We start from the raw sequence: 55779 nt of genomic DNA, 5'->3' as shown, positions 1-55779 counted from the left end.
GATTCCAGAGATACTGTATGGGTGCAGAGCTCATTCATGCACTCTCTTAACAGCATGGTGTTTGAGCCTTAGCGATGGAAACCAGAGATAGTAGACGATATCCACTCCCAACAAGAGAGATTCACAACTGTTTGGGCCTGGCAGGGTCTAACTTCCCATGGTCTATCTGATTTTACAGGTAAACAAAGTGGTCAAATAGCTTCGAGGTATTGTTGGAGGCATTAAGGTACTCACAAAGAACACATGCGGTGGGATCAGGAGGATTTTGAAGGAGCCATTTAGAATGAACATACCAGCCTGCTTTACCAGGCTCTTAAAATAAGCAACCAGGGAAGAGGTGGAAGAGTTATGCATATGAGAAATAGGGAAATGAAGAAAAACAACTCTGCCTTTGATGTTTTTTCAAATGATCTGAGAACCCCATATGATACTGTTCACTTTTATTTTGAGCAGGGTTATGGAGGGCCCTCATACCTGCCCACCCTGTCCAATAGACGTCACCTGAGCTAAGCTTACAGTAATCCTACAATGTCTCGGGCATTCTGACATGGGATGTTTTGAATAAAAACAGCAAACTCACTACAACCCTTTAAGACGCAGAGACGCTGAGGAAATATCACTGATCTTCATCCAGCGTCCTGACATGCCTTCTAGTGACAGCCTCTCTCCCTGCCCTTATGAAGAAGTAGCTTTGATTGGATTCTTGATGGTTTGACAAGACAGCGAGTTTATGGTAAACCACAGAAGTGAGGCAAGACACCTCGTTCACCAGGCAACCAATAAGTGACTCCACACAAGCGCTCACCTCAGCGAGTGATGATGCTGCTTTCAAAGGGGAAAAACCATCAACACTGACATTAAAATGAAAACAAAACAAGAAGGGAACGTTGCCACAACATTACCTAACCTTACAAAGAAAAACCTTAAAGATTTTTTTTTAATCAAAAGAATTTTTTGATGATATTCATCACATCAAATAATGTTCCTTTAAAGTTAAATGTTTACGAAAGCCAACTTTTAGCAACATTCTTAGGATGTTTTTTGGGGAAAACCTTGTAAATTCTTATAAGGAGTGTTGTAGTTACAAGTTCTGTCATACTTGATATTTAAAACATAAAATAAAAAAGATTATTTGAATTGATAAGCATAATTAAAGCATTATTTAAACTTCATTTTGACTAAAATTGTCTCGATCCCAAGAAATGTCTTGCATAACAAAAATAAAAATTAAACAATGCAATTAAAGGGGTATTTTTTTATTTTGCAAGATGACTCACATATGAAGAAATAATGCTTTTATAGAGGGAGAAAAACACCTTTTCTTTAAGACATTATCAGAAATATTAGCTAACATGGGGAACGCATGGAGGAGGAACTTCCAGACTATGCATGGGTCACAGCCTCATTTGTAGGCGCTAGAAGTCTTGAGACAAAGAAATATGGCATAATCGTCAAGTGTTGCCACTTAAATTTTATATTATATTTTGTAATAGTGTTTTCCTTCTCTAAAATATGAACATACCAAGAATGAAACTTGCTGCTCAAAACATTTCTAAATGCTCTGAGCAACAAGTTATTCAGTCCAAAATGTGCCTAATTTCAATTTAAAATCTGATTTGTTCTTACCTGTAATGTAATGTAATGTACCAAGCTACTTAAACCAATAATATGACATCAATCAATCAACCCATCAATCAGTCTTCAACTTTGACTGAATATTGCTACTTTCATTAGGGTTGTACTTATTGTGTTTAGGAGTCCATATGAGCATCTCCCTCTTTTGGCATCAAAAAATTTGCTAAAAGTTCTGAGCTCTTCACTCATGTAATATCCATAGTACATGACGTTTGTGAAAGCTCCAGATTAGGCATTTTAAAGACTGCTTCATCAACTACATAGAACACAAGGTAGGTTATGTCTCTCTCTTCTTTGCAGATATTTGTTATACTGTCATTATTCCATCAGGGCCTAACCTAACAGTACACCTTTTCATGCTGTTGTAATCAAGACCACCTTAACTAAGACCAAGGCATGACCGAGACCATAGTGTATGGAGACCCAGACAAGCCAAGACCTCAAGAGGTAAAGCTCAAGTCAAGACCAAGAATGGGTGAGACAGAGAAAAGCTTTATATCCAATCAAATAATCAATAGGCAGTATGGCCACAGTCTCAAATCAACTAGGTCCAAGACAAGAACAAGCAAAGATGGCGTAGAGTCTGAGACAAGACTGAGTCCTTTAAAAAGACTGGTCTCAAGTACACCAACAGCAGATTTTCAGCATCAAATACCTTGCAGCAATATCTCCCTCCTTCAGCTGGGTTTATAATTCATGACTAAAATTAGCTCATTGTTCTAAAATCAATCATTATGCTAGTTTTAATGACATACTGGGAACAAAGCAACACGAAAACAAAAAACAAAAATCCAGCTAAAAACATTACCAGAGCACTTCATTGTGACATGCTCAGTACATTTTGTAGACAAAACAATTCTAGCTTGCAATCAATTACTCAATTTGAAATTTTATATGACTAAAAGAATGAGAAGGTGCACAAACAAGCTGCTGGGAAGTAAACATTCTGAGTGTACTTTACTGATGGTGTCATAGCTTCCAAACTCTCTTGGCTGAACATTTCAGAGCGAGTTGCAGTGAATTCTCTCCTCTAGCATCTTGCAACCTGTCCAGACACGTTCCTAAATGTATCATTGCAGAAACCCATGAAACAATTTGAGCTGATGCTGCCAGTTTAAATAACTAAACCGTGTGGTCAGAGCTATTATATCATTAATCTTCTCCCTCTCTCCACTTATGCCTTGCCAAGATATGGAAACACCCTCACCTTCAACCCAAAGAGGGAAAGAGATACCTGAAAGTACTTCTTTTGATATCTATCCCACAATGCAGGTGACAAAAGTGTTTTGAAGTCAGCGCCACAGACCTTTTCAATCACGTTATCTTCATTCCCTGCCACTGGTATTGAAATGCATATTCCAGAGAAGAGTTTGAAAAGGAAAAGACTTTGCTGTAACAACATGCAGAAAATGTGTTCTGCACAATTGCGGTTTGCATACATGGGTCAAAAACCTGCCGTAGTATGTGGTTAATTTTTGATGTCATGAGGTGTAATATTCACTTGTGTTGGGTTTTACATCTGTGGCTTCCTGTAAATAATAGCCAGTGTTGGCTGTAAACACAGTAGAAGCCTAAAGATGTCTGACAGGTGGTATCTTAGGTCATTCTGTTCACAAAACCTTACAAGCATACTTCACTCTTGAGACTCTTCACTTATCTTCCAAAGAGATCATCAAGTTCTAATACTGCTAATTCTTTAAGATTGCGACGGGTATGTAACGTGCACCAGCTAACCCCCGAGTTGTGGAGGTCATTCTGTGACAGTGGTAGATGAAACTGTGACAGTGTTAGATGATCCTACAGTTCAACACCAGGGCAAAGGTTTGTCTGTAGGGCAGAGGAACACAGCTGGATGCTTGGCTCAGAGGTCAGCTTCAGTGATGGTAATGAGATAAAGAATAGGACAAAAGGGAAATGGGATAATGAAAGCAACCAAGTGGACAGAATCACACTTTCACTCGCCTTTAATGATTGTACTGAGGCTTTATACCTACAGTATGTTGATTTATGGTTGTAGTAATGGTATAGAAATGGTATTGTGTTCATTATTTGCATGCCGCCTCTCATTTGAGTTAAATCCAGTTTGAACATCAGATACATATGAGTGGCAAACAGCTTAAAGCTATTATAGTATCTTACTATGTTGCTATTGAAGTACTTTTGTGCATTCATGTTAGTGCCTAACTGAAAGTATTGATGTTGGTCTTCAGCTCCAATCAAAATGTTCATAGAATCCTGAGCATATGGCGGAATAAAGAAGATGTGGATTGTACATTGCTAGACAGTTTTGATGTTGTTAGCCATTAGTCAACATTGGTGTCAAGCTGAACATACCTGGCTGGCTTTCTCTGCATTCTGAAGTCAGGAAGAACTAGATCTTAGTGAACTCAAGATGCCCTTGGTATTTGTGGGTTCTTGAAATGTACTTGAAAGGCAAACTACACCTTTTAATCACTGTAAAGTAAAGTAAAGAGCAGGGCAGAGACAAAGACAGATAATGGAGGACAACAGATATACAGAAGGAAAGAGAAGGACAGAGAGTCTTATTTTTGAAATAAACTCAACTCAGCTCAACTCAACTCAACTTGAATTAAAGAATATCTAACAAAATAAACATGATTTGGACTATAGCTCCTCCTGAGAAGGAAACAAAAGAAGGAAAATTGATAACTTCCTTCATGGATCACATCACGTCAAAAAGATCTATGTCAGGTACACTGAAAAAAGCACTGTCTACTGAGACAGAAACTCCCATGAAGTGGAAGCAGTTCTACATAATGCCTGAGCTGATGTTTTCTGAGAGAAACTCGGAGAGTGATGAGTCGTTCTAAGAAGGGCCAATCTTGACAAACAAGCTTCCAACATCTTAAGGGATTCATATTATCAGTTGTTCATCATGGGTCATATTCATAATAATAAGATAACACTGGCAACCAGCAATAAATTTAATTGATCAGCAAATCCAAAAGTTATTCAGAATGTTGATATAAAATTTGAGGATTTTTGATGTAAGCTTTTTGAGAGGAAGAATGATTAATGAGAATATTGGATTTCAAAACAAAAACACAAAGAAAATATTGGGGGTCGTTTTTGGTCATTATTGTTGAGTGGATGACTTACATGAACAAAAATGGTTTATGGGACATTTAATTAAAAAATGAACTCAACTGAAAACTGTCTGATAAACAAAATAGACTGGTGATGAACATGCTGATGCACATGCTGATGCACCCAAATTGGCCAGAGAGCTCCAGATTGAAGTTTGACAGGTGATAACGGGAGAACATCACACCAGTCCAGCCTATGACAGGTGGAAGCTCCCTGCAGGTGGCAGGCCCTCAAAGGAAAGAGTGGGAAACATGTAAAGAAACCAAACACCTGTGCTGCTGCATAATAGAAAAGCTGCATACTGACAGTTTATAGTCATGAGTGCCCTCATGGTCAGTAGTCAGAGAAGTGAAGAGGATATTATTCACAAAGGTCTGAAAGAGAGAACACAAAGTAACAGTCGCCCCCTAGAGTTAGAGGCTCATCTCAGTCTCCACTGCAGCTTTAAGATTGATTCTTAATTCTCATGAAGTTAGTTTTTATTTCTCTGATGGGCTGCCAGACTGATTTAGAAATAAAAAGGAAAACAGTGAGAATGTGACGGGGTTGTCAGAACTCTTAATGACAGGTTTATCTTGAAGAGGGAGACAGAGACAAACATTACCTCAGAGCTGCCGAACACCCCAAAGACAGTGTCAGTTCACCAAGTCTGTACTGATCTGTCCTGGGGGAAATTCCTTTCCACTAATGTCCCTCTCTGAGCAGACTGTAGTTGTCAGTGTTGGGCCATATGATGATATATATTTGTGTGTTCTGATAATGGAAAAATTCCACTATCATTAACACATGTATAAGCAGAAACACACACAATTAAGACAGGGAATTGACAAGGTGTGATTTAAAGCCAACACAAAGCTCAGGTGAGCTCTGGAAACCCCTAACATACAAAAAATATCAACAATTCAGCTCCATCTTTTGCCAATTTTTTATCAATTTTAGAGCCTTTAAGAAAGCTCTACCTGGAAATGACAGCTCATTGACACATTTGCACAATTCAAATAGCCAGTCTACTGTGACACACCTTAAAGTTAAGATAAAATTGAACCCAATACTAAAATTAAAACAATTAAAAGAATCTTTTGCTAAACTGTTAGTTGTACTGTACAGTGTAGGAAAGACTGGGTCCCTCCTTTCACAAGTTATCTCAAAGCGAGTCAGGCAGGTTTTCTGCAATTACATGAAAAATGGCTTTGGTCCCTCTGGGGGTTTGGCCACATCTGACAGACAGGCAAAATGTGTGTGTGTGTGTGTGTGTGTGTGTGTGTGTGTGTGTGTGTGTGTGTGTGTGTGTGTGTCTCTAACCGAGAAGTGCTGGCATACCGGAGGAACGGTTGGAGGTTATGTTTGTTTGATTCCAATATTGAAAAGCCCTTAAAACATCTAATCTGACATTGCAATCAAATTGGCAGCTATCAGTGTTCCTTGGATAGAAACTAGGCAACAATCTATAAATTCCAAAAACCAACATCAGTCAAATCTTGATAAATGGATCCATCAACATACACATTAATCGTTAAACTGTCTAAAATTTCCAAGCTACTGGCATTGAGCTTCTTTATTTTTTTCATGATTCTCATTAATTTGTGTGATTATCCCTTGAAGTGATCAATTAGTACCTTTAAAAAAAACAGGCCTAAGGCAACATTCTTAGGAAAAACCCTGAATTTTTAAAAGATGACCTAGGCAGGTAAGAAACCTCCTTTCCTCTGTGAAATTTTCATTAATCTAGGTTTTGTCAGCGACAGCAAAATTTTGTTCTGCACATGCATTTAAGCTCATTGAAATTTATTGTACAAGCTAACGAGGCTGATAGAAGACCCGAACAGATGTTGTCGGTGGTTTGATAGATTTGGGTGAGAGCAGATTCTGTCTGGAGCCCAGCAGCCTGCCAGATGCTTCTGTATCAACACCTCTTTTATCACCTAAAGAGAGTCATCAGGCCAGGCTATGACAGTAATTCCAACTGAGAGGGCCACACTGACAGAGATGTCATCCCGGCACAGATGAGTAGGATTGACTGAGTGCACATATTTACACTCGGGTAGCAGGCACTGTCTGTTGATGTTTGGACTTCCTGATTTTATGCGTTCAATTAAAAGATGAGCGGAACATTCCTTCAGAGTTCTGTGCCAATCTGCATAACTGTATTTGCAAATTTGCACATGGAAATTTAATGTGGAGGAGAACAGAAATAAATGGGCTGCCATGATGACGGCAGGTTAATCCTCCCTATGTTATCAACCAAGAACACAATAATTCCATATCAAACCTCCAGATGGTTGCTCTTGTTAAAAGCAAAGGACTTGCTCTCTGGCTTAGTTGACCAAATGGTTACAAAAGCTGTTGTTATTTAACACGTCTTATTATATGTCACATCACAAAGAGTCACAAAGTGACTTCAATGTTACCATCAACTAATGAAGCAGCAGCAACCAGCAGGCGTTTTGCTCTGGGAGCGTCCCAGCGTGCTGTAAATGGCCCCAGGTGTTTTGTTGACATGCACCCTGTGGGATACTGAGGTGCAGCTGCAGGAATCAGCAGCTGTTTATCATTGTCATACCTGCTAATTAAGAAGTGGTAAACACTTTTTGTATATATTGTTTACTCTCCTCTCACTCATGAAAACAGCAGAATCGGCAGGTTTGTTTAATGCATTCCTGTTGTCAAATGAATGCCTTAACTTCTTTGTATGTGTTTCCTGTCTGTTCTTGTGTGCTGAATCATCTTCATTTCCAAAGAGTCAATGATTGACCCCGATGAAGGCCACAAGCCGAAACGCGTTGGTCTAATAATGTTTTTCAATACTACAAGTGTTGCTGGAGATTTTTGACTTCTTCAAGATTTCTTTCATTCGCCATAAACCTTGGAAGTTTAAGTTCTGCAAGAAACCTCACTCTGTTTCTACATTATTGCGATTTTTTTTTTAAAATGTCAAGAATTTGAGATTAAAAATTTAAGAAATTCCAAATATCCATGATAATTATGAAATTTAAAGAAAATCTGAAAGCCCAAGATTAAAAAGTAATAATTGAAAGTCATCTTATAATTAAATATTGTAATCTCATTAGTTTGACTTAAAGTCTCAAAATGATCAACTTTATTCAATCGTTATTATTTAAAATGGGTAAATTGATTGAACTGGGCAGTTTAGAGGACTTGACTTACAAAAGTAGTAAATGTTTGTGAGAAACGACTGGATGGGAATCTCCATGGATGGACTCAAAATGGACCTTTTTCAGATTTGTATGGTGATTGAGGATGATTATATGACTTAATTCATTACTTTTCGGGGGGGGTTTGCAATTTGAGAGATTGCCACTGAAACTGTTAATTTTATTTTTGCACAAAATCAGTAAATATCAAAATCTAAAATATATTTGACAGTGTGAAGCAAATCTCTCAGTGTTCAAACGTCATAATCAGGTTCTCTTCACTGCCTGCCAGCATTGAGAAAATCCCAAAAACTAATCCCTTTTCACATTTTCAATTGAGAGCAACATGCCAGAGCAGAGTCCACAACAATAACAAACGTGAAGTCATCTCACTTCTTGGGTGACACTGTTTCTTCTAAAGCAAGCCTCAACTCTTCTGTATTATACAACTCTGCTTGTTGCTCACCTAATTTAGACTAAATGGTATACATTCCATACCAGTTTGTGCTTTCCAACAGCAAAGGAAACGTCAGTTACGACACTACACCTCCTGTACTTTTGACTATAGATTCTAATGAAGTGACTGCAGGAAACACAAGCAACAGGTCAGTAGCTGGGGAGGACAAATAGTGGACGGTGGACTATAAACTGGTGTGAACACCCAATCATGTCAGTGTACCAGAGCAAGAATTGATCTCACGCACTATGAAGACGCTAAGGGACACACGCAGGTGCATTCTTTACGGCATTCACAGTCTTATTTTAACATGTTTGGAGGAAAACAGGCTCCTACAGGCCGATCAATGACATGCATCAACTCAACCGTTCTCTCCTTCCAGAGAGAAAGAACTGCTACTTCCCCAAACCATCTCCTGTCACAAGAGGAAAAATAAACACAATCTAAAGCACATCAGGTTTATAAAGCAATTGTGAGAATTTAAACTGTATTGATTATTGGATTGGGGTTTGGAAGATTGCAAATAATTAGAGGTGTTTTTTTTCAATGTGACTACACATACAGGCAATGCTCTTTAATGCAGTATCTCATCCTTGAGGGAATCTCTTTAGCCACCAGGGTCCTCTGAGATGAACAGAAAGGATTTTAGTAGCTAAAGGTCATTATCATCTCACATGACCATGATATTTCATGAACTCTATATAGTCAAATATCCTCTGTGACAAAAGGAAAAAATGAAACAATACTGCTGGTATTGGTGACTGTGACAGGGACAGATCATGGGTTTTTTTTTGTTAAGTTTTCATTGGTGTTCAAATCACTTATCTTCTGAGTTTTGTGTCTAATTGCACCCACCTGACGAGCAAGACCGGGGAGAGATGAGAGACACAGTTCTCACAATGTCTGTGCACTTCTATTTTTCAAGTTTGCAACATAGCTGCTTTTGAAGTTTGATTAGGGTCTGTATGAATCCAATTGTTGCTGCTTTCTCCTCATGCATCTTTGAAATCATTTTGAGTCATCAGCTCCTGTGGGAACAAGTCTGAAGATAACCCATTCAGGAAGCCCATATTAGAGTCAATGAGGCAGATTAGAACAAAAACACAGAAAACACAGCCCTGCAGGTAAAAATACTCATCTACAGAGGAAGCCTGGTTGAATAGACTGCCGTGCAAAAAGAGAAAATGCCATGTCATTATACAGAAAGTGAAGAAATTGTAAATGCATAATTTCATGTGTCATAGCACATGGAACATTACTCACAAGGAGCTTGATAAAATGAGATTTCATCATTCCAACCAAATGGAATTTCCCATATCAGAGGTAACATATCTTTCCAAGCTGTTGGGGGATGAAAGGTTTATATCAGGACTTTATCCTCTCACACATAACCAGGCTACTTCATTTGAAAAGTGAGGTCTAAGAAAACATAATAAACAAAATGTTTCCGGAAGTGCGACATCAAAGCCTCACTTAGATTGATGTACTCAAGATAGTCACAGTTATATATCCAGATTTTGACTCCCAGGAACCTTTGGGGGCCACCCAGAACCATGTTTTTCTTCAAACAAATGTCATCAAAGATAAGCACCAAGCCAAACTAAATAAAATTACATCACTGATTGTTTTTACTTATAAAAAGTGCAAACTCCCTGTTTTTCTTCATATTTAGCTGGATGCTGACTATTCACAGTAAGGAACTGTTTGGTCGTTATCCTATGTACAGGAAGGAATAATAACAGTGATCATACTGTATTCCCATCTGAATGTAAATATAAAAAACATTTTCACATTTAAAATTTTTTTTTTTTTTGAGAAAGTGAACATCTAGCTCATGTTTTAGTTCCATGATAAGCTTAGCTGTGGTTTTCTCTGGTTGGATGACAACCTCACAGCAAGCACAGGACCCCAGGAAGTGACTGCATACGCCTGAGAATAAAAAATTCATTTGTCATTGTTATAGTGTGGCTAGTGGACCCAAAGGCAGACTAGGCAGGATATGAACAACTGAGATTATGAGAGTAAGGTAAACCAAATAAACATGAGGGCAGAGGAGGAGGAGGTGACTGCATGGGAAACATATGTAAGCAACAGGTCTATCGCTGGGGAGGATGAATTACACAGACAAAAGAAAAATGGGGCAAATAGATAATGACAGGTGAGGGGGCAGTGATACAAAAAAGGGACAGTGATGCAAAAAAAAATCAGGAACTGAATAGAAACATTAGAGAAAAAAGTTGCATCGTGAAATAGTGCAATAACCACAACAGAAGAATACAACAGAATTTCTGAACTGAATCATAAAAGTCCAGACTGAAAATCAACAATTAAAACAAGACTGTGACAACCCAAAAAACAAATACCTGTGTTAAAAACTATGTGGGTAGAAGACAAGTGACTCTGATGTGACAAATGGCTTCCCGTCCAGAGCTAGAGCCCTAATTACTGGGCTTGCCTTAATCCTACTTCCCTAAAACTAATTTTATCAACCTAAGTTGAACTGGCCCCCAAATCTGCATTTTCATTGGGGACACAGCTGTTGCCCCAAAATTACACGTGCTGTCACCCATTACTGGTCTCCCTATCAGTGCGTGGTGGTTATCGACGATGACCTTGATCTGAGCTAAAAGTCTGAAGACAATGGTACTGTAGCTCTGCAAAATGATGGGGGTTAGACCTGGTTGTTTCAGGAGCTTTGCAACAAATCCTTCCCTTTTTTAGTTTCTGTTTTAAGTTAAATCATCAATATGAGTAGTGAGCTCATGGAGTTACAGACCTATAACAATAATACTGAGAATAATACTGAGATTTATCCCTCTATGTCCTATAGCTGTATAGTCATAATGTGGGCAAACCAAACCAATATGAATCTTAATAATCCATTCAAAGTGGATAATTTAATAGTTTTTGATAGTACTCCTGTGTGTTGAAGCCATCTGTTGTCTTGCCAGTTACGATGTTCAGCATTTGAATTGGAGGAAAGTCAGTTCTTCTAAATTCTTAAAAGACATGAATCTTTCGGCTCCATTTTGACTGAAATGTTGGCTCAGAGCTGCCCTCTGTATGCATACATGTGCTTGTGCATGAATTTCTGCAAGTGCATTTTTTTCTTTGTGTTTTTTTGTGTGTTTTCTGCTTGCAACTTCATCCGAATCATACAGAATAAAATATGCTCCATGCAAATACAAAGGGGTACATTTTCCAGCATCTTCTGTGTTATTGAAATGCAGAAACAAAATAGTTTGATTGTACTATGTCTTAAATTACACCTGAAATCAGCTCTGATCTTCAGTCTCTCATCATGTGCATACTTTCCCTTGAGCTACTGACAGAAATCAGCTTTAGAGATGAACTGGTCGCTTGAGCACTTCCTTTTTTTTAAAGGTCTTGATCAATGAATGCCTCCTGCTCTTCTCCGATCATCTAAGTGCATGAAAAAAGATGAGACTTTTTGATTAGACTCTTTTTAAATCAGGCAGAAAGGAATGCACATTTACTCTCAGCTCGCCTTGGGGCTTCAGCCTGCACCAAACATGTTTTGGAGTGAAGAAAAGAAGAATGGCACCCACTGGGGTAGGTGTATCATAAACTGTCATTATGGCACGTTTCCAAGTTCTCTCATAAGGAAGAGTTTTTGTTTTTATGGCATTATATACAAATGATTCTTGAAATAACAATCATTTGCTGGTAAATGGGTGCAATTATTAGACTGATGTTACCTATTTGTATTTACTTTAAACAGTTGGTCTCAAATTTGTGTGGAAGATTAGGTTAAAATCATAAACTTTTTGCTTGCACTTTTTTTGATGCTGCTCTCATAAATTGCACCGTAATTATTTATTCTCTGTGAGGATTTAAGAGTAATCTCATAGAATGCTGCTCACCTTTTTACCAGAGCTGACTTTTTAATCCTATAATGAATCTATCCTCTAATTTTAAAGTGAAAAGAAGTCCTGTCATTCCCTTGTGTGTATGTGTGTGTGAGAGAGAGAGAATACACGCTTGCAAGTGGAGGCATGAGTGTGTCTGTACACTTTCACCAACATGTTCGCCTGCTGCTGTACTTTGCCTTTTTTGTCTTGGGTTTTTCTTCCTGTGTAACTGCCAAAAACCCTGACCTATCAAGGGGACGCTAACAATTTACATCCGAGATATGTTACAGAGCTTAATCTAGTGAGCTCGCCCCTCACTGGAACAGTCATAATTTAATTGATCCTTTGTAACTACAAAAGAGGAGACACGTAACCTCCTTGGATTAGTCTTCACACAGAGGAAAAAAAAGTAATGAAAGACTACGTGAATGAAACAATGAATCATGTTTTAAATTGAGGAATCCCTCTGTCATTAAAAACTTGAGCAAGATCTAATTCCTAAGCCATCTGGTTCATCAGCGAAACACAATATCACACACATAACCAATTAAACAATTCACGGGATTAATTGGATTATAGACAATAACAGGGATACAACATAATGTTCTGTTTGCTTTCTTGTGTTCTTACAGTCGGATCAATGATACCATCTCTAAATGGGCAAAAGCCCTGATGACAAAGGTTGCAAAGCTTTCTCAGCTTACAGTGGCACTGTGGGGACACCTAACATAGAATTAAATGCAATTATGAAAAAATGTTTCCAACCCGAAAGGTGTATGTAAGAGGGAAACCAGAGAGCCTGTATTCATTTCTCAAAGCCCCAGGTGCTGAGAGGATATGGCAGTCCTTTTCATATTGGCAGCTGTTTGATCAAACTAGCAAGAGCTCCTTAGTCGTACCATAGCTGCAGGTCTGATTTAAACTCCACGTCGGATTCAAAGGAGACACCGTGTCTCCAATGCACTCCAGGCTCTTTCCATAAACATAATTCCTTTGCTGGTCTCCATTTTCATTTCAGACGGCAGGAGGAGTCTGATCGTAACAAATCTACCTATGGGATAATGTTGCTCACACAGCATTTCACAGTGTCACTGCAATATTTTCCAGCATGAGTGTGAAATCATACCATGAGGAAATCTGATGGCTCATAGATCGATTGTAACTGATAGTCCTCTCTGTGCATTGTGGGATATAAAGGAAAACTAGAGAGCTGCAAGAATTCACCACAGATACTGACAGTGAAAGGAGGTGTAGCTGCACGGTTTGTGTTGTGTGTTGTTGGTCGGGGTTATGACAGCCATAGTAGATGACTGATAACTGAGGTGCGGTGTTGTGTAAGTGTGTGTGTTTGTGTGTGTATGTGTGCCCATGTGATCTGAATGACTGCACAACAAAGGGTCTGAATGGATTTAGTCAAAGCTCAAACGCTGATGCAGCTGCATTCCGGCTGGTTTATGATGTGAAACACCAAAGGAAAGGAAACAATGATCACATTCATAGGATGTCATTTTCTTCAACTTTTATCTGAGGAATTTGTTGAGTTTTTTTCCCCCTTTTTTATTACTTAATGTGTCCATCTTGTCCAGAGTGGGTCTTTGTTAAAGGCTGCGTTTGAAAATTTGACCTCATTCTCCATAATAGAATGCAGTTCAATTACCTCTCTCTATATAGGTATATTTGTTCTCAAATGAATGCAATGTAGATATCTGCATTGGCTTCCAAACACAGGGATTCTCACTTAATTGAGTATAATGGTTTAATTGGAGAGTAGTAGTAGCCTGATCCTCCCAAACTGGGGTCCTTGTCAGGTGTATGCCATAACAAGTTCAGTAGTATCCTCTCAAAATTCTCCATCAAAAATCAACAGATGTTTTATGCTTTTCCCATCCACATTCTACAAAGACCTTCTCTTTCTGTTCCTCAAACAGGCTCTGAGTCTTTTGGAGATATGCGCCCTGTAGGCTGATGTCCATTTACTTCCCGGTCAGAAATATAAAGACCTTCAGCACCCAATATGTTGCTCCTTTATGGATGAATGGTTGGTCCCATCCCACACCCATGGGAGCAGCAGAAAGCTACCTGTACCACGGTTGTGTTACTAACTTGTCTTCTTCTGTGGAGCCTTTGTGCTTCCCACTTCCCAGAACCCTGACTGACTGCTGGAGGAGGCTACAGACCTGAAGAGGCTCAAGCTGCCACCCTTAGCATCACTTGTTCCCATCCCCGTCTGTCCATCATTCTCTTCCCTGTTCTCTCCCTCTTATTCCCTGCCCCTCTCTTTCCTTCTGTATCTGTCTTTCTTCATTATCAGTCTTTGTCTCTGCCCTGCTTTCTTTCCCTCCAACAGTCAAAGCAGATGGCCGTTCCCATTGAGCCTGGATCTGCTCGAAGTTCCTGCCTGTTAAAAGGAAGGTTTAGGAAGGTCATGAGATAACCTTTGTTGTGATTTGGCGCTATACAAATAAAATTGACTTGACTTGATTGAATTAGCATTAATATAAGCAGTGCTAGCCTGATGTCAGTGGAGGTAGAGGGAGGTATAAAGCAGGTGCCTGAATGTTTCAGAGAAAAAGTTTGGGAACCACCAGGTTAAAGAAACAAGGAACTCTTTTGTAAGGAGTTTGCTTTCACGATCACAAACCACTTTTAGATAATATATTACTGTATGTTCATTATGAATGCTCCCACCACATTAGCCTGACCAAAAATGTTACAGTTTTGGTGGCTTGTCTATCTCTTAACAGGATTATAAGCAAAATATTAAGGTCGACTAGTGAAGCTAAAATGGATGACATCACATCACACGCAAGGTGAGTTTCTTGTTTGTTTGTTTGTTTTGTTTTGTCTTTTTGCACCACCACTACTCAGCTTAGCCCAGATGTTTGCTTGAAACATCAGCTCTTGTGCTCTTCTTCTGCCTCAGTCCTGGGACAATTTTGTGTCCAAATCCTCACGTCTATCAGAACTTTCTGTGAACTGAAGCTATATTCAAACTGAAAATCTAGGCCTGGATAAATGTCACCAGAAATAAGAATGTTTGCACACATATCCACAGACTACTCACTTTTCGATTAAAATTCGTAGGAAAGTCTTCTAGTCCTCCATCTTCATTGTCTCCTTTTATGTCTTTCTATGGATGTATACCTTTTCTACTGGTAGTAATGGGCATGGTGTATTACAATATTATGTCTGAAGAAAACATGAATAGAACACAATGTTTTTTTTTCTTGAAACCAAAACATAGATGCACTTAACCAACTTTTTTGAATCATCATCATGATGCCACAGTCATGAAGACCCTGAAGTTAACTGACCATATCAGAAAAATGTTTCTTTTTTCCGAAAGAGTGAGCTTGAAACAGATACTATTCATGTAGCTCAGCTTATTTTTGAATAACAGTTTTTATGCCATGTCATAGATGTCCACGTATTGCTTAAGATCCTACTGTCAGTAAATGTGATTTTTACATTTCATTTTCTTCTCAGGTCTCGACAATAATTGTATGATTCAGTCAACATCATCATAACCATTTCTCAATTGCGCACAGCAACTGATGTTATTGTCTATTCTGTCTCAAAGGAAAACAGATCCGATAGGAAACTGAACTTGGTCTCTGTCAAACTGTCACTGTTTCAACATAACGAGAATTTCCACCGGCGCTACCTCTCTTGTTTTCAACCAGCATCTCCCACATGTCAGGTGAAGTTGTTTTCCAGGGTGCATCTGGAAATACTTTAAACACAGTAAACGCATACAGGCATTCATACAGTTCCCAGATCTACTTGTAAGTTATTAGGAGGAGTAAGGGAAATTTCCCCACTGCAACGAGACCATTATCTGGGCGTGTTATTTATGAGTCATAAGCGTGTGCATCAGTGACAAGCTAGACAATTAGACAGAAATAACAACAAATCAACCTGTCATTAGTAATATATATTTCTTGAACCATATAAAGTAAATGGCATGATTTAGGCTGATTGCTGCTTGTGTTTATGTATAAGAATATTAAGCAGCTGTCAGTCAAGGTGTAACGGCTCACTGCCACATCCAACAGGATTGGCTCCTCATAAACACACAGGCATCACTCTTTTTTAACAAAATACTGCAAATATTCAAGTGGCTAACAAGAGTCCCATGAATGTTATCTTAAGTTAAACTGCAGATATACAGTACAGTTTCATGTCAAATCATTACTAAATAAGCAGATTTATTTAATTAAACTTTTTGGTTTTCTTCTCATGCACTAATTCCTACATGGAAGCCCTGTTATGAAAAAGACTTTGCTCTAGGGGTAAACAAAAACAAATGTACATATGCTAGGGAAGTTTGAAGGAAGAGGGCTTCTTTGGAAAGAGAACACAAGGTTTTCTAACCTGGTGCCGGAGGGGGCAAAGATAAAGAGAGTAATAGTTAGACTGTGGTCACACTGGTATGCAGACAGTCATGAAAGCCGTGCAGTACCTGTTGCATCTTGCAAATTCATTTGCTCAATATTGTGAAATTTGGAAGGCTCTTTTTTTATCACAACTCAAAAGATTGGCGGTAAACATTTGAGATTTGGATTACAGATGATCTTGTGATAGTCACTGGTGCATTGCTGCATCATCATCCTCATTATCAGCATCATCATCATCAAAGAGGTAAAAAGAGATTTGATTACAGGCTCCTCGTTCAAATCTGTAAAATCGAGCCGATAATTTCTCTGGTAATTATAACATTAAACAAAAAGTGTATACACTTTATAACCTTACAATTCTTCTAGTCTGTTTCTATTATTATCAAAAAAATATTTTCAGATTCCCAGTCAACCAGGTCATGGATGGCAACTGGACTTAGATATTTCAATAACTGTCACTGACTTATAACTGTTCATAATCACCGGGAACAGAAACAAGTCAAGTGGTATCAAAGGCCCCTCGGAGGCTTAATACCTCAGACTTCCCTTCAGATTTTGAAACTAAAAACCCTTTTCAAGGATCTACAGCCAGGTCCCGTTACCTTCACTAGAACCCTCCTTAGAGCTTACTAATCAAGCAAGAACTCTCTGTCATGGACTTGATTATCTCAACAACTGTTCATGCGATCAATGTCAAACTCAACGTTTGCATCCCAGGTCCTCAAGGAAGTTCTTGGTCAAGTTTGAAGTCAGTGGTTTGAGGGACCAGGATTTGGGAATCTAGTCTGTCGTGTCTGATATTCCACCCACTGATGCTGTCCATGTATGTGCATATTGTCTCATATTGTTTTACTGTTAAATTGCCAACACACAGTACAACAGGATATGTTTACTGCTTTTGCCATGAACAAACAGAAATCTGACTGGATGTTGGCACTTGATAAGGAATATGAAAGGTTTTATGAGTTGCACCTCAACCAAATAATATTGAGGTAGTCATGGATTAGGGTTAGAGTCAAAATAAAAACACAGTCAACCTGATGGTGTTGCAAATGAAAAATCAGGTGAACATGGAAGTCAAAATATACTGTGTTAAGTTGATGTTTGCTGGATAACTGGTTGATATCTTGCTTGAAATTCTGACCTGCTGGTCGCCTAGAGGGAAGGTCATCTCTAGGAGTCATCCTCTTGACACAATGCAGGTCTGTGTCACATTCATGGCAATCCCTCTTATTGTTGTTCACCCAGGAGACAAACTACCACTTTGGTTACTCACATCTATTACAGTTTATTGTAATATAAACTGACTTATACTGCTTGAAGCATTTAAAGATTAAGTTCATTTGAATGGGATCCATGATAAATGAAAATGATTCATACTTGACTTTGAAAAAAACTTAAAACTTAAAAACTGCAAGTTTGGTTGTTTTTTTTTTGGGGGGGGGGGGGAGTCTGGCCTTTTCAGTAACACTTTTTATATGATATAGGCTTGCAATTGTGATCCCAAATTTTAGTGAGTTAATTCTATGAAGGGGAAACATGGTTTGAGGTGTCAAAAGTCACACATGCCAAAGATGTCTGGCATTACATTCTGTCAAAATGGCAGTTAACAAGGCAAGACATCATCTGTGGCTCCTCACTTATTGGTCAGAGAACCTGTTGCCAAGGTGTCGACCTGTGATTAGGACTCCAGTAAATCTTCCCACCCAGGGAGCCTTGACGAGGAGTCTTTCCCCCCAGGTCATTCCATTCCTTCAGGGATGAGTCTCGCTTTCCTCCCTATCTGCCCTCCAGGATAGAATCTTTAACCTGGATCTTTTACATCTGACCTTCTCACAGGTCAGACTAAAGGCAAAATGTCTGTTTAAAGGCTTGGTGAGACTTTTTCATGTTTTAAAAAATATCCAATCCATTCTAAAGAGTGGAAAATTAGGGATGTGGTGCAATATCTGCTGCAATATGATAAGATGACATCTTGGCTGAGCTATCAGGAGCCTCAAAGTGACAGGCAACCTTACATACCTTTCTCATTCTCCTCTCAGGCAAATTCTTCTCTCTAGTTGTCTTGCTTTCTGTGCCTCTCAACTTGTTTTGCCTCTCCTTCTTTAATTTGAGTTCAGACAAACAAGTTCCTTTGCACTGCTCTCTTCTAAGTTTATGTTCTATGCTACCTCAATGCATAACCTCACTGTTGTTCATCTGTATTTCCCTTTAATGTCTGGCCTGTCCCCTGGATGGATCATTTTCATTCAAAACTGTACACCATCAGCCCTGCAAACCAGGCTTTCTTTTGATTGCTATCCATACATCTCTGTTTGATTTTAAACTGCTCCTAACCTCCAAAATGTGTGTTTCATCAGAGCAGAAAGCTTTGATGTAGCTAAAAAAATGATTGGGTTATGTTAAACAGATCTCCCACAAAATCTCTTCTCAATCTCCTTTGCAATCTTCTCATTCATGAATGACAAAAACGTGTAATATAGATTTACAGAAGCTTAAGACACTTTTTCTATTTGTTTAGTGTTTAAGTCATTTCTGCTGTCTCTACAAATGTTGGATGCTGCTGTTACATCTGAATCTCCACCCAGGGATTGATGGAATGTCTCTTCTGCTGCTGCCAGAACCTTTCAACCATTGAGTCATTACACAAGAGAGTAATTATAATCACTTATTACTATATGAAAAGGCCAGATGATAATCACTGATGCCCCAAATTACCTGCACCTGCCACCTCATAAGGCCCCCCTATCAGAATGCTGAGATATGCAGTGTGTGTACATGGGATACAATGCCCATGCAAATTTAAATTTTTACTGGATAATATTTTTCATAATAATTATGGTTATTTTATTCAGTGTGTTTACAAATGTTTCAACTATTGATTTATGACACAAGAGAGCATTGCAATAACTTACTCTTATAATAATTATGGTTATTTTATTTGTTGATAAGTGTTTCGTTAATGTGATGTGAATAACGATTTCTATTGTACTCTGATTTCCTGTTTATTTATGAAACCTATCATTTTTGCATCCCACCCATATAACACTAAATTACAGCAGTTGGATTTTGGTGTCTTTTGATTTAAGTGGTTTGGTTTTGCTTTGTGGTGATGACATCATAGTAACACACACAGACTGAGCTTTAATTTCTATCGCATCATAGTTTCATTATGGTGTTCAGCCAATGATCAATTATCAAACGCTAAAATAATATAATTTCTTATAGTAGGTGAGAAAACATCATCTAAATTTTAGATTCAAACATAATAAATCTGCCTGCGCTGAAGTTACATAAAAAAATTGACACAGGGATTCACATACTGAGGTGTGTGAGCTGGGATGTTGCACACAGCTAGTAACCACAGCAGGTTTGACTGCTGCTAGTTAGCCTCATCCTGATCTAATGATGCATACTTGCCACTGTTTATAGCAGCCAGGGAGGATGGTGCGCTAGCCTGTGCTTGTCTGCTGCTCAGAATGCCCATTAACACTCTTTTCCCCCTCGGGTGATGACCACCTGAGCAATCAAAGACAAGTGTGTCTGTAGCATCACCCCCTCCCCTCACTGATCAGACCACATACATCCTAATCCTAGCATGGCTCAGACCTACACCCACACACTCACTGTACAACTGCGGAACAGTAAATTAAACTATTTTCACCTCAAAAATTGAATTTTGATGACATTTTTTTCTCCTGTTAACATATATTTCTTTGAATATTGTTTTTTGATCCGTGTTTTATATTGTGACATATGCTGCAGCCTTCTTGGTCATGTCGCCCTTGAGAGAAAGATTCTGATCTCAATGGCTTAAATACCTGGTTAGATATAGGTTACATAAAAATACAAATCATCAGTTTGTTCAAATTAAGGAAAAATTCATCTTGCACGTGGCTATTAAGATAATTAAGCATTTGCATGTTTTTCAAATGAGTGAACCCAGTGATAATACAGAGATAATTCTATCTAGTACCATACTGAACCTTTTGCAAGTATTTTCTTTAAATTTTTTATTAACTGGGTATTAATCACAAAAATAATGATTTACCTTGAAACTTACAAATATTGATGGACAAAACTATAAAAATACGACTTTGAAACTGAACAGGATGCGCTTGATGTCAGCAGTTAATAGGGTAAAATGGTGACATGATTGGATGTCAACCCATACTGTTTTGAATAAAATAAACAAATGTAACATAACTATAACACTGGGTTGAATCTAAACCTTGAGTAAAGATTATCCATTCTTGTAAAATCTTGCAATATTTCATCTACCTCAAGTGAAGGAATAGTGCTTTATCTATCTTTGCAAAGTTTTACATGAGAGTTCATGGGTGTTGTATCATTGAATGCACGTTTTATGCGACTTGATAAACCTGCTAATCTTCAATACAGTAACTTAACAGCACAATAACCAATTCTTCTACAGCTGTCCAGTCCTATAACTCTCTAAAAGTACCTCTTCCTATCTCCAGGACATTTCAAAACTTCCTGTCAGTGTCTTAAAAAAACAGTAATAGATGTGTGTATCTTCCCCTGTCTGGGTGTGATTCACTGTCCCTGAAACACACCACCTAATCTTGAAGAGCAGATAAAGCTAATTAGGGGAAAGAGACATCAATCATCATACATGGGGCTCCTTGTGTTGTAGCCTACATACCACCAGTGGCATCTCAGTCACTGGGTGTGTTTGAAAGTTTGAGTCAGGAATACTCACATAGCTATTAGTATGAGTTATGTCAGGGGGAACATGTCAAATTCTAATGATTGTTTCCTAGAAATTTTTAGGAGTAAGCAGCTGTTACCTTTTCTTCTTTTTTGTTACCATTTATTTAAACTAAGCATGAGACTAAAATTTGTCTAGAAATCATGGAGATCGGTCTTTTGTTGAAATGACCTTCCACAATATAACTCATAGGAGATAACGGAAAATTGGCAAGGAGTTCTGTTTGGATGTGCAACATGCATTCATATTGCTGTCACAGCGACACACACACACCCTTTCCCATGATTACAGAAGGTCTGGAAGGTTCACTGGACTTCTGACTGGACCAGAAGATGTCACACTCTTGACATTTATGATATAATTCTATGTAAATCTAAATGTTTTTATTCTGAATTTAACATTGACATTCTTCAAAAATCATTTGAATTTGTGCTTATAAAGACTTTTCTGATGCTATTTTCAGGGTGTGGGTCTGTAATCATCCTGTAGGTGGGAGTGTAACTCTTTCCATATTATAAGCTGAGTAGATGTGCTTGAACTTTGAAGCGCTTAAAGGAGGACTGTATAATGCTTTTATAGGCACATATCCATCAAACTGGTGTAACTGCATATTGTATATTTGTGGTTTGTATATTCATAGTAACATGCCCTGACAAGAGCGAGTGTAATAGTTTAACCTCACTGTAGTGTATCCATGAGATTTCAACATCTTTAATGGTTAAGCAAACTTCCCAAGTAAAAACGACTCACACACACACACACACACACACACACACACACACACACACACACACACACACCACTCCTTGACAAATTATTTTCCTTTTAATAAATATATTCAGCCAGAACTCACCCAACTACATCGCTTACTGTTCTAAAATACTTTGCAGTTTACGAATCTAGCAAAAAATATGATACATCCATTTGTATACATAATACAGGGATACAAAAATTCACTATATAGAGTAACATTAAATTAAAAAAATACTTCAAAGACAAAACAAAACAGCAGCGCAGCATAAAAGAAAAGAGCCATCGTTGTTCAGATACAGTGATGGAAATATTTACCATATGATACTGCAGGTCTTTCAAAAGCAAGAGTTAGGACACCCTGGTGTTTCACAGGGTGATTTCCGTGATTTTCATTGAGTCTGGGGTTCCTTAGCTTTAAAGCTCGGGAACCCTGTGATACTGGGATGTTAAACAGAGGCTGTATACAGTGTTTACTCACATATGGTTAAGATAATGATACAAAACAGTAAAAAAAAAAAAGTAATCCTGGCACGATCATAAAAACCTTGAATGGGCATTTGAATGTACTTGATGTTTTTTTCTGTGCCATGGAAAATAATGGCATTAGCAATTCATGAGAAAAAATAATATTGTAATTCAATTTGAATGGTTTTAATGCAATTGCAGTAGCACCCTTAACAAATATTATTACGTCAGTGTTTTAATATCAGTTTCAACTGGACACAAGCAAGATTACCTTCTAGAAATGATCGAGATAAACAGTGGAATATTTGTGAAATTGTTAAATTGTCAAAATTATACTGAGGTCCATAATGGCGAGTGATGAGCACCAGCTGTTAGAGTGAGTTAGCTGTGATGAAGACGTAAATCTTGGCCTGGAAAGTGGTAAACGTCCCCTGTCTCCAAAGCTTCATCTCTACATTGATTAGGAAATCCCTTGGCCCATCAACCTGTCGGTGTAAGTACACCGCACCTGTGTAGGCATTCAGCTTTCGGGTACTGAAGTAGTTTTCCTCATTTCCCTCAGTGATGCTAACGATGACGTTGTCTCCAGAGTAGGCGGGAGAGGGTCCGATACGGAAGATTTGAGCAGGAATGACAATGTTGGACTGAAAACTGAGGTAGTAGTAGGTGATCCGCAGAGGGGAGTTCTGACACTCCAGATAGTTTGGACAGCTGATCCGCTCACAGCGCCTACAGAGGACCGAGAAATGGAAGCTGTAATCACAATGAATTATCCGAAACATTATATGTCTTCTTTATAGTAGTGGGTGTGTCATCAGGAAACAAAATAAAGGGATAGTGAAAATCTAGAAACCAAAAAGCTGCATCCCCAATTCCATTTAAACAGTGTAAAGAAGTTTAAGGTCTACAGTAGCCTTTACAGTCATCATTTGTTTGGCCATCATTGAAAATAAGAGAATTAAAAACTTTCTCCCTTTCAGCGATTGATTTTTCTTTCTCTAAGAGGTCAGTTCTACAAAACTGCCAAAGGTGTCCAGAGAATGAAGTATGCCCTTCTTCACACTATTATTTAACCACCCGTGCCCACTCACCTGTGAAGCAATAAAATATCATAGCACCCAAATCAATTTAGCCATATAAGAGAGGAGATAATCAAGATTGTGTAAAAGTCAATATGGCTGCTACAGTAAGTTAGAGATGGCAAACTCTTATAAGGACTTAAGCTTTAAACATACTGACGGAATTTCATAGGCTTCTATGAAACAGTTCAGACATAAATAGTGAGCAGCAGAGGATGCAGCGATGGTTACAGGAGCAAAAATATAGTATTCGTGAAACAAGATAAAATATGTATAATAAGGGCCAAATCAATATTGATGTTGTCAAACAGATAATGACACAAAACAATGATCTGACAAAGCTGTATAAAACATGTTTTCCACCTGATTTACTTCTTTAAACTGATTTTTCTTACTTTTTACTCCCACTCCTTATTTTGAAAGGCAAAAAGATTTGCATCCAATCACACATTAAAATAAGTACTGAGCAATGGTTTGACATTTAAACTTATTTCATGACTTACGTGTCGGACACTTTGCGGTAGTTTGGTGGACAACTGAGAGAGAGGCAGCGGTAGCTTCCCTGGATGTTGTAGCAGGTTTCAGCTAGAGAGCAGTTATGGGCTCCTGTGGTGCACTCATCGATATCTAAAACACAGAAGTGATGCACAAATGCTGGTTTAATGCTAAGAGAGGAAGTGTTAGTCCTTGCTCATTTGAGGAAAAGCCTGATTGCTGAAACATAATATCTTCATTTCCTTTGGGAAAAATTAAAAAAAAAAATTCAAATTAGCGAGACAAGACTTTTGGCCATTATAGCGTTATTGAGTGTGTAATTACAGAACCACTGTAAAATTACCAATTATGTTTATCATAGAATAATCATTACTGTGCACTCTTTGAAGAGTCAAACTGGTGCACAACCATGCTTTTGTAGATTTATCTTTCTCATAGCAGAGCCCATCGAGGTACAGAGAGATGGGACGTAACATATATTGTTTTGTACAGAAGTACATTTTTTTGGGGGTATCTGGACTGCTTATATTTCCTACATTTTTATACAAATATCAGTTCTATCTACACTTCATATTTCAAAAACAGGGCTTGTTAGTTTACATTTTATATGGGACAGAAAAAAACAACATAATTAGAGAAACAGACGAATTTCCAAAGGTTTATATAAGTTGTTCACTTGCCAACATCGTGGCAGTAAAGCACATAAGTTGCAACTTCCTAAAATTTAAAAAAAAGAAAGAGAAAATATGACCACAATTTTTATTCATTAAAAAGAACAACAGAGACGTGTAAAGACAAACCTCAGACAAATTGTGTCTAGTGCAGTGAAGATTGTGATGTCTATGCTGTCAAACATGAGGGATGACAGTAAACAAAGCAGGCGGTACGAAGAAAAAAAATTCAATACTTTTTCCTTTTATACTTTTGAGAACATTTAAGAGCCTGTACCTCTTTAGTTCTACTTTAGTAAACAGGTTTGAGCAGGAGGCACAAATGTGCACACAAATACACAAATATGTGATTTCACCTCTGCAGGAACGTCCATTGGGAGACATGGTGTATCCATATTCAGGACATGCACACTGGTAACTCCCAGGAACATTCACACATTTGTAGGTGCACAGATGACCAATACTTTGAGAACACTCGTCAATATCTGAGAAAGAAGGAGGGAAATCATGTAAAAAGGATTCATCAACTTGTCCAAACATAGGTGGTATTTGTGACATGAAGCACAGCTTGCCCCACCTTCACAGGTGTGCCCATCCTCCCTGAGGTAGTAGCCCTGTCTGCAGTAGCACTGGTAGGAACCGTAGATGTTGGCACACTCCTGACTGCACAGGCTAGCCAAACACTCATTGACGTCTGTGGATTACAGGTTACTGCTCATTACTGTCACAATGCACTTGATCAAAGGATTTTCAATGTTTTTACCCTAACATATAAACATGATGTTGTTATTAAGCCAATTATGTTATCAATCATGCTTGAAGGCAAGTCCTCCTAACCACTTTACAGTGGCCAGCTTGAATATGAAATAGATCGAGTTATATTTTCACAAATAAAATCACAAAAACACACATGCACCCACATGTACAGATAATGTGCGCGTGCACGCACACACACACAAACACACACACACACACACACACACACACACACACACACACACACACACACACACACTTAAGCCGACGTTAACAAACCTTCACAGTTATTGCCATCACTGGTTAAGCGGAAGCCAGTGGTACACGAGCATTCATAGGAGCCTGGGGTATTCTCACAGGTCTGGGCACACAGACGGCCTTGGTAGCGCCAGCACTCATTTATATCTGAGAAGAAGAAGAGGAGGAAGCAGTGTGATCATACCTCTCTGAGTACATGTGTTTGTCGATTGCAGTGTGATTTCAGGAGACTAGCTGCATACTGATACTATAAACACTTGAGCAGAGTCCATTACTATGAGAGTCACAACTTGGTGAATCACAGCAGCCGACGTGATCAGGAGCCTAGTGGCTACAGCCAAGCCTGGGAAACAGCAGCAGCTCTCCTCCACCACAGAATAATAAACAGGAGCAGCCATGCAGGCAGGCAAAAGAGGGTGTCAGTGCAGTGTTGTGATAAATCTACTGTGCGATGTCCAACATACCTACACACATCCTTCTGAATGAGTCATACTGATAACCTGTCTGGCATTCACAACGATAGGATCCAGGCAAATTGTGGCACAGCTGGCCCTCTCCACATCGATGGAGGCTGCTCTGACACTCGTCCACATCTGCAGCGCACACACACACACACACACACACACACACACACACACACACACACACACACACACACACACACACACACACACAATTTTACTTGATATGCACTAAATAGACATTATGCTGATATTTTAGAATTGATCACACGTCTGATATTTATTGTTGTATAACAACGAATAAATATCATATTCATATTTTGTATGTACTGACAAAGACATGAATGAAAACAATGTGGATTGGAAAAAATATATAAATCATTTGAAAAAGCACATGAATCATGTATTTATTTTAGTTCCCTAATCACTGATAACAAGCAAAGAGGAGACTCAAGCAAACAAATATATGCTGGTATTAATGATGTGCTTAAACTCTCATCCATCATTTATACCAATATGTTTCCATGAATTTTCCACACCTTAGGGAGAGTATAGTTGACTAAAAAGAATGAAAAGCTACATGGTTATATAAATATGTGTTAAAGTAAATCAATATTAACCATAAGAGATTTTTCTCTGTCAAATCTGAACAGAACCACATATCCCGTACTGCATTCTAATATGCAAGTTATTGTGAATCGAAATATCAACAACTTTCTAGAAAATGTATTTTTGAATGTTTCTAGGCCTGTAATGTGCTATTAATGGAATGTACAATGAAATTCCATAATTTTTCCAAGTTCTCCCGTGACCTTATGAACCCTGATAAACGAATGACAGGGGAGCAGATGGAGAGAAGAGTGTTTGCAAATAACACACAATTCGTGATTGTAACTTATGTCTCCAATTTAATTATCTCATATGTAGTCTGTGCAATAATATAGTATTCTGTAATATGATATGAGGTGCATGAGCTCACATCATAATTCCTTGCCTGTCAGACTCCTACTGATAATGTCTGTAAATGAAATTTGATTCTTCATGCATGACAAAGCTTACCAATACATCCGGTCCCATCAGGACTGGCATGATAGCCACGGCTACAGATTATCTTCCTCTGACATGTGTAGGATCCCACTGTGTTGATGCAGTTAAATCCTGAACTACACGGCTGAACCACACCGTGACACTCGTCAATGTCTGGGTATAGAGACACAGATAGAGGTGAGTAAAGAAAGCCACAAAGGCACAGCGTGAGAGACCAGAGGGCAGTTCTTTAGCCACACTCTGATATCAAAGCAAACACACATCACACACATGCATTCCCCTAGATAAATTTGTGTGTCTGACATTTTCTCATTTCTCAGAGCATTTCTTTTACACTCCTTTAACAGTGGTGTCGGCTGCCTCGACATGCCCCAGTTCCTGCCCCTGGGGGCTAATTCCACAGCATCAGTTTGTACTGGAGGAGGACAGAAGATTGTCTTTTATCCACCCCTCTGCAGCCCCTAACAGCAACCTCTCTGATCTCCTGTCTGTGTGGCATTTAACCCCTCTGTCACTGAAGTCCTGCTGATTCACCTGTACAGCACAGTATCTGTGAGGACTGTGATTCACCTGTGAGGCCATTTTAGAATCAGCCAGGCTCACTCATCTGTGTTTGGGAATAAAATATGGAACAAAAACAAAATCACCGCTGAAAGAAAAGATAAAGACCTTTGCTTGATGATAACTCTTATAAAGTGATGCTTCACATTTTATTTTCAATGGGCAATTAAGGTTTTCTTCAGTTTACTACCTGTAATGATAGAATAAAACCAGAAAATTGATGTAATCACTGAACCAACACACCCATACATTCGCTCCTAGATCTACAGAACTTACAATGAAATGGGCTCACATTTTTACCTCAGCCAAGAAAAAAACCCACAAGCTAATATATACTAAATGCTTATGGTACTGCTCATATCGCCTCTCCAAATTATTCATACAGAAAATTTGGTGTTGCCAGCTTAAGAAATGTGGGAAAAAAATTAATGCAAAAATAGACAGGAGGTGTCAGGCCATCTAGCAACTGAAGGGTTGCTGGTCAAGGTCAACTGGGTTAGGCTCCAGCCCCCCCCCCCCCCCCCCCCACGCGCTCCGCGACCCTGAACAGATAAGCGGTATAGAAGATTGAGTGATACCAATCAGATGGATACCAAAGTCAGCTGAGGTTAACTTGAGTCATATAAAACAGGCATTTCCCAACCTGACTTTCTTTTTAGAACAAAAATCCTCTTTTTATTCATTTAGAAATAAGTGATATAAAACAGTGTGCCCTTGATGAGCAGTGACACATAAAAAGTAAAGGCTGGACAGTTTGGAGAGGTGGTAGCCATTAATACTCGCACTGATTTTATACTTGAAATATGCCATAATTATGTCATAAAATAATCCCCCCTACCTATACAGTTGCCCTGTGCATCATGGTTAAAGCCAGTGGGACAGCGAGGTTTGGGGCTGCACCTGAATGAGCCCTCTGTATTCACACACTCATAGCCAAGCTCACAATTATGGCTCATCTGCACACACTCATTGATATCTGTGGTGGAGGGTAAACAAATAAACCAACAAGCAGAGAGGACATGATTAATTGCAAATCAAACATCATTAGTTTCAATCTAATAGTCTACTGGGTGAGTAAAATGCAGTACATGACGCAAGACACATGCATGTACCACATTTGACCACTGGATGGCACTGTGGTTAAACATCAGATTGTGCATGTCACTTCCACTGTTGTTCCCGTGTTCAGGGCCTCTCCATGCCTATTATCTCATCATTACTCAAAAGTAATAGCATTGTACTACAACACAGGAGTTTTACTAATCATGTCTGTGATGGGTTCTAAATGACAGTTTATTGTTTAAACTAAATGAAAAAAAAAACTGCAGAAGTTATGTACCATGGTCTTCCTGCACAGCATTTCTATAAAACTTTGCAGGATATTTCCCCAGGAGTTCTCTAACACCTGCCTACAAGGGGATTTACCTCCTGTCAATCACTCTTCCACATCTGTTGCTGTATGAACCAACGCTGGAGGGAAATCATTATCTCAAAGGAGCACAAATTGTAGTGCATATGGGCATGAGTGCATAATGCATGAGTGTCTAATGTTTTCAAGCCAGCCTGCAGGACTTCACCGCTGTAATTGCTGTGTGAAGGCCTAAACCAGCTCTGGCAGGCAGTCCTGCTGATGTAGGGTAGGTCTTTAAACAGGCGATAGTGATTGAACATCTTGCTCCTGACACAAGTCTGGCAGAGTCTGCTAGAGCTGAGTGAAACTGACATAGACTAAAACAGCGAGAGAAAAGACAGGAAGCTGGATAAATGTGTGTGACTGGCAGTGGTCGCCCTCCCTGTGAACACTCAAGGAATCGAAAAAGGTTAAAGAGTCCGCTTGCTGGATGTGATATTGTAAACTCTTGAATCCTCTTGATAACTTTATTTCACACATATGACACTATAGTCACAGCAGTTTTTAGCAAGGCATGTCAATGAGTTGTTTCTATATAATTTAGAATTCATCAATGTCACATTGTAAACTTAGAGAGTTTTATAAGTGCATATATTTGGATTCATGGTTTTTTTTGTTTCTATGGCCATTTTTTGTAATCTCCATTCGAGAGAAAATGTTTGCGGGCTCTAAAGTGGAAGAACTAACTGTGAATTTGCATCTGTACTGTAAAACACAAACACAAAAACAATTTTAAAGTAATTTCTTTACTCATTTTATACATTTCACTGTGCTGTTTTGGCCTGATTCCAACCACAAAGCTTTGAGTTTTGTGAAAAATTCTAACAGAATTAGTACTTCATGTTCCACACGCTAAACCCATAGGGGGCAGCATATTACCACAAAGTTTGGGCGTATGCAAATGCTAACTTCCTTTAAAATGAGGCCAAGAATGAGCTAGAGGGCAAATAAGGTCACAAGTTGTGGATAGTGACTGAAAGAATGAGAATGCAATTACAAGTGGCTGAAATAAGTTTCCTCTGTTGGCTGGCTGGCCTGCACTGTTAGTCCCTCTGGATGAAAAATTTCGAAGAGATCAACAGCTGCAAACCATCAGTCCAGATTTTATGAGTGTAGGCACAGCCCACTACAGCCACTCCTCCTTCACGCTACAGTGACTGACTATCGCCTCAAGACGAACCGACACTTGCTCAGGCAATTAAAAATTGCTGTTTTAACAGGAGTTCAAAAGTTCTTGTACCCAGTGGGTGAGTTATAAGTGGGGATGGCACACTTATGGAAACTGTAATTTTTTACTGTCTTAAAAACTGATTAGCAAAATTGTATTGATTTTATACATATTTTGGTTCACATTCCAAGCAGGCTCCCCATCTCATTACACTTGCATTTTGAGGGTAATTCAGTTGCCAGAAAAGAAATAAAATATAAAATACAAATAAACAGTTTAAAGCTCCTTAAAGAGTTTCAATTTGACTAATATATTGCTACAGCTAATAAAAACAAAAAAAAACAAATAAAAATAAATTAAAAAACAAGATTTTTTTGTTTTAATTGATATTTTGTATATGATAGTAAGAAAAAGAGTTTAGTTCTCTGAACTTAAATGTATCATAGTGGTGTTAAGAAATAAAGTTTTTCACACACTGGAAGAGTAGGACAGTTACAACTGATCCTAGACTACCCAGTCTTAACCAAGTCATTCTAAGTCACTCCCAGAAGGGAACACAATTAATTTTATCCCTGCTGGGAATTTGTTACATTTGTTATTAGCAGTGGCGGCATGGCTTGGAGGAAGAGTGACCATCTAGCAACCCAAGGGTCGCTAGGTTGATCTTCACTTCCCCCGGTGACCATGTTGAAGTATCCTTGAGCAAGATACCATGCCCCTAATTGCTCCTGATGGCCATGCGACGGACTGGCGCCTCTTCCAGGGGTGTACCCCGCCTCAAGCCCAATGTGAGCTGGGATAGGCTCCTGTGACCCTTAACATTTAAGCAGTATAGGAAATGGATAGATGGATGTTTTGTTAGAAACAGATAAAGTGTTTTATTATCACCACTTAGTAAGCTATGAATAGGGAATAGTAAACACAGATATTTTCACTCTTTATTTAAACTAACAGCCTGAGTGCATACCCATTAAACATGCTTTCTTGTTAAATGCTCATTTTGCAATTGAGCATTGTTTAGGTTCACAATGAGCTACAGATTGGCCGAGTCTCCTTGACTGAACTCATTGGCAAGTACAAGAACATTTAACAGCACAGCAATACTCATATTAGAGGCTCTTCTTCCTGAACGATGCTACTGCTGCTCTTGCTGCTTCATGAATGAGACCTCAGCACTGCCCAAATTTATGACGCATAGCTATAATGAGACATATTGGAGGGTTAACTGCTAGAAGTTGGGCACAACCTGCACAATAAAAGGTCAGGTAGCTCTGCATACTGTTAACAGCAGGCAAGTACAATGAAAATAATTCTCTAGGGTAACATTTTGTGTGTGTATGTTTTCTTTTTTTTATCTGAACAATGTGCTTTCCTTATATTGTGAACTTGCAGTCGTACAAACACTCTTGCTGGTATTCACAACATAATCACTGTGAGAGGAAGTTAATACTTTGAAGCCGCTTAATACTGATAAGGTGTGGTGTACCTTCACAAATGTTGTTGTTGATCTGGTATCCCGGGGGACAGGCGATCACTTTCTGACAGATGAAACTCCCTGCAGTGTTCCTGCAACGCTCATTCAACTGGCAGGCACGCACTGACAAACACTCATTTATGTCTGGATGTTGAAAAAAGAAAATAGAAAAAAGAAACTTGGGGAGAATATATAATTTGTAAACATATTATATATGCACACACATGTGTGTGTGTGTTTATTTATATATATATGCATAGAAGGATTAGTAAAAAAAAACAAACAAGTAGATCTTTCACACTGGTAATACATCTGGTCCAGTGCAACTCTACAATGCACTTTTTTCAGCCATCAATCAAGAAATAACCCAATTGTTGACCCATACTAGGTCAAGTGCAGTCAAAAACCTAAACACAAATCAGTTGATTAAACTGATGTGAAAAGTGAGCAGCCCTGGAGACGATGCAAGGAACACACAGCACAGTGAGTTTCACAGCTGTCTCCAAGAATTAGATCCGGAAGACAGCTTTCTCCAATTTAGATGACTGTGATTTAATTGCGATCTGCTGCTGCTGAAGACACTAGATCATGATGGTGATTTGTATGAATTCATGCTTTTTCACACATTTTCACAAGACCACAAGCAAACAGCTTTTAAAGTTTCATGAACAGAGTTCAGATTTGATATGTAAGTCTGACCTTGTGTAACTTTTAAATTTCATTGTATGAGGCAAGGCAAGGCAATTTTATTTGTATAGCCCGTATTTACAAACAGTTTGTCTCAAAGGGCTTTACATAGCATCATAACAACATCCTCTGCCCTTAGACGCTCACATCAACTGAGGAAAAACTCCACAGAAAACTCTTTTAACAGGGAAAAATCTGAGAAACCTCAGGGTGAGCAACAGAGGAGGGATCCCTCACCCAGGACGGACAGACGTGCAGTAGATGTTGTTACAGAAAAGAAAACAGTTTATAATGCAAAATGCAAAATTGTATATTTATGAGGCTACATAAATGGCGTGGACAAAATAAGGTAGCAGTCTTTAACATCCAGTTTCCTTGTCTAAAATTAAATTGATTTTTTTGTTGTTGAATGGGTTGTCATTTAAATTCCTGAAACACGGTCTGTGGTTATGACATGCTTAAGCGATCTTAAAGTCTTGTTCTATAGCATAAAATGAATCAGTGAAGAAGTGAAAAGCTGGTTGTGGTGAAGTTTAAACCTGTAGTGAAGTTTGTTTACTGCTCCATGTTGGATTTGTTTTTTTCCTTAAAAGTAGATTTGTATTTCTAATGATTGCATTTAAACTTCAAAAATCATAAAAGTAGTTTTCATTTGTGAAGATTATGTTGTGAAACAAAGCATATCAGTACCGGTAATCATATACTGTAGGTTGCACCACTTTGCCTATTTTAGGCAAAAATCAAAATTCTATGTAGTTCTCCCAAAGGCTTTTGTCAAAAGGAACCCATGGTGATGCCTGCTTCCAGGTTTGCCTGCCTGATGCTGCTTGGTGGTGCACATTTTCTAGTTTTCTCAGTTAGATACAGCAGTCGGCTCATTATGAAACATTGATTCTGAGTGGAAATAAGGGCAATATAGTGACAGACACATGATATTGCATGGTTGCGTTGGATAGATTAAAACCGTTTGCCATTCAGATTTTTTTTGACTGCATTGGTGTGTCACTGAAAGCAAGGGGAATTAAAATGTATCTCCTCAGCAAATCTAGAGGTGCTGATGAGATAAACAGACAAATCAGTTACTTTCTTGCCAAGAATCTTGCCTGCTCGGGATGTAGGTTCACTCTCAGATGATGGCTTAAATTACAGGCTGTGTTTCTCTATGATGTCTTAAAACATTTGAAACTGGTGTATTGTCAGAAAATGTTATCAGCATTCATGTTCCTTACCTTCACAAGATTGTCCATCAGCCATAAGAGAGAATCCTTGGAAACAGGAGCATTGTGGCCTTCCGCCCTCTGGGGTGCACTGTTGCTCACAGGGGTGGTTTCCTACAAATATTACAGTCAGGTCAAATGAAATATACAGTACAATGACTCCTTACAACTGTATTTATGATGAAACAGAGGGGAGCATTGTGAGCATCTATGGGACTGAGAGCAGTCTTCATATATACTATAAATATTTCCATTTGCTCATTTCCTTTTTCCAGGTCATTCCCTGACCTGGTCAGATTGTATTTCCTTTTTTTTTGGCCCACAGTATGATGGACCTCCACCCTGATGCCATGGAAACCAAACAAGAGAAAGAAAATGAGACCCTGCACAAATAATTATAAGGAACTGGTGAAAAGGTGAAAACATATTAACCTTTGATACTATCTCACAGTTATATTTCACAGAAATGGAGCATAATAACATGACAGCCTCTGCTGGCTTCTTCTCTGAACATATCATTTAAACCAACATGCATGTTCTGCCTTGGATTAACACGTAAAGATGAATGGAAATGCTGATTGTGAGCTGTCAGGACTGTATGTCCCACTCCCCTCATTAAGCCATACATGTCTGTCTAACCTTCACAAGGGTTGAGTGGGATGGAGGGCTGGGTGGGTAGGGTGAGGGATGAGGTGGGCTCCACTCTGTCATTCTCCTTCAGTCTGTTCTCTTCATCCACTGTCTCTGCAGAAACATGAATAATCTCATCACAGGAGCTAGGGATTACACTATAATTGAGAACACTACCTTGCTATCTACTGCTGTCTTACATAGTTAGAGGCCTTGAGCAATTTCTGCATTTTCATAAAAAGATATGAGGCTAGTGACTTGATGAAAGTTGTAATAGCAGTGAAGGTAAGACAGGAAAAAGCATTGCCTGCAGACAAACATTGGGTTTTATTAGTGAGCCCCATCCCTTACTGTAATTTGCTGAGAGCTCTGGCATTAGCATCCTGTTGAGACAGGCTTGTGCTGATGAACGCCACAGTTGATTAATGTCTGCTTCACTGCAGCAAAGTCATACAGCATTACATGAACATACTTCTCATACTGTACAAGCCAGCGGACCTCCTGTTTTCATCTTTTGAAAGAATCAAAACAATGAAAATGTTTGTTTTTTTCCATACAAGTGGCCTCTTCATATTACAGATATTGAGCATTTCTGTCAGTCCAGGAAAGGGACGTATGTGTGTGATTAGAATATTATATATAATATAGCTATTATTAGGTGGTATCGTGGCTGGTAGACAGGAAGGAACTCAAACAGACCAGGAAAATAATACACTGTGAAAATGTAGACAAATTACAACAAATGGGGTCTTCCTGACAGGTATGTGGACTGTAAATCATATTTTAAATTGCAGAGATTCACTTTACTGGCATCACTGGGAATGTCTGTAAGCTCCACTAAGCTCACGGTGGTCTTCGCTCTACCTTGCAGACATGTAAAGGAATCCTCTTGGAGCACGTATCCAGTGAAGCACTCACACCGGAAAGAGCCTGGTGTGTTGATACATCTATGGTGGCAGATGTTGCCTTCATATATCAGGCATTCATCCATGTCCTCCACCTCTACAGGACCCTCCACTGCATTCTCCCCATGACGCTCGTGACCGATGGAGAAGGCCTCACGAGGGTAAAGGCTATCAGACACTAGAGAACACAGAGAAAGGGATTTTAAGGCAATAAAATTGGATGACGATGTGAAAAAGGGCACAGTTATCCATCCATCCATCCCAGTGGGCTGAGGCCTATCCCAGCTGTCACTGGACAAGAGGCGCAGTACACTCTGGATAGGACATACACATTCACACCTACGAGTAATTTAGAGTCTCTAATTAACCTTGCGTGTTTTTTTGCTGTGTGGGAGGAAGCGAGAGCACCGCGAGAAAACCTACAAACGCACTACAAACTTATTTGTAAACTTACATAGAAAGGCCCCAGCCGTCCAGCAGATTCAAACCCAGAATCTTCTTGCAATTCCAACCACTGCAACACTGCGTACACAACCAATTCAAAATCATTTCTAAACATAAAAATGACATTGCTAATCGCTAGACAACCTTTTTCAGTCCTAACTTATTTTCACTCAATATAAACCACTACCAAATACGACAACATTCTTGATTGTTTATTAAATTACTAGCCTTGGCACCTGCTAATCTTCTGGGAGTCCATACATAGTCCTACATCCACCTTTCCCTTGATTTTTTTTTGAACCTACAAAGGACACCCCATATAATAATGGAAGTGCCATGTCAATATTTAAGATTGTTTTATTTTTGTGTGTGTTGCTGAAATACATAGCGGATATTTGGCTGTCAATTGGCCCAACGCAGACATTAAAATAAATTACCAAGCTAAGTATTAGAGAAGGAAACGTACTGATAAAATGAACTGCATCACCCATGAGGCAGAGAACTCTTTATAGCTCTGTTGCAACATAAATTAGAAATGAGCCAAGCTTTCCATCTCATTGCAGCCAAAACAAATCAGTGCAAAGATGCTTCCAAAAAGAGAGTGAATGAGTAATGAATGTAACAGTAGGAAGTCAGGTACTAGATCTCTTGGAATTATCACAGAGGGGTGAACTGGGCTATTATACTTTGCTCTGGGAGACCATTGAGGTGCACCATTTTTCAGCCATGCTGGGAGGATGGTACTACACTGCTTCTTTCAACAGCTAAGTAAAATTGATTGTTTTTTTCCTGGCAGTGCATCAGTTACATGCCCCAACATCTACAACACCCACTTCCCTGGCAGGAAGTGTGCAATGCATTAGCATTTTGGGTTTGTTGTGTATTTGTGTGAATCTATTTTCAGTACCTTTTTTCGGTGGTGAAGTGGAGTCAAGAGCAGGCCGCTCTCTGACCGTATGCCAGCCGTCTGGATTCCCAGTCTTCGCCCCTTCACCCTCACAGCAGGTGAGAAACATGTGTCTGCAGTGGAAGCCAAGGTGCTGGTGAGCTGTGCAGCTATGACCGTCACGTTGGAACTCCAAACCCAGGGAGCAGCAGTTGCAGCACTCCTACAAGGTCACAGCCAGTCAGGCGTTAATGAATAATATCACTGTTTTTGGAGCTGCTGTTGTACGTAGGGAAAAAATTTAAATCTTGTACTGTATATAAGATGTTGTTTGACTATAACAGCAGTCTGGCCAAAGAGTTTGGAAGACCCAAAGAGGAAACTCAGGAGCTTTATAGACATGAGCTTTGCCACCATTTTAAAACTGAATATATCATTGGAAAAAGCAATAAATAATTTCAACAGAATAATAGATAAGAGGACTGGGAGGAATATGAAATTAAGTGAAATCTTGACAATCTAGTACACATTTGCCCTGTTGTCCAGCAAGTATTTTTTTGGGGGGTGAAATATTTTGGTCTAAAAATAAAGTAGAAAGCATTCAGAAAGTGCATAGCTCTGCAAAAGATGCTACATGGATACAGAATTTATTTAAATCAAAAGAATAAGTCCTCCAGTTCTCTGATACAAAATAAGGGGGGTAGGGGGTGGGCTGGAGCCTATCCCAGCTGACATCAGATGAGAGGTGGGGTACACCCTGAACAGGTCGCCAGTCCATTGCAGGCAAGCAATTAGGGGCTCTTTATCTTGCTCAAGCACACTTTGACTCGGTCACAGAGATGTGTGAGGATCGAACCAGCAACCCTTCAGTTGCTAGACGGCAACTCTACCTCCGAGCCACGCTGCCCTATAATGTTTCCGTCAAATTCAATCAACATCTTTTGAGATACAGATCCTTAGATCCTGCTAACAGAGGCACTCAATGGTGATCACATTCACTCAGCAGATGTTAATAGCCTGTTGATCTGAGATAATTTAAGGGATTCTAATTCTCTATGTTGGATAAATCCTACTGACTTTCTTGATCTGACTACCATAAAAGTTGAAAATTATAAATTACTCATATTAAATATCACTTACTGGATGCATTGGAATCAATACAAGTAAAGCAAATGGCTGCCTAAAGTTAATGTTAAACAATAGCATTACTTGCAGAAGATCACCATGTAGCAAAGTCATTTTGGCACGTTAGTATGATTCTTTTCTATTTCAAAGCTCTGCTGCATTGAAATAGCCTCAAAGAGATGCCAGGGTAGCTGCTGATTCCATCTTGAGGAATTGAAATCTGACACAAGTTGAATTCAGGACACCTCTTCCCTTCAACGCAGCCTCTCACCCTTTTCCCTGTAACGCAGCTCTCAAGATCACCAAGCGTGCATGGGGTCATGGCCAAACATAAAACTGTAATGACCACTGTGATGTAGCATGGTTTTAGATGGCATAGTATTAGTTCATCTACAGGGGTCCTATGAACAACAATGAAAGCCAGTATTCAACAGCTGTAGTGCTGCATGGAGTTGATAATGATCCCATGCTGGGATCAAGGGCCTGTAAGTAGGTGAGTAAGTATTATTCAACACACAGGTCAGATGGCAAAGAGAAACAAACCATTTGGGAGTAATAGAGTAACAACATGACTTGACAAGTATAATAGCTTAATGTCATCCAATACCAGTGTTTTACCGGATCAATTATCAGACCATGTTTCCACAACTTTATAAAGGTCAAACAATTAACATTTGACATTTCCCACTGCTGAGGTCTTCTTTGAAGATATGAAAGCTTGTAGGACTGTGGGAATCTTCAACTGTAATTGGCTCTAAATAATTTCTCTAAATTATATCAGGTAATTGACCAAGAATTGGCACCATAGCAGTAATCATCAGAGGAGCATAAAGCTGCTCAAAACACGGCACATAATATCTAGCACACGTTTTCAATTCTGCTTTGATTAATTCAATAGTCAATTGCTAACTCAGCCTGGATTAGGCTTAATTTGAAATTTACAGTGTAATTAACTTTGACTGTGAACCCAGTGAACTGTATTTGCCCTTTACTGTGGTATGTGGTCAAAGATACTTGCCTTGTAGGAATCAATCCCACATTTATCATTGGCATCCTCCTCACACATTTTCCCCTCCCTGGCAGCTTTAATTCCAGCCAAACACTGACTTTCTCTCAGGGAAGCAGAGCAGCACTGTTGTTGAGCCGTCCTGGCAGAGATAAACACACATGAGAAAAGGACTGCAGAAGTGTATCAGAGATTGTAGTCCTACAGCAACAGGTGGCTACTCTTCCTAGAAGTGCTGCAGCACCGTGGCGCTAACTGGATGGAGGAGATTCAGAGGGAGAAAGGGAAACTGTGTTTGCTGTAGATTTAAATTCTAAACATTTACCAAAAATTTATCAAAACCCTGAGGACCATTCAATAAATATTAACAACAGACAGCTTCAATGTAATACAAGTACTGTTCAAGTAGTTACATACAGGAGCTCACAGACATTTTTTCCCCTCCTGCATTTTTTTTTTTGCAGCTCAAGAATGTGGAAAGAGCAGTAATGTATATTTAGGTTGAAGTTAATGACCACTCACCGCTTAAAACAGCAAAACTGTCAAAATATGCCTGTTCACAAACTCTCAAAGGCATCATCTAATATAATCCCCATCTTCTACATCTAGCCATATCCTCAAAAATCCCCAAACTCTTTGATTTGACTAAAAAAATAAACAATAACCTTTCCAGTTCAGTGCTTGCTCTCATTAGCACTGAGCGTGACTGGGAGGCACGCTCTTTCATGTCTGTCCACGCTCAAGCATGGTAGCGCCAAACTGAAAGTATATAGTAATACCGTACAGTTTGTTTGCTCCAATGAGTGTGGATTACTGTGCCTATGGCTGACAAAAAAGACGAGGATAATACCAAAAGATGTACTTGTGAGTTTGTAAACAGATGTGTTTTGGCCATTGTGCTGTTGTTAGCTGTTAATTGCCATTAGCCTTCAAGGTCTTTTAATGTGGCTGGCTATTTCTGCATTCTGGAGTGATACAGAACAGAAAAACAACATCTTTGTGAGCTCAAGCCACCTATTTGTGAGAACTTGAGTGAAGTATCGTTTTAATATCTAAGAAATCAATACAGCAGTAAAACAAGGAAATCCCTTTCACTACAATATCATTTAAGATTATTTAGACTATTTCAGATTAGACTAAAGTCATATGGTGTGAATAGGTGTTCAATAATGTCCTCACCAGCAGATGGAGTTCCTGTCTTTAGTGGATGATTCAATGTTGTTGCAATGGCCATTAGCTGAAGCCCATTTCTGCCCAGTATCACAGCAGGTCTCCACCAGCTCCTTGACAGACACTATAGTGAAAAACAAACACCAAGTTCAAGATTTATCTGACTCAGTGCAGCCAGGGTTTCAAATGAAATCAATGTTAAGTCAGCTAGAACCGGATGGTTTATATGCGCCATGATAGAATCAGTGAAATCTGTCAAGTATATTTGAGGTGGAACTGAATTTCATCATTTGTGAAACATGTGCCTCATGGAAATAGATTCAGAGCTGGCTCTTGTGATGATTCGCAGGGAAGAGCAAGAACTTCTTGACACTGCCCGACTGGCAAGAAAACATCTGAAACCTGAAACCACAGGACTGTATAAAAATTACCTTCAGAGTAAAATTGCGTGTCTTTATTTTTTTATTTTTTGTTACATCCGGGCTAATCAAAACTGGAGCAGAGGAAAGAGTAATACATTAGCACTTCATTTAAACTGGGTCATGGAGCAGACAGGCCAGAAACACATTATCCAGTTTACAGGGGAAAAATGCAATAACATGGTAGAACATTCCAGCTTTGATTTGTGACTCCTGCCCTTTCGTAGAAGACACAACTAAGGATTCATGCTTTTGTCGACCATACAGGGTAAATATCTGTCAATATAATACAGATCTGCTCAATCGTTTTCTCATGTACCATAGAACTTTTACCGAGCATTAAGCACAATATTTAATAGCATAAAATGTATTATCTATTAGCAGGGATCATGTGGGCCTCAATTTTATGGTTGCTTGTAGAGTAAAGCATTATGTTTTCTGTTGGATTATGACAACTGCTTTCTCAATACTGAGTTAGTCAGACTATGGCAAACATAAGCTGCATTTTTTACATGCTGCTAATATGTGAGAACTGTCCAGTTATGATATTATTAAATATGACTGTATGATGATTATGTCAAGACAGTCAGCAGCATATGTAGTCAATGTCAGCAATATGGACTTGGAAAATAGTGTCTTGCACTCAACGTGGACTTGCAAGCGAAAAACCTGTGATGACCTGACTTGAGTACTTATGACTTAAATTAAATGTTGTGTTATTCAGTCTAAATAAATTGTCATCGTTGTTCTGTGTGTGTTTAAGATCAAAGGCACTGTTCTGAATTAGTAACTGGCCATCAGTCAAGCTTTTTTCATAAAGAAACACTGGACAGTTGTGATTTATTACAGTTTCACCCTTCTGCTCTAAACTATGTCAAATTTCTGGTGTTAAAACACACACACATACACACACACACACACACACACACACACACACACACACATGGAGATAAGATCTTAATACCATATGTGGACTGCACCAAGACTTACTGATTATTTATTCACTATTCATGTACTGAATCTTCATATTTACCTCCACCAAGGAGATAATGACTTTCAGTGGCATTTGTTGGTTTGGCTGTCAACACAAAATCATTTGTGCAAAATCTATGCATCAAACATGATGGAGGGGTATAATATAGGCCAAGGAGGAACCTATTGAAATTTGGGGCAGTTTAGTCAGAGCGCCACCAGAAGGCAACAGGAAATAACAGAGATTTTTGACAGTATGATGCGCTCCTCCACGAGGGTGGGCCAGGTCCACCTCAAATCTGGTCAATACCGGCTTTTGAAGTAAGTAATGGGTTACTGTGAAGACTGTGAGTTTTTGTTACAGTGGCAAGGTACATAAAACAGCAATAACACACAAAACTGTTGCAATTGGGCTCTACATTACCAGATCTTTTTTTTTTAATTACATTGTTTTATCACATCTGCAAGCAGAATTTAAACGACAGTTATAGTGCCACCAAATGGTTGCAGCAAGTACGCCTGATGGACCAATTGTCATTTGATTTATATCAAAATTGCACTGGTTTGTCTTCAAAAGATGTACAGTGGCATAATATGCATTATCTAGTTCCACCAAGTAAACGCAGGAAGTGATATTTGCATTTTCACCACACAGTGCAGAGTAATGCACGTTAGTCTTTTTCTTCATGCAAATCAAAACATTACGGGGTCTGAACAACCTCTCACTCTACGAAGCATCCACCCAAGTGCAAGGATGTGCTGATAAGACAATCTGTTATTATACAAATTCAATTTGTCATACAACAGGTTTGATAGATTGGCCTATAGTATCATTCGACATGAAATAAGACCTTGCCTTTTCTCTACATAAAGACCAGATGCTGTAGGTACAGCTCCAGTTATCCGGGGGATATGGGGTGCAATGGGGTCAAAAGACTGGAGTCATGTTTGTTAAATGCTATCATCAGGATACTAACATGGTTATAATGCCAAAGATAACATACTAATGTTGACAGGTATAATATGTAATCCCATCTCAGCAGTAGCAGCACTGATCCAAATGGAGAACTGAGGCCAATGGAAATGTAATTTGTTGTGCAAGTATTGGACTTCAATTGGACAAGCTGAAATTCCGATGTGATTGTGGCATGAAATGGAAGTTTAAGCAATCACAAAAGTCATTCTGAGGGGGCATGAATATCTGATTCAACTATAACGGCAATCAATGCAGTAGCTGTTGAAATATAATAAACTACAAAACAAAAACATCAATCTCATCTTTCATGACACACCACCCAGTAATTACTGGACCAAAGTGGTGGGCCAAGGAAATAACCTCCCTTGAGTCACACCCCTAGTGTAGCTAAAAATGTTTTTAAAAAATCCATTAAAATGAAATTGGTTTCTCACAGTATGGACTATTACAACTTAACTAATGGTGGACGTCCCATGGAGGAAAGACTATGAGTAAGATCTTATTGCAGATCTAAATGGATGAAGCTCAGCATGGTTGTCTGAGAGTGCCCACAGCAATTTTAACATTTTATTTCTGTTACATTGCCTTTACCCAACTTACCTATAAGGCCAAGACAGTTACTGTGAACAGAGCTACTGCTGCAGTCATAATTTAAAGGATTAGAATTAGAAAATCTAAACCTGGAAAGGCACAATCGTTCTTTGATAAATAAATATAGTATGTGTGCCGTGCAGTTAAACTGGTCTCTTTGATCCAGAGTAAATGTATATCAAAGACAGAGAACACTCTACTCTTTATTTTGCCTCCCCTTCATTTTCTCCAGGTGTAATCAGTTCCCTCGTCATGAACATAACACAAATGTGCTTCATGTTTCCTTCCAGTATGTGGTATGATGTTAATTATATACATAAGTGGATGAACCAGTGAGGCCTTTGAAGACAGACTGCATATCACCAAAATAGCTACTGGGGATGACAACAATGATTAACTATTTTAGCTCAGCTGTATCTGAGCCTAACCAGGTCTCTTCCTGTCTTTGACATTATGACTCGTTCCATTCAGCTTTACAGTAATTAGCTGTTGATTTATTATTGTAGCCAATGGAGTTCTCAGATGTAGACTTGAAAGGAAGCTAAGGAACATCTCCTCCTTCCAGGCCTGTCATTTTATCTGTCCGTTAGACTAGCTCCAGATGCTTAGCTCTTGTCTAAATCCAAAACCAGTGACATCACACCGCCTTAAAATATGGAGCAGGAATAACAACCAAAAGAACAACTCTCGACATGTCCAGAGGTGTCATAAAGCCATGTGCTGCCACTAATCAGGGCACATGTGTCTTTTCTTTTGTCAGCTTGGCAGTGATTCACAATACATGTGCACTGAAGAAAACAAGACCAACAATTTAGATAACAGTACAAGTCAAGATCCTGTGATACAGAGTTGCACGTCAGATGATTGATGTCAAAAGTTTAAAGCATGTTTGCATTTCTGGGTTCATATGTGCTGAAAACTTGTGCTGAAGGAGAAGGAGAGTACTTAGAGAAATTTCATGTCTTTTGAAACACATTGTCACTGTCCAAGAACAGCTGGAAGCATGTGACATAACTGGGAGGATTCTCCCACTCTCAGTGTGATTTCATTTCCAATATGGCCAATTCAGGACTCAATCATTGACATCTTGTGTTAATCTCCCTGAGACTGTGAGCTAATAATTCCATGATTCATCTTTTTGTAGTCTTAACTGGGGTTAAAGTTAGCTGAAGAAAGCTCTCGGGGCTTTCCGCTGTCTTTGATGGTTTAACACAGTTACTTCCAAACTGATTACACCTTTTTGTGGTTAAATTACCTGGAAAAGTACAGCTGAAGCCTGGAGAGTATGGGCCATAATAAAAAATGTAAGTACATCATTTATGGAAGTTGTTATCATGCTGGTGCATGTTTCAGTGTATTTTTCTGTTAAAGCAGTTTTTATCAGTTCATATTTTAAGAAGGGGTATAAGGAGTGCTGTCATGAGGCTGACAGACTTTACTTTGGGAATTGTTCGTAAAGTCAAAAGGGAAGCTAATGATAACTCTCCACTCACAATTGTCCATTTCAAACCATTAAAAAAAGAGTTCCAACGTAAATGTTCCCTCATAATTGAGCCTAGAGGGATTTCAATAACACAGCTATATTACCTGTCCACGAGCTACCAAATGGCGTCCCCGGCATTAAACAGAAGTGGTTGCATCTGGGAAATTTAGCTTCATTTTCTACAGTAAAAGGAAGAACTTGAACACAGTTTATGTCCGATTTGCTAATCCCACAGTCACCAAAAATAATATTTGTCCCATTTTTCACAAGCCTTTTATCCTTTGACATATCTGACACTAAATTAAATTTTGCAGAATGATACATTAAGTATAAATCTCTGACAAGACATCCATTCTCATTGTTGATGTTGAACTATCAGTCTGCCTTAACTGAGCTGCCTTCATTGAATGAAAACAAAAATTTAAAGGGACTTGTGAAACAATAACATCTTAAAGCTGAAGAAAAAGTTCAGTCATTTAATGTACACAATGTCTAAAAAAAATTAGACACCCACAGAGAAGATGTAACTAAACTTGTCACTGACAAATGAGATAGAGTCGAGCATAAAATCACCTGACCCATTAAACGGCGTAAACCTAGTGATTCCCTAAAATTGGCACAGTTGTATTCCATCATCCTTCATTATGGAGCATTTTTGATAGTCACACATTGGTAAATGGGCTTTTTTTTTAAGTGAAAGCCTAGCAAATGGCTGAAAGAAGGTATAAACATTGCTAATGTCACACGTCGAAATCACAACTGTAATCTACTGTCTGCTAGCAGGTCCAACACTACAGCTGAATTATGATTACAGTGGCTTGGATTACAACAAGACACATGTTGGGAGCCATCCGGAGGTCTAGCCTGGGTGATACTCCGATGCATCCTTTGCATTAATCTACACATGACACCTTTAGGCCCCTTTGTTGCTCTAACAAAGGCTAACACTAAGCTAACAGAGGATAAACTATTGCTAAGGCTAACACTTGGCTTACAGGAGTCAAATGCTACTAACAAAGTTTAAAATAGGCAAACAGAGTAAAACACTGCTACCAAATGCTAATGCTAAGCTAACAGATGATAAACTGCTAACAAGGGCTCATACCAGAGATACAGCTAATAAACCACTGCTAAGAAAGGCTAACACTAGTCAAACAGAGGATAAATTGTGCTATGGTTTACTTCTCGTTACATTTCACACCAAAACAATTACTATTGTTCAAAACAATTACTATTGTTTAGGGATAGATAACCATTTGGTTTAAAATTTACATCTGTAAATGTTAGGTCAGTGTTAAAATGACTACTTAAAATTATGCAACCTGTGTGCAAAACCACAAGGTTAAGTTTAAAGGATGATAGCATGTCTCTACTCACTGCAGCACATCATCAATTTGCTTACTTAACCAACATACTCATCACTTCGGCTGCACATATAGCCCAGGTAGAGCTTTGCCTCATTCTCTGGACTGCAGCCAGCACCTTCTCAAGCTCAGTGGAACAATACAACAATACACATGACTTGTAACTAATTATTCTGACTTGCAGATTGAGTACAGTTATGCGTCTAACACAACAGGCATACACCGGGAAGGTTTTGTGAATTTTCTGCAATGCACAGTTAATATGTGTCATATATTCAAATGCACGCATTTGAATAATGTTTCCCGTAATTCAAACCTGTTTCCTATTGCTTTATTATGCTTGGTTTATTCCTAGGTGTGTTCACAATCAGAGCACAGGAAATTCGCTAATTTCTTGCCAAAGGAAACCCATCCAAATCCTGATTTTGGACCTGATGGATGAAAATAACAGTGCGCCCAAAGGAATGTCATTACTTAATTGTGTCAGTTTTCAGCTTCCAAAGTCTCATCAGAAGTGACTATGTTCTGGATTAGAAATGATTATGTCAATGAAGAACATATATAAATGTAGGATTTTGTATTAAAACATTCTTATATTTTATATTTGGAGGAGAAAAAAATATAGATGATTACTTGTATTATATTCCTGAAAACATCTGTAAATAGCTGCAGTTTGTTTATGTTAATGACAGAAATACAGATGGTGCCAGAGGCAGATCTGTTATTTTGTTACAATTAATCACCAATCACTCTCTGTACTTACATATACAGCGGGTCTTGTTTTATGAGTGGTTTCCTGCAGCTGGAGCACATGTTTTTGAGCAGCATACGTGACATGTGGATCAGGTGGTTTTTCACTAAGGATGTGTTGTGGATGGGAGTTACACTATAATTCTTGGAAATGACCTGGACAGCACCCCAGATTAACCAGAGAGAGCTAGCCTCTTCACAGTAGTGACACAGTAGGGATGAACTCTCACATGGCCAGCTCAGGAATTCGACCTGCTTTTCATCCTTCGGAAAATTATACATCTGTTCAGTCCCCTCTAGCATGTTGTGACAGCGCTACGTATAAAAACAAGTTCTGCTTCAGTTTTTTCCACCTCATCTCAGATGATTTATATGGTTCAGCCAAGTGTTTTATCAACTTATCCATGTCTAACATTGCTCTAGTTCAAATTTTGGTCAACGCCTGTTAAGAGTAAGAAGGGAGGTTACTGTGAGGACCAAGTGAGCATTTGTGGAGGTGTGCCTCAGATGAGTTGATCACTGGGAAGATTGGGAAACCAGCAGCCTTACAGGGGAAGGGTAATCACACTGGCTAATGGGGAAGCAGTGACTAGCGTCTGGCAATCAAGCCACAACAGTGGTCTCATTCATCACATGCCGCTCACAGGTACAGCCCCCAAGAAATCCTATACCAAGTCCAACCCAGCATCAGAAAGCCTCAACAATCCCATCCCCCCTCCTGAGCACACTACATCTGTTTGGGAAGAAAGAGGGCAAATGAGCAGAAGGTACTGACTAAAAGTAAAAACATTTATTTTGGAGTCCACAGCATTTATGTTCTGTGAAAAATGGTTGTGTTCTTGTTACTCATGTTCTTCTACTCCAAGAAACTTTGGCATCATCTGCTAATGGCATTAACAACAAGCATTAGTCAAGGCCCTTATCAGCTGGGTTTTTCCTGTCTATGTCAGCATGACAGGCACTGGAATACCTTCCTTTAAGTCTGATGACCCTCACTAATGAACCGTCACAGTGTCATTTGGATCCATAAAAGTGAGTAGCCAGACTAGCTCGCTTCTTCTCCCAAAAGAAACTCCCATCCCACATTGACCTCCGAATCAAACGCTTTCTCTATCAACCTACAATTTACATTTGAAAAGTTCAGTTCCATCATCACTTATACTTCAGTCAAAGCAAATCTCACACTCTATTTCACATTTTACCCAAACTTGACCAGAGCTTCTTTAATGGAAAACAACAACACATTTCTAGCTGTGATTCTCCAACGTTGCGCCTGTGAAAAACTTGAGCGGTAGTTCTGCACACATGCATTCAGCATTTATGATACATACCTATGGGGGCCAGGTGCTGAAAGGAAAGAAAGGGTCCCGACAGGTCTCAACAAAAATCATAGCGTTGTAAAGTAGGTTAAGCACACACCTAAAGATTGCTGTTTGGTGGACAAAATAAAAAAGAACTGTAAGAAACCACTTTACTCACTGATTTAGTCATAAGTGGTTGTAATGATGAAATGTCAACACCTATACATGTCACTCACAATTATTATTCATTCTTTGATGATGTAATGCAATGAGACTACCTTGTAACATTAAGCTGTAAAATGAGAGGAAATTACAGTATGATGAAATCATGTTTTCTTTGGGGGGAAGTTTATTAAACATTAACATATTATGGACCTTCTTTACATTACTTTTGTCATTAAAGATTAAGCAACACAAATTTAGTTCATTACATACGATTATGTGATATTTATTATACAGGTAAATAATGTATAAGTGTTTAAATATGTTGAGTATGAGTTTGGAATAACCCACAGGGCTTTTATCATTGACAGTAGTGTAATTCATCTTTTAAACATATTTGTATTCACTTCATCATCTGTTTTCGATTGCAGTGCCTGCAGTATATTGGTCTATATGGCCTAAGGAGAATACACTGTTTCAGAACATCCTGATAATCACATGACAGATACAGGCAGGAGTCTCAGAACTCGTACCAGAGAAAAGCAGGGAGAGAAACAGCACTTTCAGCTGGTCTAATAGGATATATTATCTATATTAAAGGCATAACAATGTAAATACGACACCAAGCTTAATATTGCCTCTAGTTACAAATCTCTAGAGACATAAATAAATCATTCTTCCATCACAAATAGACGCTAATAGTCTTTTTTCCCCTTTAAACAAGGTAGATATATGCTATCTGGGGAAAACAGACTTTCCATGGACTATTGTTTTTGCTGGACAACTGCCAGCTTGAATAGAGAGATTATAATTTTCTCTTCAAAAGACAGGATGTGAAAGAAGGACAAAGAATATGTCACATGGAAAAAGTAGCAACATTACAGTGGCTTTGCCATGTTATAAATCCTCATACTATGTCTTGATGTAGGCGCTGAATTAATCAAAATATTCACCTCTGTCAAGGAGGAGATGGGATTCGTGCTGTTTGCCTTTTGGCATGATTATGTAAAAACTATGAGGCAGATTTTCACCAAACTCAGTGGAGGGGATGAAAAAAGGCCAAGGAGGAACCCATTAAATTTTGGGGCATATCTATTTAACACAGTGAAAAAATATATTTACATTGGGTTTACTGAGGTCTTTAGTCTCCAAGCGCCAGCAAGAGCAACATATCTCTCTGGCAGTGGTACACATTCTTTAAGTGCCCGGTAGTTTATTTTCTTGATTTTCTGCTTTCAATTACTAAAGAAAGATTGAAACAACTCTTACCATCTGAAACTCCTCCAACATCCTGAGACTGGTAGTTGTAGAGGGTTTGAAGTTGTCTTTTGGGCTGCTCTCCATCCTCCTTCCTCTGGACTGGAGCTCTACTGGTGGTGTTGACCTGGATTGAAGGATGTGAGCCCTGCTCCTCCATACTGAGACGCTGCCTGTGCTCTACTTTTTCATTCACCACATGGCTTCCAGAGTGGGAGATGTCATGATTTCCAATGTGACTGCCCTGACTATGTTGGTGATGGCCGAAGTGCCTGCGACCCTTGTGTGATGGGTTTTTACCAGTGTGCTGCACCACTCTCTTTCGCTCGCTGTTATGCCTAATAGACCTTTCTCCCATTTCCTGTTGTGGCCTGTAGGTCGCTGTGGTTCCTTTCTGTGTGGTTGTCGTTGTTAGCATTGTCGATAATTCTCTTTGAGCACCAGTGGTAGTTGGAGCGATGTTGTGTGTGACCTCATCCTTGCTGCTCCTGTCTGGATCAGAGCTTTTTTGAGAGTCCATAAGCCTTCTGTCATCATGGGAGCTGTAGGAAGTTGAGTTTGACTCTGAGGGAACTAGTGGGACTGTAGTAGATTCCAGCGTGTGGGCCAGATTTTGGATAGTGGAGGACGTCTGCTCTGCCTGTGTGTAGTCATAATCCTCTGTGCCAGAACTGGGTGGGTCCTGCTTATACAATGGTAAAGTGTTTCCCAGTGCCAACTTGGAAAATGGTTCAGGACTTGTTTGCTGGCTGTCATCGTGGCTGCTAATGCTTCTCAAAGGGTTGTTGTTCACAGTGGTCGTGACCAACGTGGTCTTACGAAGGTCACAGCCAGGGATGGGTGAACACATTAAACGTCCCCCTTCATTTGGACAATGGCAAACCTGGCACTGGTCAAGCTGAAAGGAGTGGCCTGCTTCATATTTCTTGTCACCATGGGCACAGCCAATTCGCTCACATTCCTGACATCCATCTGCAGGTTGTAAAATATCAATGCAGTTGGGGGGAATTTCAGGGCATGGAATAAAATGACAAATTATCTTCCCTCCACCCTGGGGACAGGAGCATTCTGTGCTTCCATAATCAACAAAGTAAGACTCCCTCTCTGGGACTTTCCCTTTATGGAAGCCTGCTTCAACACAGTCATAGTGCTGGTAACCCTCACAGGTGCAGCCTCTTTGTGTGCAGGTGGGGCAGCAGGCATCTTTCTCTACAACTGTTTCAATGCAGTTCTCCAAGACAGGACAGTCCACACCCGTGCAGTCTTTCTGGCTTAGACAGAAGTCCATGCACAGCACCATCCAATACAAAAACAATGCTGCCCTCGGAATGTTCATTTTATATAATGTAAGGAGCAATTTTGACATTTCAAATCCTTTCTTCAAAGGACGGTTCTCTTCAAACTAGACTGGATTCCAAAGGAGAACGTTTCTTTTAGCCTGTGAAAATAAACATTGGTTAATGGTATAGTTTAATAGCACAAAACCTGTATGGCATTGAGCTTGATATAGATAAGTGTCTTATTATTTGGGATTTCCTCACAGTCATCATAAAAAGCATATGCTTTGACTTAATAACCTGTCAGCCTTAATTTGACCACCTGCCAAAACAATATACTTTTTTTCCATGCTTTTTCCTTTGGCACCACAGGGGATTAAAGCTGTGGTTCATATTTGATTGCACATGGAAATTTGGCCAACGGTAAGGGCGCTGATGAAAATATTTACAATAATAACCCAACAAAAATTGTCAGGTACTTCAAAAATAATGCTGAAATAACAAATCTGCTCTCCATGACAATGAAATAGTTTAATCATGTTGAACAGTTATCTTCTTATCTGACACATCAATTTGCAGAGTATGTTAGTGTAGCCTTTTCAAAACATTGTGCAAATACCGTTAAATCCCTTTGGCCCTTGGTCAAGTTCTGCCTGTAATAGCTGGTGGATTATAAACTCTTTACATGCAAAACACACAAAAAAGACTGTATAACCTAGCAGAGGTATTTTTATGAGGACTTACGACATATTGATGAACAGATAGAATTTATCACACTGAATGCATTTCATGAGAATTTTTCACTGCATGTGTGGACTGTACAGAGATATGCTGGTAGCAGGGTTACAATGTGACAAGCTTGATCCTCAGAGTCAGTGACGTGACTTCAGATCAGAAAGCTTTTTGAAAACCAGGTGTTTTCCATTTCCTGTTTTCTTCTTTTCTGCTTGCATTTGTAATTGTGCCAATCACAAGATACTGATAATATGTTAGGTTAAAAATTAAAATATCACAAAATTTTTCAGTGCAAACAATAGCCTGTTTTCAGATATTTCCACCTGAATTTTTTCTAAACAGACTTATTTGCTATGTTGGTTTTGCAGAGAGAGCTACCAGAAGCCAAAGGATAGTGGTTGGTGACATTTTACTTTCAGTTCATCAGAAACAGCTTACTTGTCTGCTTGACAGCACATGCACTAAGGACTATGAGTGATATACAATATAGTTTATAAGGTTTTTTAAAATAACATTTTCTGTGGGTCTGGGGTTATTTAAAGGGCACCTGATTGTGTTCTAATATTAGAAAACTGAATTCCAGTTTCAGAGAAATAATAAAACTTGAGGTTACTAAAATGGTTTAGAGGTTATCAAAATACATGTAACATCTTTAACACTGGCTTCCGTCATGACTCAGACAAAACCACAGAACACCAAGAGCACTGCAGCTCCATTTAGTGAATCAATGATGTCTTTGTGTTCTGCGGGTACAAAATCATTTTACCAGATCTTGAACAGGCACACAGCCCACAACTACAGCGCCTTGTAGTGTTGAACTGCGCCCTCACCGAACCAAAACCCCAATCTGTGTTTATTTATCATAATCAAGGTATAAAGTGTATAGAAATAAGCAATTAAGAAAAGACACTTTACTGGACTTCATGATAAAAGGGTCAGGTGGAATGAGAAAAAAAAAAAAAACATCCCGTTCCTTTAAATATAAGCTGCTTCCACTGAGCGTGTTCGGTTATTTGTTCAGGTTATGAACCACAAAGCATGTCAAACAGTGCTACCATCTCAGTAGACAAAAGCTGACCTTTAACCTTTCTAGCTATGACACAAGCACGTGTATGGGCACGCACACGTGCAAATGCTGTTTGTCCTCCTAATTCCTGAAACTCCACGGAGAATGGCTATAAACTTCAATTGGTGTTGAATTAAGGACACACTCAAAGGAAAATCATGTGAACGTGAGCTGAGTCACACAGACGCAATCACGACGAAGCTGAAACACCTTCAGGAGACTTTTAAACTTTTGAACGTATAAGCACACATGGTTTAGTTAATTAAAGCGCATCTTTAATTATCACTCTAGCCTAATACAAGAACAGTTGATCTACGATACAATATCCTGCCACAACATCATGCAAGGTGAGAATAATCTACAAGTAACTACAGGGTGCAGAATTTAGAAATTGTCCCCACGCTCCCTCTTGTCCCCTGTATTAAATCGTGCACTCACATCGGGTAAAATCATCACGTTTCGTACCTTTCGTCCCTGATCCTGCAGCGCTGGTGTGCAGCTCAAACTTGTGAGTAAAACGTATGCCCCGACTCCTCTCAGGAGGCAGGGAGCGCCCTCGCCTTTTTTTTTTCTTTCTTTTTTAAGGGAGGGAGGGACAAACGGAGTAATATTTCCACGACTTCCAATGCCTTTGGAATGATTTATGTCCTCGTCTCTGCAGTACAATAATTCCAGTTAGGTAAGGTTAAAAAAATGTTCACAGATTGCAAAATGTATTTATGGTTATCCAGTGTAGAGGGACGTGTGTTGTGAACCCAATTTGGTTGAGTCTGTTTATTATATAACACACACACACAAAAATCCCCTGTTCCATATTTAAGTATAAAATCGCATGCTATCACTTTTCTTTCGTTTGTTTTGGATTAATCATAGCAGCCAAGACCACAAAAATTCAAGTAGCCAAACTGTAGATGTCAACAAGTCGCACTGAGGTGCGCTGCAGGTCACATACTTGAGTCTAATTCCAAATGAAAAAAAAAAAGTCTTTCGCAACAAACAACATGCAATGTTTTCTTTATTGGTTAGACTCTCTTCAAACTTTTGTAGAATTCGTACCAAACTTTTTGTTTGGGGGGAATGCCGCTAGCGTCAGACAAACAAACGGCACAGAAAACCTCCTCCCCCTCCTCCGCCTCGGCGGAGGTAATTAAGCTCATCTAAGCATCACTAGCTGTCACATGACGTCTCTGATCTTTAAACAACTCTTTATCCAGTAAATGTTATTAAAGCTGCAGTGGTTCTAATTTAATATACTGCGCATGGTACTGGACTGTGTTGCATTTTATCATTTAACTACCTCTAAATTATTTTGCAGCTTGATCTTCAGGGTCAAAGGGTCACTTGTGAAGAGAGACAAAAGGCTGTCTCAGTGGTTGAATGGACTGATCAGACACACAATAAGGAAGAGTGGAGCCATTGGCCACTTTGTTTTGAGGATCTGCCTTAACTAATCAATGTCAGTGGCCCTATTATTAGTTTACTCTGTTCATTATTATCAAATGCAGGGAACGCTGCGTCAGCCAATGAAGACCTCCCAGATTACCACCAATGTTGGTCCTGAATGAATTAAATATTTGGTGTCTGCAATTCTTATGGAGAAGTTACATCAAAGTTACACATTTTTCCAGTTTTCTTGCTGGATCTAAATAAATCAGTTAAACTGTAGTTGTTTAGCAAATTTCATACATCATGGGCTGCTTAATGCACTTCAAGTTAAATAAAGATTAAAGGGGAAGAAAATAAATTCAACATACATAGAAAGTTGGTCAAGTCCATTATATTTATAGAGGCCCAAAGCACAACACAAGTTAGCTCATGACACTTAATGAATAGATTAAGTCTAGACAACACTCTTTAGGTTTATTTAGTTTAAAAAAAAACATGTTCCTCAAGAGCAAGCACATCTGCAACAGTGACAATGAAAAGTGGCAGAATAGAGCGGACCCAAGGCTTTCTGTAAGCATCCATCTGCTGACAGGTTTAGTTGAAAAAGATTGAGAATAATTAAAAGGGAATAAGAATAAATACAGCAACATAAGAATGTAGGTAAAGGCAACGCAAAGAAGCAATACATGCACAAAGGTACACGGAGCCTGATCATTGAATCCAAAGAAAACAAGAAGGTCTTAAGCCCCTTGTATATGAGGACATAATATATGTAATTAAAAAAACTGTCACTTCAGTGGCTCTTCACTAAATGTAACCTGGAGTCAGTCTGTGTTGACACTCTACAGGAGATGCAAGTGTAATGCAGGTTCAATGAACATAAGTTCAAATTTGCAGTTGACCCACTGATCATTGCTAACAAGTGCCAAGTTGCCCTAGAGCAGGCTAATCTGTTGGGAGGCTGTTGTCACAACCCTAAAAACAGACTATTCCTGTAAACTGCTGACACACATTATAAAGAACTTCTTGCTATTGCAAGCATGATAACACCCTTAATCCAAGGTCACCTGTAATAACACGGCTGTTGTAATACACTGGATCATTATTTATCTATGCTCTCAGCTCTCAGCCCTGAAATTTATATAAAATAAAATCAGTGACGTGCATAGAAATGAAAGCCTACTCTTTAGGCCTTGGTTCAGAAATATTGTTGTCCTCCTGATGTCCTCATGTTGCAAGCAGAAAACAAGTGGCCTTTTCTACCACAGTAGAGTAGTTGACCTCCCCCCCGTCCTCTGGGGCTAGAAACCCTCTGTGCAGTAATAGCTCTCAGCCAGTGAGATAATGTCATCTGACACGCACTGATTTGGGTGAAGTAATTTCACCCTGCACTGTCTTAATTTCTCATTCATGCATGATTGAATGGTGACTTACGCCACTACTAATTGCCCAAGCTTGCTGACTGCAACTCCTCCTAGTAATAATCTAGCTAATGGGCAGCTTCTCTATTTCACACCAGGAATATTAAATTAAAGTTTCAAGTTTAATACACCGTGTTTATTATTTATTCTTAGAGCACAGAGAGGTCACCCTGTTCCTTGACGAAAGGTCTGGAAAGACTTCAATAATGCTGATGCCAGTGATAGTGACATCATTGTCTACTTAATGCAGCAGGCGTAAATGGAATTCATCCATTGTGAGACACATTGTCCTGAGAATCTGTCTCTGTTTAAACAGGTGGAGAAAGTCCCAACGTGAAACCTTTTTTAGGTCAGAGAAGTATGTGTCAGGTAGACTAAATTTATTAGATTGAATACCTCAGTATATTTACAGGTATAGTTATGAATTTTTTTAGTTCCCGTGAAATTATAATTTCACAAGAACTCAAATATGTATTTTGGAGAATGTGGAATCCTCACACACGATCCCATAACAGCATTACATAATGTTTCAACAAGAAACACAGCAACCAAGTACTACGGTAGTACAGTGTGCCAGATGATTCTTCTTATATCTCA

At 39.0% G+C, this 55779-nt stretch overlaps 1 protein-coding gene and 1 long non-coding RNA gene across 5 annotated transcripts; both read right to left on the bottom strand.

The window, feature by feature from the left end:
• Positions 1-22163: 22163 nt before the first annotated feature.
• LOC147255727 (fibulin-2-like) lies at positions 22164-52924 on the bottom strand. Of its 4 annotated transcripts, none has more exons than XM_086213636.1 (17): positions 52841-52924; positions 49310-50735; positions 40032-40146; positions 38865-38994; positions 36743-36944; positions 35351-35569; positions 34496-34600; positions 33869-33970; positions 31965-32096; positions 28738-28875; positions 27351-27491; positions 26295-26423; positions 25852-25977; positions 25394-25510; positions 25173-25301; positions 24154-24277; positions 22164-23300 (listed from the first exon to the last, which is right to left on the bottom strand). In XM_086213636.1, the coding sequence occupies exons 2-17, from the start codon at positions 50661-50663 to the stop codon at positions 22943-22945; spliced, it is 3621 nt and encodes a 1206-aa protein (XP_086069762.1). In that variant the 5' UTR covers positions 50664-50735; positions 52841-52924; the 3' UTR covers positions 22164-22942. The 4 variants fall into 4 exon arrangements, with proteins under 4 accessions (XP_086069762.1, XP_086069763.1, XP_086069764.1 ...); XM_086213637.1 differs by having other exon boundaries at positions 52814-52923; XM_086213638.1 differs by lacking the exon at positions 28738-28875.
• LOC147255728 (uncharacterized) lies at positions 43214-48074 on the bottom strand. The gene is made up of 5 exons (XR_015117868.1): positions 47909-48074; positions 46591-47695; positions 46144-46258; positions 44568-44642; positions 43214-43768 (listed from the first exon to the last, which is right to left on the bottom strand). It is a non-coding gene; the product is annotated as an uncharacterized LOC147255728 (long non-coding RNA).
• Positions 52925-55779: the final 2855 nt, after the last annotated feature.

This window comes from Aulostomus chinensis, chromosome 9, assembly GCF_037954235.1.
Source record: "Aulostomus chinensis isolate RoL2024-O1b breed Wild chromosome 9, RoL_Achi_v1.0, whole genome shotgun sequence".
Lineage (NCBI taxonomy): Eukaryota > Metazoa > Chordata > Actinopteri > Syngnathiformes > Aulostomidae > Aulostomus > Aulostomus chinensis.
The sequence above is the reverse complement of the archived record's forward strand: the minus strand, read 5'-3'. Positions and strand labels throughout refer to the sequence as shown.

Bases quoted from the DNA above. Each gene is read 5' to 3' on its own strand.
- LOC147255727 (XM_086213636.1), bottom strand. From the start codon at position 50,663: ATGTCAAAATTGCTCCTTACATTATATAAAATGAACATTCCGAGGGCA. The intron at 40,147-49,309 runs GTAAGAGTTGTT...TTTTCACTATAG, and splicing joins TGTTGGAGGAGTTTCAGATG to TGTCTGTCAAGGAGCTGGTG. The intron at 36,945-38,864 runs GCAAGTATCTTT...GTGACCTTGTAG, and splicing joins GTGGGATTGATTCCTACAAG to GAGTGCTGCAACTGCTGCTC.